This window comes from Chlamydotis macqueenii, chromosome 23 (genome assembly GCF_036417535.1).
Source record: "Chlamydotis macqueenii isolate bChlMac1 chromosome 23, bChlMac1.mat, whole genome shotgun sequence".
Taxonomy (NCBI): Eukaryota; Metazoa; Chordata; class Aves; order Otidiformes; family Otididae; genus Chlamydotis; species Chlamydotis macqueenii.
The window spans coordinates 4,865,138-4,933,168 of record NC_141578.1 but is presented as its reverse complement, the minus strand read 5'-3'; the positions used below and the strand labels follow the sequence as shown (position 1 = coordinate 4,933,168).

The following is a 68,031-nucleotide window of genomic DNA, read 5'->3' as shown; positions in this document are numbered from 1 at the left end:
AGTTGAGGTCATGCATGACGTCTGTTGCAGAGCTGAGGAAAGAGCTCTTTCCTGAGTTCCCAGCACTGTCCCATCTCAGCTGGTGTCACTTTTAAGTGTCCCAGATACTAAGAAGTGGCTGTGCATCCAGGGCTCTGAACTGTTTGCCCCCTGGACTTTTCTGCAGGAAGGTTTTGGGTTCCCAGTCAGCCGCTTTGTGAACACTTCTGTTTGCAGTGGTGTGAACTGTCTGGCTCAGTGATGTGTCCCAAGTAGGCTCTGGCCCTTCACTCCTCTCCTGCCAGCGTGCATCAGCTGATTTCAGGATGGGGTGAGCTGTAGTTGGCACCCAGTGAGGAGGTGACAACCCAGGGCTCAGCGCAAAATGTCCCCGAGTGCAGAGCCTGGGCTGCCTTTGGGCTGCAGCACTCTGCTGAGCCCCAGAGCTTCAACACAACAAAGGCACCACTTGGCCAGATTCCCCCGGTGACTCAGGGTTGCTTTGAATCTCGTGCCAGTTGGGAAAGCCGGGCTGGCTCCTGGAGGCCATCTCACGTGGGCCAGGCTCACTGCAGGCACTCCCCACCTCTAACTGCCTGACCCAACGCACACAAAGCACAGAGTGGTTTTGTTCTCTTGCACAAAAAAATGGGGCCCCCTCTGCTCCACCCTACCAACTCATTCCTCACGTTCCCTGCTTCTTTCCCCTAGGTATTTTTGCATAAATACAAGAGCAAAGAAGAGGAAGATGCAGCTCGATTGGACAAGAAATCAGCCTTCTCTAAAGGCCACCTTTCCAGCCAGAAGCTGCTTTACCAGAATGGACATGCTGGGAGCCTCTTCTCTTCCTCTTCCTCCTCCTCTCCTCCAGGTGCCAGCTCGGCTCTGTGCGTCAGCTCCTCCTGCGACGTTTCACTCATGATGATGGTGGGAGAACCGGACTCAGTGGCTCCTGGCCGAGGGATCTGCCTGGACCTGGCTATTTTGGACAGTGCTTTCCTCCTCTCTCAGGTTGTCCCCTCCCTCTTCATGGGGTCCATCGTCCAGTTTACGCAGTCAGTGACTGCCTACATGGTGTCAGCTGCTGGCTTTGGCCTGGTAGCCATTTACTTTGCAACCAAAGTCGTCTTTGATAAGAGTGACATGGCGAAGTATTCGGTGTGATGGGGAAGGCAGAAGGGCGTGGGTGCCTGCACGTGGCAAAATAAGATGTGTGTGTGTGTTCACACAGCTGCTTGTGGGAAGCCTCGTGGGGCATCTGCTCTCCCCATGCTTTTGCTGTAGCCCTGGGGGTGACTTCTGGGGCTGAGGGCAGGAGAGATGCGGCAGGGCTAATCTCAGGTGTAAATATGAGGCGTTGGGGCATTGTGCTTTGGGCCATCAGTGCTTTCCAAAGGTGCCTTTATGAAAAGAAAGCACTGCACAGCCAGCACCAAAGGGGAGAGAAAGGAAATGGACTTTTCCTTTAGTAACGGGTCACGTTTCTGCATAATTCTACCTAAACTGAGCAGGAAAGGCAGTGGTATGGGGAAAGGAGGGAAGAAATCATTGGCTCTTCTGTTTTCCAGTTATAACTGTATCCTCTTCCCCGGCTTGTTGTAGTTTTACTCAACTTCTTGAGCAATACTTCTGCAAATGGGACACTGGGAGGAGAATTTTTTGGAAAAAAAAGAGATGGGTGGCTAAGGTTTGGCCATGGAACAAAGCGGGTGCCTGTGTGTGCCCACACGCGTCCGTCCTTCACCACCTCTGTTCTGACTGAGAAGCCATTTAGGAGAAAAGTTACTCTGTCTTGTTTTGGAAAAACAGGTAACGCTTCATTAGGACCAGTTCCAAAAGGTGACTTACCTTTTACCTATGTACAAAGTTGCATCAGATGGAAAGGACTTCTTAACTCTTTTTGAATGATTGTTTTTAGCTTTCCTCACACAGTTCTCAGTAACTCTGACCTCTCACTCCTCCGTGCTCAGAACTGCCGCCTGCTCTCTCCTCTAACAAATCTAGACCGTTGTGCCTCTTCCACACCTGGCCCCTAAAACATGCTGCGATATCACAAGGAAAATCTATTCTCAGAGGATTTTCAGTCTTGTGACAGTGAAGCAGAGCAGAGAGAGCTCTCCTGCAAGGCTACTTGAGAACAAGCGTGGCATCCCTGAGGAAGCTGGAGGGATTGCCTGTCCACTGATGGCTAGGTGAACTCAGCAGCAGGCACTGCTGTAGGAGGTACCTGGAGCTGGCTGCTGGCTGGGTCTGTTTTCCCTCGAAGATGTGGCCCCAAAGCAACCTTCTAGACCAGACCCTTCTTTTGAGGCAGAAAGGCTTTAGGCTGTGCTTGCAGGCTGGCAGGAGTGCACCTTGCAGAGCAGGCTGCACCCCAGGTCCCAGTACAGTGGCTGAGTTAACCCGTTTCCAGCATCATAAAGAGGAGGTGGGTAGGGTGAAATGTGCCTGCAGCCAGTCTGGCAGCTGCTTTCAGAGCAGGGCAAGCCTGGTTCTTGGTGTGTTGGACAAAAGAAAGAGCAGGGCAGAAAATCTTGATGCTCTTTGTTCCTGTGGTTTGCTGATCCAGATTCCGTATTTACTATGTTATACTTGTTTGGGATTTTTAAAATTTATTTTATTTCCAGACAGGAGTAAAGATTCTTACTGAGGCACAGCATAAACGAAGTTACCTGGTAAAGGCAAAGTGCCTTGTGGTCCCATAGCACGGGGACCAAATGCTCCTGGGTTACTCAGGTTGTTCAGCTCCCAGGTGTGAGTCGTCTTCCAGGGGCAGAGTGGCTGCAGCTGTGTGTCCTGGGGCCAGTCCCGTTCTCATACGGGTGGACCAGCTGGGATAATTCTGCTGGTGGCACATTTCTACCACTCAAAGACTACCTGTACACCAAGTAGGAGTCAAGCTCCTGGCCTTAGACTTTGGAATGATCCAAACTCTGCCTGCGATGCGTAGAGGAAAGCATGAACCCGTCGTGTGGAGACAAGGCTGTGAGTACACCGAAGTTCAACAGTCCTTAGCTTTGGCTGGTCTAAACAAAGTGTTTGTGACTAATTTTCTGCGGAGGTGTGTGGGCAGTGAGATGCACTGGTGAGGTTCTGCTGAAGGGCAAAATGTTGCTATTTTTGCAAAGTCTTGTCAGACTATTCTTTGGCAGGGAAGCAAGGTTACTCCCCTGCTGTCTGCAGATGGGTCCTCAGAGGGCTTCTCCGACGGTTTTTAAACATTTCTTTCCCGTAAAGGGTGACTGTTTTTTTCTTTTATATCTTCTCAAATTATATGCCTACCAACCTCCCTTTCCACAACAAGGTTTGTGTGCTGAAATGCAGCTGTTTTGGGGATGGATTTGGCAGCTGCTTAACCACCTACGGAAACAGTTTTTTGTCTGTACTTCCTACCCTGGTCTGTCCACTTCGGGCTTCAGGAGGAAGTCTTTGAGGCAAAATGTTATTGCCAAAGGTAGGGTGTTTCTTGAATGAATGCTCCGAGGTGATCAGTAACCTCTGACCCACTATTTTTCAAACAGATTTATACCTGAGGGCTGAAGAATCCTTTATTTTTATTTTTTCTTCCGTAAAATGTGGAGAATCTTCACACATGGAGGCTGCCATGATACTAAGTGCTTTTGATCACTGAGCCATTTGTTTAAGTGCCTAAAGAGTACTTCCACACCAGACTTCAGGGTTTGATGATAAAGGCCTTGAATGCTTCATTAAAGACATCCAAGTGATCCTTGAAAAAGCAGCGGCTGGAGGGGGAGACAGCCTTGTGTTAGAACGTCCTTTGGAACGTGAAACAGCAAGATGCTGCAGTTCTTCATGGATCCGCTGAGGTGGCTTTGGTGCAACTCTAGCCTGGCTGTAGCTGGTGGACATGAATAGGTTTGGGCTCACGGCGCGTGCAGCAGGCTGTGGCTTGGCTGAGTTGGAGAGTTTGGGGTCAGTCAGTGCAGGTCGGGTCTCAGGCCTGCCCTTTGTTGACAGCGTGCCTTCGGCCCCTCTGTTCTCCCATCCCCTTCGTTGCACTGAGTCACAGACTTGGCACACAGATCTCCTGGGCAAGTCTGGTGTCTGCATCCAGAGTGCTGACTCTGATCTCACTGGTCCTAGGAGAGGGCAGGCTGGGTTTGCCCCGTTTTTTCATAATTTGGATATGCTTCTAGGGAGGTGCCTGCACTGCCTTCATTTATATTCAGAAAAGAGACCGCTGAGCAACTGGGCTTGTGACTCGGCAGCCAGCTACCCCCGTCTTTGCTGCTGCATCCCAGACGGGCGCCCATCATCTTGCTTTGGCCTGGCGAGGTTGATAACAGAGCTCATTCTCCCTCCCAGCTGGAGACACACGATCCACTCCGAACCGGGGGCTCCTTATCCACTTGTCCTCTGGCTGTGCTGCTCTTGTTTTAGCCAGTTCAAGTACGAGAAGAGCTACTTGATTATCCACCAAGAGACTCTCTGATTTCTCCATTTGCTCTGTCACCCTTCTTCCCTTTTCTCCATCTGGAGTGAAACCCAGTGAATCCAGTAATTGCTCCTTTTCCTTCTTACCCTCCTTACACCAGGAGAAGGCTGCTGGGCTCTCTGCCAGCTCCTAAGGTAGTGGGCAGATGGGTACAGGAAGGAGTGTTTGCCAAGACCCAGCTCTGTCTTCATCAACCCTGTCCCCCTGGGAGTTCAAGCCCAAACAGATTTGGGCCGTTTGCCCTGAGAGCACGGCTGTTTGCAGAAGGAGGGGAGCGGTGGAGGAGACTGCCATGTGCAGTCACATCCTGGGCGGGTGGCGGGTGGTCAGGGGTTGAGGGGAAATCTGAGGTTTGTAGCAATGTGAGGGACTGGTGTGGGACGCTGGCTGGAACCGGGCTGGCAGTGGATGGGAGTGTGCCCCTCAGTGTGGCCTTGCCCTGTCCGTAATGCACTTCGTAACCCTTCATGCTTGCAACCTCGTGCCAGCGCAATCCCAGCCACATCGCAAGAGCTGGCTGTGAAGTCTGAGCTCAGGTCTTGAGCTGGGACTGTCCTCAGCTGTCTTCCCCAAGCCCATAAGGGATGTTGCATTTGCCGTCGCTGCAGTGGCCCTGTCCGTGTGCTCTGTTACTACCAAAAGCCTTTCTTCCTAGTTCAGGCTGTCGCTGGGGCTGGCAGGAGAGGTATTTTCCAGAGCATCTGTTGAGAAATCCCTTTATTTGTGAGATTGTGCTTTCTGGCTGACCCAGTCTGCTAAAAACAGCTTCTCAGTGCCGGGACCACACCAGCAAGGGACACAGGGGTGTTCTGGTGAAGGTAAGCGCATCCCTTACATGCTGTTAGCGATGTGTGTGTTGACGTAGCCGTCTCTCTGGGAGTGAATCGTGCTGTGCCTCTCCTTTCCTCTTCTGAGCGGGGGGTTTTGAGGGCTGGGGTGGGGAGGAGGCAGGATGTCGTCGTGGTGCGAGGCGGTTGTGAATCTCCGGATCAGGGCTGGATGTATGGATGCCTTTTTTTTTCTTTTGAGATCATATGCTGTCTGCAAGATGTTCGTGTTTTATTTATTCGGTAGAGTAAATATTTTGTATACGACGTAAGAGGAGGGCTGTGATAAATGTTTATGAGAAGGGGGAAATAAAAGGTGTTTGTGAACGGGACAACGCTGCGTGTGGCGAAACGAGCGGCGGGGGTGCGCGGGGCGCCGCTGGGGGGCGCCATAACCGCGGCGGGGCGGGCCCGGGGGCGGGGCCAGGCCGAAGGGGGCGGGGCCGAGGCGGTGGGGTCCGGGTCGCGGGGGCGGCCCCGGTATAACGCTCCCGGGGGGTGCGGGGGAGGCCCCGGCTATAACGCCCCCGCTCGAAGTGCGGAGGAGGCCCCCGGGCGGCCGCTCCCGCACAGCGATCCCGGTGCTGTCACGCGTGACTCGCGTTAACCGTGTCACGGGTGGATTTCTGGCGTGAAAATCCCGCTCGCTCCGCTAGGTGCTGTGCGAAGCCCGGGGAAGAAGGGCTCCCTCCCTCCCTTATCCCCAGTAACGCTGTGGCGGGGTGCGAGCCAAAGCCGTTCCCGCTGGAGCCCTGCGGTACCGCAGCAGGGAGTCCCTGAGGGCTTGGAAAAGCCCAGACTTTCCCAGCCCCTGCGAGGAGTTTAAATATTGTCAGCACTTAACGTTCAAGGCTGCGATGCTGAAACGTGGGGTAAGTGACGCCTAGCAGCGAGTCAGGGGACTAGCTACGGGCTGCCCTTCCCGGTGACCATGCACCTTCATCGCTAAGGGTTGTTTGTTTTTTTTTTCCTGTATTTTCGTTTTTCAAATATGAAGCCTTACTCTGATCTGGGAATTTTTGTTCAGGCTCAAAACCCCACGCTTCTTTCAAAGCAGAGAAACTGCACTCGCTTCCTTGGGTTTATGGGGCTCGCTGTGGTAGGTAAGAAAAGCTCACGGTTCCTATCGGGGCACTGTCTGTCCCAAAATTGTCCTTCTGCTTGGAAATATTTAACCCTAAACTGCTGTCACCATCAAGCCCTGCGAATGGTTCAAGAGCGCTGACGTAAACACGGTTCCTCTGATCGGTGTGTTTGCCCTGTGCGTGGGGCAGCACGCTGTCGTTTCTGTTACTCTCATGCTTTTTTCCGTCACAGGAGTGCGTGGCTCCTGTCACGCTGTAAGGAACACCAGGCATTTTAGGGTGACCCTGCCAGCCTGGGAAGCCGCTGCTGCTGGCGGGGGATTGCTCCCAAGCTGGCCTGTAAGTCTGCTCCTCTGCCCGGTCTGGTGGGGCTCTGCCTGCGCTTTCGGGGGATGCCCAAGGCCATCCTCAGCCCTCGCAAGGATTCCCTCGGGAAGCCACGACTTCTGCGATGGGGACAGAAATTCTCATGCACCTTCCCACCGCAGCAGCAGCACCTGAACGCTATGGCCCTGCCAAAACCATTCCTCCTGCAATGAAAACCTGTATCCAAATGGATGCCAGCACCGACCATCGCTGCTAGGACTCGACTTTTTCACCCCAAAATGTTGGTGAAGTCTGGACGGTGTATGTTATCGGGGAGAGGAGGCAATGGCGAACCGCGGCAGGGTGCAAGGCGTCTCCTCGAGGAGCAGCCCCGCAGCCGGACGAGGCAGCAGAGCCGGGACAGCCCCAACTCACGCGGCCCGTGTGCCCTTCCCGCAGCTTTCGGAGGGGCCGGGCAGGGGCCGGGCCCTCGACGGGGCGGGGCGGGGCGGGAGCCGCCCCCGCGCTGCGGGACCGCGGTGCCGGCATGGACCGGAGCGGGGTAAGGGGGCGCGGGGGGGGGACCTCTCTGCAGCGCTCCTCGGGGCGGGGGGCAAGGTTGGCTTGGGGCTCGGGGCTTTTTTGTTTTCCCGAAGGGAGTCACCGGGCCGGGCTCTGTCTCCTCGGCCCCGGGGGCTTCCAGCCTCCTCCGGGCTCTGTTGCCCGCGGTGGGGTTTTTTGGGGAGGCGGGGGGGCATCGGTCGTGCCAGATTTTGCTCAGGCTGGCTTGTCCTTGGCCATTCCTTTGTCGCCGAGGGGTCTGCTACCCCTGGCACTGGCTGTAAGTGCCTGGCTTGTTTAGCATGTCGTAGTTGTCCCAAGAGGCTTCGTGAGTCCCAGCTTTGCACGGACGCCGAGTGTAATTCACGGCTCTGAAGAGGTTACAGGTGTTTGTTCGTGGTGTTTAGTCACGAGAGGGGAGTCATAACCCTCAGCTGAGTTCCCAGCTCCTGCTTGTTGGCCGACCTTGAGCAAATTGCTTTTTCTCTGTGTGCTCAAACTGCACATCTGCCCATTTCATACAGCAGTCGAGTGCTCTCGGGGATTTGAAAAACCATAGGACTAGAAACACGAAGTGAGGCTTGAAAACTACGTTGACCTCGTATTGCAGAATGCCGTACTGAAGGCCGAAGTCGAATCTCCATTTTCCTGCAGTAGCTTCCCTGGGATGACAGCATTGTTGACGTGCGTTTTGCAGAAATGCCTTGGCTTGACGAGGCACCGACATCTGTGGCAGGGATCCACAAGGTCTGTTAGTAATGGAGCATCCCACCAGGTTACGCATTTCCCCTTAGCACCGCTCTGCAAGGTGGGATGTTGCTATTGTCCCCTCTCAGATGGGAAACCAAGGACCAGAGCACTCCAGCGACTACCTCAAGGTTGCACGAGAAGTCTGCAGCAGAGCAGGAGATCCTGCTCAGGTCTCCCTAGTCCCAAGCCAGCAGCTTAACCACCAGACCTTCCTGCCCTCCGGTTGTGCTTTTCTTCATCTCGTTAGTCCGACAGAACTGCTCTCTCTGAATTTGCAAGATATGTCCTAAATGAGCCTGCTGATCTCAGGAGTTTACAGTTTAATTCAGTTGTCCTAGGGGCACACTGAAGGGATGGAGACTTCCGGAGCTGCTCTGCAAGGAGACCTTGTTGGAAAATCAGGTTTTAAGAGTTTCTGGAAGAAGTATACAGAAGTGTTTGGTAGCCAGAGGGGGGAGGATTTTTTAGCCTCTGAAGCCTGTAGAAAGTGGAGACGAGAGTCAGAGAAGCAGAGATCAGAAAAAGATCATAAAATGGGTGCGGAGGAAGGAGTGGAACTGGGTGATGCCTTTAAGGTGATGGTTCAGAGTACGAATTCGTGTTGTGATGAACACTTGAAGCCTGAAGGTTGAGGTTGGCCCAAACACCTTTCTTACATCACGTGCGAGCAGCGATTGTCTCTGCTCTTCATGACTTGTTGAAGCAGAGCTGTGCTGGAGACAAGACTGTGGGCAGCGCTGCAAATGGCCCCCAGCAACGTGGCATCTTGCTCTTCGCAGATCTTGAGCAAAGTGGGGATTATTTCATCTTAAGGGGAAGAGCGTTTGTATGACATCCAGCCTGCTTCTCAAAAATTCCCTTTCCCAGCTCTCAGGACCCTGAGGAAGCACTGATAACAAGGACTGGCTTGACTAGTTTGCAGCTCTGCGGAAATCTCACGGACTTACTCTGGAAAAGGCTCAAAAGGGACTTCGGCATAGGTTTTCCTTCTCTTGGAAGCTCACTTTCTGCGTTAAGTGTATAAAGATCCTGCCTTCTTGGGTGGTTTAGGTGCTGCAGGAGCAGGATGCAGGGATGACGTGCAGCTGCTCGGGCGCTGTGCTCGCAGCCCTTCCAGCCACAGCAGGGCCTGAGGGGTCTGATGTGTTGAATCGTGGGAGACCAGTCACCTTCTGGAGACCCGCAGGTCTAACATGGAGATGCTGTCATCTTTCTCACTTGTTCCGAAACGTGGCGCGCGTGTCCTCAAGGGCCCCGTGAGCTGACCCCAGACAGTCTGTCTGCGATGCTTTCTGGAGGTGTGACAGAGCTGGAGCAGACCTGCCTGAACTGGCTTTAAACTCACTTCTTCAGGCAGCGACAGCCAGCGTAACCACAGCCGTGTGGTTGCTGGTGAGTGCTCACCAGTTCTGGTGCTCACGCAGAGCCCCAAGCAGTTTGGCAGCAGGCACTCTCACAGCTGTCGCGTTATCTGTTCCCAAAGCTTTAATCCAGCCATGATAGGTCTGCATCAGGTTGTGGCTGTACCAACATTTACCGCGTGGAGAAACCAGCACCCTCTCATGGATCTCAGTTAACTCCTAGCTTTAAGCTGTGAGCCGTCCTCTCTGCCGTCTCGCAGCACGTACCTGCCCTCCGGCGTCGGTGGAAGAGGGATGAAGTGTTTCATTGGGTGTTTTTACCTTAATAAACTCCCCAGAGAAGTTTGCTTCTGGGAGGAATCTAGCTCCTTGCAGCATTTTGGCATCCTGCATAGGAAAATGGTTAGCATGTGTTTTCTGAGCAACAGGCTCTTTAAAAACAAAGGCTGCTGACTAGTTTTGATGTTTTCTTTCTAATGCACAGCCTATTTTATTCAAAGGTTGAGGTTTTCTTGTTTGTTTTTTAACTTGGAAATAACCTTGGTAGTGTTCCCTTGCAGATGAACGAAGACTTCCCCAGCCCCAGGAGCCCCAGCTGAGCTCTCAGAGGCTTCTGGTCCAGCTGAGCCAAGAGCTTTGTGTGGGCAGAGGAAGCGAGGCCACAAATGGTCTCTGTGAGTTGCCAGGAGCCGCTGCCATCCTTGACCAGCTCTTCCCTGCTAGAGAGCTCTGCCAGTGCTCTGCCACGCAGCATGCCGCCATCCCTTCTGCCAGGGCACGGCACCGAGAGGGCGTCCGGCCACCCAGAAGGCTCTGGCCATCTCCTTGCAGACACCACCAGCTGCGTTGAAGGCACCCCGCTCCCCCTGTCCGGTGCAAAGGGGGAAGACACCAAACGCCAAGTCACTCTCTGCGAGGCTCACCTCAGGCTGCCTGACTTCTGCGGCAGCCTCTCCCAGGACTTCATTCCCACTCTGGAGGAGATTGAGGAGTTCCTAAGGGAGAAGGCTGAGTTCCTCAAAGATGAAGCAAGCGAGCTTCGCCCAGCTGAAGGGAAGGTCGAGATCAAACCTGAGATCAGCTTAGGTAGCTCTGGGGGACAGTCTGTCTCCAGTGTGGTTCAAGAAGAAGAAGTCATCTCAAATGCTGCCCAGTCTGGAGGGACAGCTGATGGTAGTGACCAGGCAGTAGTCGCCGGGAGCATTCCCGTTGTCCTCCAGATCCAGCCTCTCCAGATGGACAGTGGCAGCCGACTAGCACAGAGTGCTACAGGTGGTGTCAGGGTGGCCCAGCTGGTTATCAGCTTGCAGGGCCAAAACCTGTCCCTCCTCCCTCAGGTCCAGCCCCCCGTGACTGTCATGGATCAAAAGTATGTCAAAATTGCCCCCCTGCCCGTCGCTGTGAGGCCAGGGGAGCCGGGGGATGTACACGACATGGAAGCAACCTCCAAGTATCAGAAAGTCTCCCCTTCCCTCATCCGCATCCATAAGTGCTCACACCCGGGCTGCGGAAAGATGTACACCAAGAGTTCCCACCTCAAGGCTCACTTTCGTCGGCACACCGGTGAGAAACCCTACACTTGTGCTTGGCCCAACTGTGGCTGGCGGTAAGTAGGAGCCACGGGACTCTGTGCGAGTGGGGGTCTCTGCCGAAGGCCTGCCGTTGCTTGCCAGGATGCAGGAGAGCTCTTGGCTAGTGAAAATCCGGGATAAAATCACAGGTTTTCTTTCCTGAGTGAATTGGAGGTGAGAGCTGGAAGGAGGCCTGGAGGAGTAAAGGTTGAGGAGTGCTTTGAGTAGTTCTCACTCAGTCCAAAAGGACTGATCTCCAGCTGGGGAAGTGTAGCTGACACGCTCCCAAACACCCCAAATCCCCCTTGAACGGATGCCTGAACACCTTCTGGCAATACAGCTTTTCCAGGAGGTGTTGTAATTTTCCAAGCTTTGTCTAGTTTGGGGCAATTCCTGCAGCTGGGCTACAAAAATGGCTTTTCCCATTAATATTTGTCCAGGAAACAGGAGTCCCACTGCTTTCTCGGGAGCCCATGCATAGTTCTGTGTTTGTTAAGCAACCCTTTGCTTTCTCTTGCTGTTTGCCTGCCCCAGCTGCTGGTATCCCTCGAACGCCTGCGGGCCTGTAGCGTATCTCCACGTTGCGTTTACTTTTGTTTGCTCTGCACGTGATGGTGGCTGGCGCTTTCTTTCATCTGTGTTCCTTAAATTAACCCTGCTTTTTCATCTCGCTGCACTTCTCCTGATTGTTTTCCTGCTGTGCTGTTCTCTTCCCGGTACCCCATACGCGTCCCGGGGGCAGGAGGCTCGGTACAGCCCTGTGCCAAGAAGGGCTAGCAAGTCCTCGGGTCTGGCGTAGCGCTTTTCGTCAGCAGATCTCAAAGCATATCACAAAAAAACTGGGGCTGGCAGCGCTGCGCTTTCCTGGTTTCTTGTGCAATGCTTTGGCTTGCGCTGGCTGCCTTGTTTTCCCCGAACGGTGTGTTGCGGCTTCCCTCTCAGGGTGGTGGAGCTCTGGACGGTATCAGACTAGGTCTGAGTTTTGGGACTCCCTCTTGCCAAGCTGCTGGGTTTTTTTGCCATCACCAGTTGTCCCTCACTTCACCTACAATCGCAGTACGTGTTTATAAGCATCGGCTCCTTTTCCACTACCAGCCAGTGCCAAACCCTCCTGCACCTGATGCCCGGAGCCTGGGGATTGAGGAAAGGGACAACAACAACCACACAAGCATCACTTTTCCCCCTAGGAAGGAGGAAAGGGATGGTGCCAGCCTGTACGATAGCATCCTGCGGGCCACCCTGTGCCTGCTTCATTGCTGCCCTGCCCTCCCTCTCCGTGGGAGCAGTTACACCATCGCGTGACGCGCTCAGCTGCAGCTGGGGTTCTCCGGGCCGTGCTCCCTTTTCTAGGTGTGGCCCTAACTGTAAATATATCTGTCATTTCTCCTGGCTCTGCTTTCTGTGAAGAGCCCGAGACCTCAGAGCTTGCTGCTTGCAATAAAGCTGGAAAAGCAGTCAGTGGTTTGTGCGGAAGACCCGAGGATGGCCCTGGGACACGTTTAACTTTCACAGAGCCTTTTGTGAGCTGGCACAGTGTTTACCGTACCAGGTGTGAGCTGGAAATCCTATCGCTGGGAGTCCGGGGTTACATCTGATGCTCTTTGCTTTGTGCTTTTTTTTTTCGCGTGGGCATGTTTCAGCCAGATGGAAAAACCCTTCCATCCTAATACTCCTGCCATCTGTGTTGGCTCCTCAGAGGCAGAACAGGAGTCAATCCCGTCCAGTCCTCCTCTCCAGCACTCCCCTGACACGCGGACATGCAAAGCACGCTGAAGCCACACCAGCTCCCACTTCGCTGCAGGTGCCCCTGGCTCTGGATCTGCGCGTGCCCCGTGGAAGAAGGGGTGCAGGGGAATTAAGTGGGGACATGCATGCGGTTACAGGGACTTTCCAGGCGGTTCAGCTGATCTGCTCCGGGTGTGAGGATCGCACAGACAAGCTGGGTACTCCTGTGGTCCTTCTTACTGCATCCTCAGAATAGCAGTCAGCTTGCTTTGGCGTGGAAACCTCTGCTGCTGCGCTCCAGGCTGGGTGCGTTTGCTTTTCCTCCCTTGTGCTCAGTGTTTAAGCCAGTTCACAGGCTGCTTCTCTTTCCCCAGCTCCCAGTCCAGCCCACGCTGACAATGAAAACTCGCTGCCATTCTGAGAAACAGGGGGATGCTCAGAGTTTGCAAGAAAAACCTACGCTCTCTCAGGAAAGAAACAAGCCTTCTCTCAACAGTGATGCTCCTCTGGGCTGGATGTGGGAAGTGATAGCAAAGCCTTTCCACGCAGGCTTCTGAACAGTGTCCTTTTGTCACTGCCAGCCTGAGCCCGTAGCCCGAAACGCAGTTCCTCTCCTCATCTGGCCTTGGGGCTGTCAGCTCCCAAGACATTTCAGCAAGTCTAAAACAAATGAAGGAAATAGGTGGGCACTGTCCTTTAATACCAGTGGAAAGAAATTAAGATATCAGTAGGTGAATTCTTTTCCTCTTTCCTATCTCTAAATCACCCCCTGGAGGGGTTTATTTCTTTCCATTCCTCCAGCAGAGCCTGGGGTACCTGTGCCTCACTGGTAGGTTGGATGGAGCCGAACAAAGTGACCTGTCCAGGGTCACCCCGAGAGGCTGTGGCAGAGCGAGACCCCAGCCTCCCATGTGCCAGGGTCCTTGTGTTCCCCGTCCTGTCCAGCAGCGAAGGCTGCATCTACCGTGCTTCCCTTCTTCTGCAGGTTTTCCCGCTCGGATGAGCTCTCCCGTCACAAGCGCTCCCACTCCGGTATCAAGCCGTACCAGTGTGCCGCCTGCGAGAAGAAGTTTGCCCGCAGCGACCATTTAGCCAAACATGTGAAGATCCACCGCGGCCAGCCGTACGGCCAGCGGACGCTTCAGGGCGGCAGCAGAAGTTAAGTCTCGCTGCTCGTCCTTTCCAGGAGGCCTGGAAGCCAGGCAAACAGGATGCAAAACCCACTGCGCTGATGAGGAGGGGGAAATGACTCTTTAATAAATTATAGGAAATCGCTGCTACGCCGCTATTCAAGGATGACCCATATTCAGGGCTTGTTTCTGGTACTGCTGTCCCTCTTTAAATACATTTGATGGAAATCTAAGTTAATTCAGGGTGAGCGTGTGTGTAGGGAAGCAGGGCTGGGGTAGAGGACAGCTTTACGGGAGCTTCTGGGTGTCACCCGTCTGCTGCAGCGTGGCAGGCGAGAACTGGCTTACGGCTCTGCGTCCCCACCCTGGGGCATCCCCTGGGCCGCTGCAGCCGCGCGTCGCACCGGCATCCCGAGGCGCTTGGCCAGCAGCGCTTTGGAGGCAGCCAGAGAGGATTTGTTCTGGCTGGATTCGCTCAGAAACCCGAGCGCGTGAGCCCGTCTGGCAGGGGGCACCCAGACAGGCAGAGCCGTGGATGGATGGACGGAGGGGGGTGTTGTGCAGCAGCCGGGGGGGCTGAAGGCAGATATTGGGGATGGCTTTTCCGGTGTGGTTGAGATGGTGGCCGTGTTGTCCCAAACTCTGCTTTTCTGTGTCGGTGGTTTTTCACCTGACTGGCACTGGGCGTGCTGGCGTCCGTGCGAGGGTGACGCTGTGCCTACAGCTCGAGGAGAGGGGGAATGCATTTCTTCAGCTCGCTCAACGGTATGTGTTGAAAGGGGGTCAGGAGAAACGTGAGCAGCACCAGCACAGTCCTTTTTCACCTGCTGGCATGGAGGAACACCGGTACGGAGAGACGCCGATGCGTACGGCCCCACAACAGAGCTGTGCGCTCCGGTCGGGGGGAGCAGCGCGGCGCGCGGGTTGCTGACGTCCTTTTTGTGTTTGACTTCTGGTTAATTAAAGGTCGGCTCCTTGCTCCTCTGCCAACTTCCCCAGCTTTTGCAAACATCTGGGAGGGAATTAGGTGCTTGCACAAACACAGAGTAAGCGTCAGGAGCCTGAGCTGGGCGGCGTGCCCTTCCCGCCTGGCTCTGCCCGCGCGTCTCGAGCTGATATTGGGTGCCCGCAGGCTCCTTGCGACTCGGGTGTGCTCATGCCATTCTGCTGTCACCCCAGTGCTCTTCCAGCGTAGGACTTCAAGCCCTGGTCTACAGCTGCCCTTGAGCTGGCTTTAATGAGGAGCGTGGGGGTGTATCCAAAATAAGGAGAGGGAAATGAGCTAAATTCCTTTCCCTGCCCTGTGGAGGGCACGTTTGTCCAGCAAAGGGCTTGGTCCCTGCAGCCCTTCTAGAGTGATGCCTCTGGGGAAGGAAAAAGCCAGACTGGTGGGGATGGACATGGTGTCCTGCTCTAAGGGTTGGTACGGGCACCTCTGGATGAGACATCAGACTTCTGTGTGAGGAACACGAGCTCGTAAAGCAGTCTGAAAATCCATCCTAGCAACAGCGTCGTGTGGCTGGAGATGTTTGCTGTTGGTGGCTGCTCCTTCCTCCACGCAGTGACCGGAGCTCTTCCAGTGTGACTTCAGGGGAAGAAGGAGCCAGGCAGCTGAAAATCCTGGATTTGTTCCTAGTCTAGCATGTTTGGGGATGCTTGTGCTGCCTCTGAAGGAGACGCTGCTGCTGTGCAGACTGGAGACACATGGGGTGGGGTACTTTCCACCAGGGAGGTTCTCGGTGCACTGAGGGTCCCCATGATGAACTTGTTTCTCCTGCTGTTTGTTGTTGCAGGGCTGTAGGGCCACAGTCCAGCCCAGGACCTGGTGCTGCGGGGGGCTATACAAGCACCAAAGAGCAGGGTCCGCTTCCCCCCGTGCCTTTGGCCTCTCTAACGGCAAAAGCTTATCTGAAGTGGAAACCTCAGCGTGCAGAAACGACGTTTCCGCCGAGGGGAAACGTTACTAAAGCTGACTTGGGGTTTGGATTCTTTATTGTAAAAACAAGCAGGCCGGCAGCCGAAGGAAGGTTGGCTGGCCAGCTTCCAGCCCCGGCGTAGCGGGGAACCGGCTTGCGGCTCACCCAGCTGCGCGGCTGCGGCGCGCGCCACTGCTAATGGATCTGCTGTTGGGTTTCCAACGAGCTGGCGTGCCCGGGTTGCGTGTTTCTCGGAGAACACCTGCGTCGCTGGCTTTTCCAATCCCCAGGCGGGAGAGCGGGGTTTACGGCAGAAATAGCTGGAGCCACGCTGCTTGACTTCAGATCCAAGCTTTCCCCAAAGGTCTGGGAGGGCTGGGTTCTGGATCCCGGCTTAAACTCCTTCGTCGTTAGCTCGTACGCGGGAAGGTGTGGATAGGCTGAGCGGAAAGCGGCTGCCTGCAGCGGGGTTTCTTTCCCACGCGGGCAAGTGGAAGTGGGTAAGCCCTGCAACCCTCATGGTGACTCTCTGCAGAGAGCTCTCCCCTCTGGGGAAGGCAGGCGGCTTTTCAAGGATTAGCCGGAGGTCTGGGCCTGCCGCGGGCAGCGAGGGCTCTCCAAACGCACCCGGAGGGCTCCCGCCTCTGCCCCGGCCTGGCCAAGCCTGACCAGATGCCAGCAAGAAACGCAGCCCGAGCTTGTGTGATGCTGAACCTTTCATGCTGAGCCAGAGGAGAGAGGTACGCCAGAGCTTATTTTGGGTTGCCTCTTGTTTCAGTGGATTTGTGCCTGACTAGGTATTTACTTCATGCCCTCTTTGCTCGAGGGCTCCCTTCGGAGGCCGTACGCCAACGTGACTCATGCCCGTCTCGTGCTTTTATCTGTCCCCCTTTGCTCTTCTCCCTCGCTCCAGACTCTTTCACAGCACTCCCTGTTCGTTTTGGACCTGCCCCGTCCTGCCTCCCTCCGCTCTCAGCCGGAGGCAACGCGGGAGGTTGCACGTTTCCAAACTGTGGAGCAAGAAGAGCTGTGCTCATCGTTAGTGCGAGGCCCTTCTCTCTTCTCCAGCAGCTTATCTGCTGAGCGGCTCCCGCAGAGTCCACGCGGTCCCGGGGTGGATCAGTCACGGGGGACGGGGCTGGGAGCGCTGGCAGCGATGACTTGCCGCTTACCTGGTTTGTTTTGCCATTCCTTTTAAACAAACCGCAAAGGGAGGGGAGAGATTTTTATAAAATAAAATACCCGCGATCCGTATCTCTTGTGCAATGCGTATTACAGTCTCATCTGCTTCCCCGTGGGGCTCGAAAGGTTCACTGAAGGCTCTGTAATTCCCTGTCCTTTGCTCCAGTCAGGATACGCTCCACAGGAGAAACATTCACGGTGGAAGTACGGATGAGATTTGTGGCATGGGGAGGGACCAGGACCCTTCCGTCTTCCCGCAGACACAAATACACCGGAGCTGCCAAGAGGTGACAGAAGCTGCCCTCGCGTCGCCGAGGCTGCGGGGTGGCTGGAACGCTGGCTCCGACTCGGATGGTGCTGTGAAGGGAGCGGGGCCGCGTGCCTGCCACGGCTTCCCTGCTGGAGGAGCGGGAATGGGAGGCACTGGTTGCTAAGCAGTGCTTTTCCAGCAATTAAATGCAAGCAGACAGGAGTTGTAGCAGGGCAGGACGTGGGAGAGCACAGAGAGAAATTCAGGCAGTGTTTCTAAATTTGCGGCGGTGGCTCTGGATATAGCAGCGCGCAGTGCAGAGCCCCCGTCTCCAGCAGCGTAAGTGACAGCGCTGACGTCCCCGAGCCGCAGCCCACGCGGAGCTCGTGCGGGCTGCTCGTCCCTCGGGATGAGGTAAGGGCCAGTGCAAACCCACAGTTTGGTTCAGGGTCCCTTTGGAAACGTCTCTCTGAGATGGATCATAGCATTAGGTTTTTCTTTTTTTGCCCCAGTACACTCAGAACTGGATTTTTATGAACGATTCTCCCTTCCAGAGTCCGGTTTCATTTGGGGCAAATGCAGTTCTTGGCGTAGTTTCTCTTTCTCAGGTGGTTAAGGAGCAGAATCTGGCTTGGGACAGGGAGCAGCCTGGAGCCTTGAGCTTCCTCAGAACAGGAAAGGGCTTTTGTGAGCATGGGACCACGCAGGCTGGAAAACCGGCAAACATTACAAGGGGGTCAGTTGAGTTTGCCTCTCCAGTTGGCCACCAGCTGGGCCAGATCCTGGCCCTGAGTGAGGAAAGGTTGGAGCTGGTAATGGGAAACAGGTGGAGAAGGTTTGCAGCCCCATCAGCAAGGCGTTAACCCTCGGGTGGCTCAGCACCACTTCTTGGTCCTCAAGCTGGAAGCAAAAGGGACAAGAGCCCCTTGTTGGTTTGCTGGTGTCCCGAGATGTGGTTCAAGCTCTTCTGGAGCCGTGGCTGAGCGCAAAACCCAACGTTTTCTTGCAGAGAAGTGGGATACACCAAGGGCTGGTGCCCTCTGGTGCTGCAGAGGATGCGACGGCTCACAGCTGATGCTCTGCTTCCTCTCCCCGCTATCAGCCGGTGAGCAGGCTCCCGGGGAGCTCCTGCCCTGGGAACAGAGGGGTTAAGGGCACCGCAAAGCTTAATGAGAAAATGGCTAAATTAAAACAGCTGGCTCTATTGACTTGGCCTGGCCCCACTGGATGTCTTGCTGCTTCATAGTCAGCTTTCTAAGGAGGCACAAGCCCTCTGGCAGGGTGGCCGGAGCGGGGAAGAACATCTCTGGGTAGGAAAATGGCTACTGGGTGACTGGCTTTAGTTCGTCGCTCAGTGATCCCGGCCTCAGGCTGGGTGCTTGTTTTGAACGCGGATTTCGGACAGGCTGTTTGCAGGGATGCGCCTTTCCCAGGAGCCGCTCTCCGCTGCCTGTGCAGATAAAATGCTTTGTTTTCTGGTGTTGTGTCCTTGCTGGGGGAAGGTTCCCAGCTGACGCGATGAATTCCCTGGCTGCAGCCCTGCGGGAGAGGATGGGGGTGATGGTGTCTGGGCAGTGGTGCCGCCTCTTGTTGTTTGATCCAGGAACTGGGCAGTGGTACCGAAAGGGCTTATCCTTCTCTGCTTCCCCAGAAAATCCACCCAGATAAAGCCTTTTTTGGCTTAGAAAGTACATGGTGGGAGGGGGCGATCAGAGATGCGATTCGATACCCACAGATCTGTGCGTGCTTTTGGAAACGCCGGCTTTTCTCTGTGAATTACACCGATTTCTGCTCAGCTGCAGTTTCACAGCTCCTTGCTAAGAGAGCTGAGCACGCTGCAGTCTGCTTCTCACCTCTTCTCTTCCAGACCTCGGGCTGTTTGCACAACCAGCACGCTCTGAAACCCAATTCTAGGCGTCACTTAAATGGTCGTGGTGGGTCCTGGCTTTGCCCTGTTGTTGCCAGCTGGGATGGTGTTGGTGGGTCAGGCTGGGAGAGGAACCAGGGAGATTTTTTTTAAGAGTTATGATCAGGAACTTTATTCAGGATGTGAGAACTTTGTGAGGGGAATTACATTTTTAGTAGGAGAAGGGCTGTGGAGATAACGCGGTGGAAACGAGTTTGGCAGCGTTGTGTAATAACCGGAGATTCTCTGGTGCACAGCTTCAGGGCTTGACTTTCATAAGCACCTGAAACCACCTCCAAGCCTACCTGAGTCAGTGGAGACTAGCCCTTCTGAGAAAAAAAAAAAAAAAAAAAAATTAAAAAAACCAACCCAAACCCAGCCTTTCTCCTGCTCTATCCAGTTCCTCACTGTGTAGTGAAGCTCTCATGTAACCGGGTAATTCTGCTTTTTTTCCTGAAATGAAATATTGAGTGTACACTTGAACGTTAACAGCTGTTGTACGTGCACGTCCTGCTCAGCAGAGTATTTAACTCCGGAGCCTTTGCTCCACCGTGAACTCCCCTGCGCGGCTGCCTGCTGACAAGCCTTGGCCTTTCCCCAGCCCAATCTCTCCCGAGGGAGCGGAGATGGAGGCTCGTGGACCGGATTAGCCACCCTGCTGCAGGATGTTGAACTTTCTCTCTGCCTCTTATCTGCCCTGAGCGTGAGGATTGCCCGGTCCTCGAGGCAGGGGCGCTTGCGTTGGGAAACTCGGAAATTACGAAGATTTGAAACCAGTGCAGATCTGAGGCTTTTTTGAGAGCACTGCAAGTCCCAAGCAGAGGCAGATCTACTCTCTGCGAAGGAAACGTGAAAAACTGAAAAGCCAGAGTACAAAAAGGCTTTATGGGGTCTGAGAAATACGAGATCATTGGGAGCTTGGGTGTGAAAGGGAACGCGAGGATGAGAACTGAGTTACTTCTCCTTCCTCTTCAAGGTGCTCCCCTTAGCTTCAGCAAAGGCAGCTGGTATTTGTGGATCCCTCTGTGCCCTGAAATACCCCGCAGGCATACTGCAGCATCCTCGGGAGCTCTGTGAAGTGATGAATTCCCACGATGAGCAAGCGCCGCCGCATCCTGGGATGTTGGCGGTGGCATCTCTGCGAGGAGAATGGGGTCGCAAGGCCAGGGCTTCGCTGTGGGTTGCGAGCGGGGTTTGGAGCTCTGAACCCAGTGACAGCAGCTTTCCTGCTCTAAAACTTGTCAGGTTGATGACTAGCACCATCTAGGCCTCGCAGGCAAACTAGCACTCCTGCCCATTTTTTGGTAGAGGGTTCTGTAGGGTGAGGGGGTGGTTGGCAGCCCCAGAGCCGGACCTTCCCACTTGCGCGTCCCTGACTTGGGCTGCTCCGGCTGCTTGTGTCCAGCAACCCGGCTTTGTCACAGGGCGCTGATGAGAGCGAGCGGGGGGCTCGCGTCCCCCGCCCCTCACCTCCAAGGACGTCTTAGGAGCTGTGGTGTAAAGCGCTCGTTTTGGTGACGGAAGCCGTAGCGATCCGAGAAGGCGTTGAATGTTAAGCTGCCTGAGAGCATCTCTCTTGAGAGAGCAATGAGTGGATTTTCGTCGCGAGACTGTAAAAAGCAATGAACAACCCTCCTTTGATCTGAAAGGCTTTTCCCTCGTGAGTGTATCCTCTCACTAATGAGGCACAAACCCTCTCGTAGCTGTTCTGCTTATTTCGTGATTTATAGATCCCCAGCACTCTTGCAGAGCTCAGCCTCAGAGGTGGGAGCTGCGTTCAAACAGCACCTCCGAATTCTGCAGCGAGGCCTCGTTAGGGTCTCATTAGCTGTTGCATAATTTTCTGGCTTTCCCGCTCCCTCCCGTCACTCAAGCCGGCAACCGCGTGATGGTAACGGCAGAACCTTGCAGTATGATTTCTCTTTTTTGATAAGTCAGTGCTTTTAGAAATCTCTGCGCTTCTCTGACAGGGTTGTCCTGCGTTTTCCTAGAACCGGCAGTTACGTGTCGCTTCATGACTTTGTCCTCGCCTAAGAACTTGCAAAATCTATTTCTAGGTGCTGCTGTCTGATTAACCTTCACCAGAAATCCCAACTGAAATGTATCTGACTTCCTCTTTCTCTTTAAAATGCCTTTGCTTGTGAGCTGCTTTTTTAAAAGGTCTTTGGGTACGAGCTTTTCCCAGCCCTGCCTTGTTGCCTGCTCGATTTTACCCCACCCCTTAGTCTGTCCTATGTTTTTTCCCTTGTGATGTTGTCTAAGATAGGAACAAGCCCACGTTGGATTGCAAACCCACGGCAGGGGAAGCAGAACAAAGTGAGAGTTGCATGAAGCAGGGAATTTATTATCCCTCTGAAATCAGAAATGCTTTGATTGTTTGTCAGTGGAGTCACCCAGCTGAGGAAGCTGAAGCCCTTTGGGTCCCTTGGATGCTAGGGCAGAGTGGAGTTGATTTTTTTTAATTTTTATTTATTTATTTTTTTTCTTCTGTGTTCTCCCTCTTCCACGGCAGCCTGCGCTGTCTTTCTGGGTACAGCTCACGCCTGAGTGCTAAGGAACTAAGAAATTCTTGGGTGCGCTGATGGATTTTGTTGACGGCAAGTGGAAACAAAGCCAGGGAAGAATCTGGAGTTGTGGCGGTGTGCTCGGAGACGAAGCTCTGCTGTTTGCCTCCCAAAACATGTTTGGACCCCACTCGAGTCTGGCGCGCGTGCTGGAACACCGGGCTTGCGTGATCGCGTGTCTTGTGAAACGTTCCGTTTCGGAGCTGTATCATGCTCCCACCTCGCAAGTGATGCTCGCTGCCAAATGAGGAAAAGATACTCAAAGAGACGGCACGATGTGCGCCAGTCCCGTAGGTTGGTTGTCACCACGAAGGCTACGGGAGCTCCTGGAGAAACCAGCTGGCTTCAGGAGCGCTCCCTGAGCGAGCTGTGCAAACCCAGGTGCCGGTCCTCTCCCGGAGAAATGGGTTTAGCTCTGTTTGAGGTACGCACACACAGATGTTGGCAAACCTCCCACGTGTGACTCGACAGGAAGAGTCTGAGGGAGCACAGGGCTTTGCTTTGTTTTCCTCTTTGTTGTTCGGTTCAGTGTGGGAGGAGCAGTCCAAGCTCTAAACAGAGCAAGAGGTTAGGATGGAGCACAGCAGAAAACGAGAGGGACGAGCACAGGGAAAGGCTTGAGATGTTAGCAGGTCTGGCTCACTCATGGACCATGGAGTCACCTGCAGCACAGAAGATCAGGTAGAGGTGAGGAGGCTCGGTGCCATGGGAAAGGGCCTCCTGAGCTCCACACCTTTGTTCCTGGGTCAGTGCTTCCTGGCTTGGGCATTCCCGAGGGAAAAGTGGTACCTATAACGTTGAAGTGCTCTGTGGAAATAATGACCAATGCTTTCCATGGGAAAAATGAAAGAAAAACAGCACATGCTTTCATTTCAAAGGGGCTTTACTTATTTTAAAAGCTGAAGAAACTGACTCTGGAATTCTGTGGGGGATTTTCTTGTCCTTCTTCCTTACCTTTTTCTTTTCTTTCCCTCCCTGGCTCGTCTTTGTCACACCTTTTTTTGGGTTTTTTTTTTTGGGGGTTTTTTTTTGGGTTTTTTTTTTTTTTTTTGTCAATTGAAAGTGGAGGTGGGCAAAATGGAAACCATTCTCTTAATTTTATTTTAAAATGCGGGAGTTAACTTCTGTAAATAAATAAATAATGGTCAGCTTGGTTGAAAACTTCCCCTCTCTGTATGAGAGAAAGCACGCTTTGAGGGAAAACCCTGTACTTCTTCCCCGTAGTTAAAAGAAATCTTGATTCCCTGAACTTCCTTACTTGCTCTGCTTTCATCTCCCTTCTGATCCCCTGCGACTGTGCAGTAAGTGCTGACAAAGCGTTATTTTTTAAAGGTGTTGTGAAATACAGCATGGTGTTCCCAAACCGCCTTTCACTTCATTTGGTTCTCGTCTGGCTCCGTGAAATGGGACCAGCTGAAGGAGATGACCTGGTGATGGTATGGAATTTGCCTTCATAGAAATGGCATCGATTGCAGCTGGAGCTGCTCAGGCTTAACTGGGATCTGAGCTACAGCCTGGTGTGTTTGGGGTGATGGTGCTTCCCAAACTAAAATGTGCCCGGCTGCGCGGTGCCTTGGCTCGTATCAAGCAGGACTCAAGTTTGGGAGAAGGCGGTTGGGTGAAACGTGCGCAGAAGACGTTGCGCTAACGCTGCTAACCTTTTACCGGCATGTGTCTAGGAAACGGAGAGCTGCGTGTTTTGGCATGTGCAGTGTTTGACAGTGAAGCGCTGATTATATTTTCTTATTTTTTTTTGTTTTCTCTGCCAATGGGTGGGAATCCGATGGTGAGGCAGAGAGGGCTGTTTGCTCATCGGAGGGAAGTCGGAGCGCTGCCTTCCCCGTGCTTCACCTTCTGCTCCCAACGCCTGATCTGACGGAAAATAACTCTGCTCTCAAACTGGTCTGAAGAGTGCTTTATTTAGTAGATACCTGAGAATCTCAACTGTAAGCCAAGGCAGCGCGCCATAGTGATAAACAACCTGGCCGTGGAAGAGCAGCTTTTTTGGGAACTGAGTGTGGGCATGGGCCGCTTTAATGAGCTTGAGTGTGATTAAGGCTGCTGCTGGGTGTGCAGTCCCCTGCCTGCCCTCCTGCAGCGAGCACGGGATCGCCTCTCCCTTCGGCTCGGGCTGGCAAGCGTGAAGGCATCATGCCTTTTTGTAAGAAATTATTAAATTATAAGAAAGATGAGTGGAAACTTTTTAGCAGGGCCTGTTGTGATAGGACAAGGGGTAATGGCTTTAAAATAGAGGGAGGTAGACTCAGACTGGACGTAAGGAAGAAATTTTTTTTGTGCTGAGGGTGGTGGAGCACTGTCCCAGGTTGCCCAGAGAGGCGGTGGATGCCCCATCCCTGGAAACATTCCAGGCCAGGTTGGCCGGGGCTGTGAGCAACCTGATCTGGTTGGAGATGTCCCTGCTCCTGGCAGGGGGTTGGACTGGGTGGGCTTTGAAGGTCCCTTCCCACCCAAACCATTCCGTGACTCTGTGCCTTTGCCACCACAGAAAAGATCCAGGAGCAGGGAAGCCCCCTGAGCACACCCCGTGGTTTTCCGCGGGGGATACACCCAGGTGGGTTTCTTGGACCGAATGGCCTGGTGTCAGCACGTTCCCCAGAGAACACGGGTGCGTGGCAGCTCCTTTCTCCACGGAACAAATATTTCCATGTGCGGGTGGGAAAGGAGGGAGCTCCGCTTAGGAGCGCAGCCCCGCAGCGAGCGCGTTGGGTCGTCCCCGGCTCCCTCCTCCCACTCCTTCACCTCGCTTTGCCCCTGCTTTTGCTGGATTTATCTTGTTGTTTATTTTTTTTTTAAAAAAAAATATTTTGGGAATTTTTTAACACACTTTTAATGTTCTGCAGCTGCTCCACCCTGAGCCCTTTCCCCTCTCGTGACGTGGCCCGTGCCCCGCTGTGGCTGGGGGCTCCGCCGGCGCGTCCCCCGTGGGCCGCGGCGCGGGGGGGGTTCCGCGTTATCCGTGTTTTCCTCCCCGGGCGCTGCCCACGCCTGGGGCTCCCGGCGGGCCGGGGCCGAGCCGCGGGCACATGGCTGCGACCGGCCCGGGCGGGCGCTAGGCCCCGCGGCCTACACTCCCCAGCCGGCTTTGCGACAGGTGGGCGGGCAGCGCCGTCCTATTGGTCGGCGGCGCCCCCGGTCCGCGCGAGGATTGGTCGCCCCTGCGGGGCCGTGGGCGGAAGTGTGGGGTACGGCGGCCGCGGAGGCTCGGCGGCGGAGGGACTGGCGCTCCGCGTCCCGCCATGTAACGCGCCGCCGCCTCCGCACCGCTGCCCTTCGCTGCTCGCCCGGCTCCTCCCGCCCGGGATGGGGGCCCGGCGCCCGGCCCGCCGGGGCTGCTCCCGGCCATGAAGGGGCGGCGGGGGAGCCGCTCCCAGCACCTGCCCGCCGCGAGGGAACCGCGACGCCCGGGGACCGGCGGGGCTCCTCCTCGGTGAGCGGGGGCGGCCCGGCCGGGTGCAGCGGGGCGGCTTCCGGGCCGGGAGCGAACGGGCTCCGTCGGACGCGGGGGAGGGACCGCAGCGGGGCCCGGAGGGGGGCTGAGGAGGCCGGGGGGTGGGAGAGGACGGGAGCTGGGGGCATCTGCGGGAAAGCCGCCGCCTCGGGCGCTGCTTTTGGCGGAGGGGCCGGGCTGGGCGTGGGGGTCGGGGGATCGCCACCTCCTCGGTGCGTGGGGGTCGGGCTCCGTGCGGGGCTTCGCCTGTCTCAGGAAGCCGGGAAACGAAAGCGGCGGCGGGGGCCCGGCCCGGGACTGGGGTCTGCGGGGCCCCGGGGGCCGCGCCCGCTCCCCGCCGGAGCCGGGTCTGAGGCAGGGCCCGAGGGGGGAGAAGCCTCCCTGCAGCCCCCCGCCGCGGCTGGGGCTCGATTTTGGGGTCTGGCCGGGGGAGCTGTGCTCGGGGGAGCGTCTGGGCGCGGGTCGGGGGGTTTCTGCTGCTGGCAGATCGGAGCGAGAGCCTGGGATCAAGTGCTTGGTTTGGGTTTTTTTTTTCCTCCTGATCCTGCTACTTTTTTTTTTTTTTTTTTTCTTTTTTAGTACTTACGTGCTCATCTCTTTGTGAGATGGGTGGGTGCCTGCCCACATCAATAAGTGAGTGCACGGAGAAAGTATGCAAATACCCGCTCTTACACGTTTATTACTTTGTATGCGTATGTACATATACACACGTGTGTACACGCGTGTGCCTGTGTGTGACTTCCACAATGCTTCCCGTGCTGTCACGGACCGGCTTCTGATAATCCCCGTGTGCTGCTGCCTCGGGGGGAGTCCGGAATTCTGGCTTCGGGGGTGTCGGTTTTAAGTAGCAGCTCCTGGGAGCTACAGAAATCGCTTTGTAGGCGAGCACGCTGCGCAGGGGGTGCAGAACCCAGTCATGAGCATTTTTTTTTTTTTTAATCTTCGTCACGTTGAGAACAAACACGGTCCCCGCACCAGGCACGGCGTGCCTGACAAGGCTGCGTGTTCGTGATTTTTGTCGGCCTGTTTATTTTTAGGGGCTTAGCGCCTGTTTGTAGAGAATAGTTGTTCCATTGTCATAGCAACCAGGCAGAGTGTATTATAAACAGTATTAAAGGAAACCTTTTCCATCTTAAATGAGACTTCCTTTTCATAATAAAGTTAGGATCAACATAAAACATTTAACCTTTTGTTCGGGGTTTGCTCCGCAGCGTGAGGTGGAGGCCTGACCCCTTGCTTTTAAACAAGGATGCTTTTACTTTCGGCAGATGTATTGTGCCTGTTGAAGCCAATTTAATCCGCTGTTGGTAAACATTCCCCTCAGCCCATTGTGGTGGCAGAGAAGGAGGAAGCGAGTGTAACCTCCTTAGAGGAGCTTCCACAGAAATAAATATTTTTAGGGTGTACTCAGAAACAATCACAGCAGTGTCAGAAACCAACCAAGCAACTGATCAAAGGCATTTCATTTTTGAAGCTTACTGTTCTATTTGTCCTAAACCTTCCCGTGTTCTCTTCGATCTCTTCTCCTGCGAAAGGAAGAGAGGGAGACTCTTCATCGAAGTACGGTAAAGCAGGGAAATGAGGTCTGCTGGCCGTAAAACTGGGGTCTCGGCCGGCCTTAGCCAGGGGCGGAGGATCAGGATGGTTGCAGCAGCTGGAGGAACCACGTGCGCTGTGCTTTGAAGTCCCCGTTATTGGCCGTGTTCAAACAGGTTAAAACACTTTTAAATGTTGGGGTGTGCTAGTCGAGAGCATACTAGATAACAGAGCGGGCGCTGTTGTCTCTGTATTAAGACTTAAAAAGCCCAAAAAGCTGTTTGGCTCATTTACTTTCAGCCAACTGGAGTCTTCAGCCATGAGCACGATGGGAGTCCTGATACTGCTGTTCTCTCTCGTGGCTTGTTTTCTACTGCTTCTACGGTTTTCTCCGGCATCTAAAAGGCGGGGGAGACTAGAAAATACTTAGAAAAGCAAATACTTATTTCTCAGGAGTTAAAAAGCTGAAACAAATTGCTCTTGAAACCCCAAATACTCTCTAACACCTCAGTTTGTCATGAAGTAACTTAATTTTTGAGCCAAGTACCCAAAAATCTACTGCAGCGTTTGTTTTTGTTAAATACAACTGTCAAACTTAGAATGGGATTAGGCAATGAAAACTCTGGAGCGGCTCTTATCGTGAGGACATCCTCCAGCATTTCCTTCCAAGGAGCTTCCTGCCTTGATAACCACGGCTTCTCCTTCAGAACAAGCTGGTTTTCCTGGCTGGTTTGGAAACTGAATGCCCGAGCCAAGGGGAAGACAAGAATTTATTGGAGGCTGGGGTGTTGTTTTCTTACTCTTACCTGATTTTCATATTTATTAGAGAAAGTATAATTTGATTCCTACTTGGAAAGCTGCCAGGGCTTGGAATTTCTTAGTGGTGGTGTTGCAGATGTAGAAATCTGCATCTCTGGTTTAATTCCTTGTGAACAGTAACTTTATTTAACACCTATAACAGACTTTTAACTGGTAGTTCACCTGTCTTTGGGAAGTAAGCTAACCAAACAAGTGACAGTGGCAGGAGTTAAGTATTTTTATGATGCTTTGTGTGTTCTGGAAAAGGCTAAATACCCCTGCACGCTTCCCACCACGTCAGAGTTTGTCAATAGCTACCGGCACTCCGAAGAGACCGGTTTTGGGACAGTAGGTTTTACGTGCGCTGGGCAGCAGGCTCTTTCTAAAATGAATCAAAACTGATAAAATCCTGAAAGGACCAGCTCAGGTGAATCGCGGTCCCAGGAGCTTGAAAATATTTGATGAAAGGTTTTTAGGAATGGCCTATTTCAAGTGCTGCGCTGATGAAGTTGTTGCTTGGTTGTATGTTGATAACCGCTTAATTAGAAACTTCCTCAGCAGTGTTACACCTCTTTGGCCCTTTACTAAAATAAAAGGAGTAGGGCGGCCATGTGTTTGTTCACTTAGTTGCCTGGACAAAGACACTGAAAAACGTGATCTGACTTTGGCGTTTAACCCTGTTTTGAACAAGGAGTTGGGCCTGTGACCTCCAAAAATCTCCTTCAACCAAAGTTACGCTGTTGTTTGTTTTCCTGGAACGACTGTTGAGGCTGTGTGTCCGCAGGAATATTGCACAACGTACCAGGAGTTATTGTCTGCAAATTCCTGCTGGTCACACACCGTGGCCATCTTAAACTCTGAAGAAACCATGGGAATGGTTTTGCACAGTGAAGCCTTAACAGTTCAGCAGTGCTGCGCACGCGTGCAGAGCTCCTGGGGTGTTTGGCTTTCCTGGAATTGTGTTCAGGCTTAATTTGCTCGCCTGCTGAATATCTGACTTGCACCATTGAGTGTGAGATCTCCAAACCATCTCTAAGTCAGTGTTGCTGCCTTTTTTGTTTCTTCTTTTTTTTTTTTTTTTTTTTTTGAAGTGATTTCTCTGTCACCCTCTGTGTTTACCTCTGCTCTGTGCTGCTTCCAAACTCATCCTTTGCGATGTTCCCTCTGTGTGAATACCTGGGCAGCTGTAACTGTGCCATTTAAATACGTGGTGGTGGCGACTTTCTCCTCTCTGTGTGACACCCTTTCTTTCCTTCACACCATCCTTTGTTTCTGTGTGGGTTCTGACGAGGCTGTAGACCTGACCGCTCGATTCGGTCCATCTGCAGAAGTCATCAGGCCGCAGATGCTTGTGAGAGGCTGTTGGAACAAACTGAGGTGAAACATTACTTGAGCTGTTCTCGGTGTTGAGTCAAAGCACAGGAAATCTGCCAGAAGACCTTGAAGACGGGGTTTAGGGCAGACCCCCCCACCCCGTCCTGCCTCTGCTGCCTTCTCAGGGCCTCAGGGCAGGGTGAGGTGTCCCTCTCCTTTCTGAGCGCTTGAGTTTGTTTTGCAGTAGTAAGTATAGCTGCTGGCCACGGGAGAGGTTACCGTGTGCCGCTTCCTAAACTCTTCCTCCTGCCTGCTGTGCCACCCAGGGATTGCGCACTCTCCTTCCTCAGAAGACGCAAAGCCTTGAGGCTCTGTAATCAAACAGGTTGCGTGGAGCGCGTTGTGGCACGGATGCTTGAGGAGAAGTCACCGGAAAAGATACCGATCTCGTGTCCTGGCTTTTTTGTCAACTCGAGGCTTTGTAAAGTCAAGGCCTCGAACAAAGCTACAGCAACCTCAAAGGGAGCTGCAGCAGCAGGAGAAAGCTCGAGTTTGCAGCGCTTGTATTTAGAGTACTGCAGCCAAATTCTGTCAGCCGCTCAGTATACTTCAAGGGTCATCCGTAGGCGTCAGAGAAGATCTCAAGACAATAATAGAGCTCTATTTTAGCATACTCATTACAAAGTATAACTGCCCTCTGCCTCTAGCAACTATTTTTTCCTTCTACTCAAACGGTGCAGAAGTGGAAAGGCCTTGTCATGAGCAGCAGTTTTGCCTCTCTGCCTAATTCCCTCATTGTCTTTTCAAATGAGACCTTTCTCTTTCTCTGTGGACTCTCATAAGGAAAATAACCTTCAGCAAAAAGACAGTTTGCAGTGGTGCGCTTGTAATTATTGGTGTATTCATCTTGAAGAAGAAGCAATCAAACTACTAGGCTTTTTATGCTGACGGGGAGCTGTGCTAGGAGATTGATGCCTCCTCATGAAAGGAGATGTAGCTCTGAAAGAAGTTGAAATGCTGTTTACGAACCACGAGAAGTAACATCTCGCCGTTGTTAGTGCAGAGTAGGAGTGGGACAGCGGGTTCCTGTCCTCATCCTGATTTCTTTAGTTTCTCTGACTAATGCACCAGTAACATCTCTAAAGAGAGTGTGTTTTGCTGTATTTCTAAACAAAAAGGACAAGAGGATCTGCTGAATTCCTTCCAGTGCCGATGCGCGAGGGGGACACTTCCGAGTCCACGGCCCTGAAAATGGCTGTGGCACGAACGGGAGCCTCTGTAACCGCTGCTCCCCCCGCGCCAGGGCAGCTGAAGATGTTCTGCAAAATGCAGACAGCGCAAGGAGCTCGAAGCGCTGCTCAGGCCCCGTAGTCGCAAGGTAAAGGCTCGTGAAGGGCATCAGCTGCCTTCTGCCCCAGGTGCTGAGGAAGGAAGAACCTTTTCAACGTGTTACTGGGTTCGTCGTAAAGAGAAGTGCTCGTCTCGCCTGTACTGGTTTTCATTTTGCATCTTGTGTGATGTTTTTTTTTTCCTGAAGAAGCAAATGTTCTTTGATGTATTCTTATGTAGTATCAAAGCAACTTTAATAAAGAAGTTAAATTAGGTGTCTTAATTCATAATAAAGTGTTGTCTTATAAATAAGACTTTATAAAATAAAGTGCTTATTACACTTTCCCAGTTGCAGCTTACTCCTGGGCTCTGAAGGGCTGAGATACACTTGTGATCCCATTGCTTTGACCAGTTTGGAGGCTTGTTTTCTGTCCTTCCCTTTGTCTGCGTATAATCTTCAGAAAAACTGTACTCCCAGTTGCATTCTCTCTGTAGTTTCCCGTAGATGTGCACAATAACTATTTAAGAGACACACATTCTCTCGTAGGCAATATAACCTCTCAATTAACAATTCCAAAGTGCTCTCTGCTCCCATTCTACGACAGCCAAGGAGTGAATAAAAGTTCTCCACCCTGTTGTTAATGGGTCTAACATAAGGCTTTTTGCCGTAGAGGCTGCTGAGGATGTGCAGTGTGTTCCCCAAATGATGGAAGGAGTCATGACAGCCCTAAAGCCTGTAAATGCCAGAAACATCAGTAGTGACTTAGTCAATCTCACACTCCAGTACTGTCTGTAACTCTGCCCCTGGGAGAAGGATCCTTCCAGCTGGAAAGCTGCCCTGTTTGGGATTTAGGCAGCATGAACTCTTTTTTTTTTTTTTTTAATTTTTTTTTTTTTTTTTGTAAATGCTTCTCAGAACAACATAGCTTGTCACTGAGAACGTTGAGTTTTTTTAAAAGAAAATTCTTGTATCTTCCATCATTCGCTCCCTGCGTACTCTGTATTGCTGAACTTTGTGCTGTCAGAGCGCCGATCTGCCAGCACTGAGCGTCTCCAACTCGATTCAAAACCAGCCGTGACCTGGGCAGTAATGTGTGACTGCAGCAGAGCTCGGTGAGCGTTCAGGTAATAACGGCAAGGTACTTCTTGCTGAAGGGAAGCAGCCCAATGAAATAATGGCATTTAAATTCCAGGATGAAATCTGCATGGATTTCTAGGAGGAGGAAAAAAAGCCTTAGCTGCTCTGAAATTCTGCTGCTAATCTAATTTCTCCGTGATTGGCTGCCATTGCATCAGTCAGCGCTATTTGGTGCAGTGCTGCTTATGGCTTTTGAAAGCGCTGTAGATAAATGTAGCGTGGGAATAATCACTCCACTTCGTTTTCCTGCTCTTTCTCCGTTAACACGTACCGCTAGTATTGACAGCTCTGCAGAATGGCAGAATCGAGTCCTTATGTCTGCGCAACGCCCCGTGCATGTGCATCATCCTGACAGGATAACGAGGCTCCGCTCGCGATGCTCCGCAGCCTGCGCGTCCTCTGCCAGGCAGATAGGAAATGTTGCTGGCAAACCTGCGTACAAGTTGGAGGAGAAGTCCTGGAAGAGTTTAAACGCAGTTGCCTGGCCCCGCCATCCCGTACGGTTCGGCTGGCGTGCCACGGCGCGGTGTGGGAAGAGTCTCAAAGCGCAGCGTTCAGCAGCTGATATTTTTCTTAGAGTACCAAGCAATTAATTTGGGCAAGCACGGAGTTGTACGCATACGGTAATTAACAAGGAAAGCACCTTAGGCCAGCATAACAAGGTGGTGTGGGTGTCCTTCATTTTGAGATTGTTCCTTGTAATTGCAGCAATTTAACTGACTTGATCAATGTAACATCCCTGTGTAGTCATGTAAGCGTGCCATTAGGCGGGTATTCTTAAAAATAAGTTCAATGCAGTGGGCTGTGCCCAAAAAGTACCTGCCCGAGGGCACCTGATTTAAATAAGAACGTGTAGTCCTGTGTAAGCTGCCAGTAATCCTTTCACAGGGCTGACTAAATTCTGAAGCTCTGACAAGGAGAAGGTTCTCTTCCTTATATAGGGCTGGATAAGTGCTGGGCAGTAACGAGATTGGAATAAAAGGCTTTGGTAACAAAGATGAACTGGCAGTCCCGACTGAATCTTAAACTTACCCCTGCGTGTGCGTGGACTTCAAACAAGAAGGGCGTGGGCGCTGCTTGCTGAAGTTGGACTTGATGCCTCTGTTTTGGAGCTTCTGCCTGTGAATAGCGTTCGGTCCCTCGGGCTGCAGATTCACCCAGATGGAAACCCCTGTACTCTTTAGGTTTGCCTTTATTGAGGTTTGACGGCGTGGGGGGGGGGAAAAGAAATATAGCAGTTACGCGTATCAAAATGTTTTTGTTGTAATTCGTGACGATGGTTCTTATTCCAGAGTGGCTGGGTTTGTTTTTGTTTCATTGGAGGAAGTTTAAGCTGCGTTAATAGAAGCTGTTCTGTTCTGGAATAAGATAATCCATATGGGATACTGAATTAATAGAATTTTATCAGGTTTCACTCACAGTGTATCTTATACTTCCCTTGTGCAGATGGGATTATTAGTGTTCTGCTTAAAAATATGTGTGGAAATACTATTTCATGTGGTCAGATATGGTCAAGGGAAAATGTCACGTCTACTGCCTTGTCTGTCCTTGATGAATTTGTACATCGACAGCTTCAGTGCAAGAAAACCATGCTGGAAACTCGTGAATCAACTGACAGACACTAGTCCTAGGAAGTCTCAGCCTAAATGACTGATGTAGGTGAGACATGGCAGGCATCAAGAGAAAAGCAAAGGCAGCATTTGAAATAATTTTATTTACTTTCATGTTTAGTCTCGTAGAAAAGACAGGGACGATACCTGGAAAAGAAAGGAAATCTGAAAGTGAGGAGCTTGAGGGTTGATTGAGAGAGCTGCTTACAAAGAGGCAGCAGAAATGTGAGCTGAAGGAAGACTGAGCTGTTCTGCACCTTCCTGAGCTTAAGCAGTTACTTGATCTGCTCTGTGTTCTTAAAGACACCGAGGTGGGTGCAGGTAAGGAAGGGAGGCGGCGAGTGGGAAGTGTGATTTTTACCTGGGTGCACCTGAGCTGTTTCTCATGAAGCAGTACAAGTCAGAGTGGGTGAACATGGAACAACTTAGAAAAATTTTTTTTTGGATAGTGACTCATTGCAACTTACCCAAAGTGACCTGATTTAGTTAAATGAGGCTAAATATAACCCATGTGAAAAGTACTGACATGTGGGAGGAGACGACAGCAGTTGGCTCGCAGCCTCCCTGTTCTGCAGGGAACATCTTTCACGACTGGTGGCTAATAATTTTTACTCTTGCTGGCTTTGGAAGTAACATTTCTGCTCCATTACCCCCTTCTAGGGAGACGAAGAAAATGCGCTGTTCCTAATCCGTTGCCTCTTACCTGCCTTTCTGCATTTCAGCTTACTGCTATGGACAGTGCTATCACCCTGTGGCAGTTCCTCCTCCAGCTCCTCCAAGAGCCTCAGAACAAGAATATCATCTGTTGGACCTCCAACGACGGGGAGTTCAAACTGCTGCAGGCAGAGGAGGTGGCCAGACTCTGGGGAATCCGCAAGAACAAGCCCAGTATGAACTATGATAAACTCAGCCGTGCTCTCAGATACTATTATGTGAAGGTAACAAAGTCCATAAATCCACCTCAAATCCTTATCCATCTTACTAGCTTCTGCCTAATGAGCTTTGTTTCCTTTTTCATTCTCTTCAAGGGGATAGGTGTCACTTCTGTCTCCTGTACTTAAGTAAGGTGTACTAGTTTATGTTCAGAGAGGTTTTTTTTTCTTTCATTTATCATTGTGTTGCATTTGCTCCCTGGTAGTTATTTTATAAGGTTCTAGATAGCTTTGTGCAAAATGTTACCTTCTTTGATTTATGTCTATGCTAATACGACTCTCTCTTTGAATACCAATCCCCTCATCAAAAAATCCGCAACCTTGCACGGGTTAAAATCCTCAACACGCAAGCTTAAGCAACAGAATGATTATGACGATTGAGATGGTGAATATTGCACCACCTTGAGATCTTTTCTGCAGTTGTCTCTGCAAAGGGGCTCTCACAATAAGGATTTTCAGTGAAGCGGCTCAAAGTATTTTTCTTTTTCCCAATTTATTAAGAATTGCACCTCTCGTGTGGTCAGCGAGTTTAGTCCAGCAGAGTAAGGTGCTTCTCTTGTTTAGCCAGTGTCTTCTAGTAACTTGTGAGAGCTTTTCATTAGTGCACAGTAGTGTCAAAAAGCTGAACTGGAACCGCAGCGTGGGAGCCTTACCTTCGTTTCAGTATTTATCCCACAACTCTTATTGTGGGGGTGGAGGAGAGAAAAAATACAACAGAGTCCTGAGGAACCTGTCAGTTTGTAGCAGGTGGTGCGTCGCTTGGAGTTTATTATTGGGTGCCATAATTGGCTTTGTACTGGGAGGTCTCAGTAATAATAATTGTGCAATAAATAAGAATCTTCTGAGGTCCAAATTGTGTGTGGCCTTTCACTTAGGAGTAGAACAAGTTCGACATATGCTGTTTTGTGGTATTGAAATAGCTGATTAGCCTACATTCTGCTGACTGGCTCAGCTACTTCTTTTATTATCGTCTTACTGAGGGTAAGGGTGGTTTGATTTGAAGTATTAGCTCTCAATTCTGCAAACTGTAAGCCTTAATTCTGCGGGTTCTCCTGTTAGGCTACTCTAACTGTACCCAGTTCAATGATGTTTGGTGGGGGTAATGGGTTTTTTTTTGTTTCTCAGCTGACCTTTTGTAATATGTTAAACAGAACTGCTTGGCGGTTTCAAGGCTGCTGTTAGTATATTTAATGTCAGGTTAAGCTCACCTGCTTCAGCGTTCTGTCTGCAGGCTCGGGAAGTGATACTTTGGGAGCATAACTGAATTGCAAGAACGCAGTGTGTTTTTAAGAAAGAAAAAAGAAACAATTTTTTTATGAAAGATTACAGGCTATCTAATTCCTCGGTCTATTTTAGGCATTGTTTGTAGGAAGAAAATTAATCTGAAGAAGGTCTAAATATGTGTATCTTCTTACCCACAGAATATCATTAAAAAAGTGAATGGTAAGAAGTTTGTGTACAAGTTTGTTTCTTATCCGGAGATTTTAAATATGGATCCACTTGTCGTGGGCCGTATAGAAGGAGACCCTGAAATGACTGGTTTTGCAGAAGTTAGCAGTGCTCCAAAGGATGTGGAAAACTGTGGGAAGGAGAAGTCTCAGTCATGTGCTAAATCCTCCAGCCGCAATGACTATATCCACTCAGGCTTGTACTCCTCTTTTACTCTGAACTCCCTGAACTCTTCCAGCGTAAAACTCTTCAGGTCCATCAAGATTGAGAATCCAGCTGAGAAACTGACAGAGAAGAAACCAGCTCAGGATCCAACGCCCTCCGTCATAAAGTTTGTAACCATGCCCTCCAAAAAGCCCTCATCTGTCCCCCTGGTCTCTACCACCTCAGTGGTCTCTGCCACTTCCACTGCTTCTGCCACTTCAACCACATCCTCTCTTCCCATGGCATCGGAAGAAACTCTCCAGACCTTGGAGACGCTTGTTCTACCCAAGTTAACTGTCCCTGAAGTTCCAGCACCTTTGCCAAACTTAAGTACCAGCTTCACCCCAACTCCACCCATATCCTCAGTTTCTCCCACTCTGCAAGTTCCTTCCACACCCCCGTCACCGCCCCTGAGCTCCAATCCTGACCTGGACATTGATACGGACATAGAGTCCGTGACTTCTCAGCAGCTGGAGCAGGCTCAGAGCTTTCAGCATCAATCCCCAGAGCCCAAAGAGCAGGATTCATCTGTGCTGGAGAAGGAGTTTGCCAATCACCTCTCCAGATCTAAAAAACCCAAAGGGCTGGAGTTGGCTCCTACTCTCGTCATTACAGGCAGCGATCCAAGTCCACTGGGGATTCTGAGTCCTTCTCTCCCAACTGCTTCTCTTACTCCAGCACTTTTCTCTCAGGTAACCTAATTCCCTTCCTGTTTTTTTTTCTTTTTTTTTTTTTTTTTTTAAATAACAATAGCGATTATGTTATATCCTAAAACGGTAAGGGAAGGCGAGTGGAAAATGAATAGTCAGTAGATTGTATTTGGAGTTCTGAAACTCAGGATGTCACTCCCATTTTTAACAGAAACTTTATCCATCATCTGCGTGAGCTTCCACCCGATTGTGTGCCCAAGCGGCGTGTCGGCTGTACCCGTCTGTGCAGCGTTAGCGTGTGGAGGCAAAACCCAAACCAGCACCAACAGGATCCTTTGTAAATCTTGCCAGGGTGATACTGGATTACTTAAAAAAACCCTAAACCCTGCCCTTATCCTTCAGGCTGATTCTGAAAATGCTTCAAAAATAGAGAACCACGGCGGGGTCTGTTTAGCAGCTTTGTTGTGCTTGGTTTAGTAGCCGTTTACTTGAGACCAGAGTACTGTGACCTAACAGCAATCAGAACGGCTGCTTAATTTGGTTGTTATCTTTGTGTGGGAGAGCCAAGCTTTTATGCCTCATGGAAAATTTGGAAGAGAACTGAACCCAACTAGGCTGTTAAACTGTTCTGTATATGTTTGATCTTTTTCCTGTAATAAATGGGAATTAGAGTGAAACTGTGGAGAAACTGCTGATTGAAAACTGAAATGGTTGAAGACAGGAAAAAAATCAAGCGCAGTTGCTCTTTTGGCACCCTTGGAAGTGTTTGGCTGGTGAACGTGGGACATCCAGAATATTCGGAAGCTGGATGCAAATGTCTTTTGTTGGGGCTTACATCGTCAGTGTCACCCAGACCATGCGTGTGCCCGCCGTCTGCTCTCTTTAAATTCGCGGACTGAGTTCTCCAAAGTCCCTTGCAGGTGCTGTGAATTGCGGGAGGAGCTGATCTGCTGTAGGTTACAGCAGGATTTGGCAGCCGTTGGGAAAAGAGGGCCAACTGCTCAGCGAGGGGAGGGAGAGCCGGATGGCTGCTGCTGCTTTTTGGCGTTTGAAGGGAAGAGACGGAGGTGGGAGGAGGCGGAAGAAGGGAAAGGGAGTTCCTGAAATTTGGAGCCAGCCCTCTGCAGCTGCAGGAGCTGAGATTGTTGCGGCTGAATTTACATGTGCTACACGTTGTACACAGCGCAGGTTTCGCACAGCTGACTCTCTTCGTGTGTTTGCAGACTCCCATCTTGCTGACCCCGAGTCCCTTGCTGTCCAGTATTCACTTCTGGAGTACGCTCAGCCCGGTTGCTCCTCTCAGTCCTGCAAGGTTGCAAGGTGCTAACACACTCTTTCAGGTAAGTTCCAGCAACTTCAGCCAAGCTCTCTGAGCCGTGCTGTCATACCTTCCTCAGAAGACCTGCGGGGATCAGTTAGCCCAAATGTCTGCTCTAGAAGCAAAATAGTGATCTTTCTGTTTTCTATCCCCTATGTTAGCTTTTGAGAGCATTTAATTTTAAATAAACTGTTTACCCAGTTTTATTTAAGTATATTGTAAATGTTAGTATTTCAGAAATGTTTTAAATTAATAGCAGGCTGTGCTGTAGTTAGATAGTATTTTATTTTAGGTCTGTCCTTCCTGTAAAACTTGCCTTCCTGTAACTTTGCTGGTTAAGATTTTCCTGGAAATTGAATTTTGCTACTCTGTTGGTTGTTTTAATAGTTTAACAGCCTCTTCTGTTGAAAGACAGTAATTAAATCTCACTGCTAGTAAGAAGGAAGATTGTGTGTGTGATCTCTGTGGCAGTATGTAGCACAGTTCTTTATGATCTCTATATTCTGCTGTCTCCTGTTGTTTGGAAATTCTCAGCTTCACTGTTTTTAATAAATCTTTTTGTTTAACTAATATGTAAGAAAAAAAGTCCCCTGTAAAAATATCCTGTAGTTGTAATTGCTCATGCTCTTCCTTCACCTTCCACTTTGGAATTTGGAATAAGCACATCTGTTGCCCGAGTCTGCTTAGGCAAAGGGTAAAATTTAACTGATTGTCTTTTGGGTTTTTATCTGTCATCTCCATGGAGATGAAGGACATAGCTTATATGTTCCGTGAGGATAGGGAATAAACAAGTAGGTCTGAAAATGCACTGGGCATTTTTCTCTATAAATAGCTGATAATTAACTGAGAAACAATTTAGCCCATGGTTTCCCAACAACCTGTGTTAATGTCATTTATTAGTTCCGGACATAGGCGGTGCTCCCTGCAGAGGGTACAGACTGGCTCCTCCTGGTGACACTGGTTATTAAAGCTGTGTTGCTGCAGTAGCATTTAAAAAGTAAATTACATGGGGGAAGCCAAGAAGATTCTGTGGAAGTTCGGGCTTTTTTTTTCTTGCTGTGTTTGGTTGTCTTTTTTTTTTTTTTCTTCCTCCCCTCCCCCCGTGGGAGCTTTTACATGCACAGATAATGAGAGGAACAGTAAATTAAAATGGCATTTTCCTTAATCATTTTTTTGTCTCTTAGTTCCCGTCAGTGCTGAACAGTCACGGCCCATTTACTCTGTCTGGACTGGATGGACCTTCTACCCCTGGCCCATTTTCCCCTGACCTACAGAAGACATAGCACACGGTCTCATGGAAAGGACGTATTGGCAAGCAAGGGAAAGATGTGACGCTTGTATTTAACCATGTTTTTTAAATGAGCAATTTATAATTCCACAGAGATTATCAACAATCATAGTTTTTGCCATTCCCAAATAAAATGCCTTTTTTGCAAAATTCTCTTTTTTGAAGACCCAGGTTGGGAATGTATATGCAAACGCCTTAATAGGAGCTGGAGCTCCAGTCTCTTCTCTTCCTTCCTTGGTTTGGAAGACTTCACTATGGCTAAAGGGAGTTTCAGTTGGTGTTGCAGGAACTGAGTCTGCACTGATTGCCGTGAACCGATTCAGAGAAGTCTTTTTCTCTGTGACTTCTGGAAAAACCCTCTGTTCTTCAGCTTCCTGTGCTTGGCAAGAAGAAATCTAACCGTGATCGAAGCTGACATTCAAGGAAACGCTTGGGAAAGGGGTGCGTGCATCAGCTTTGCCTCGGGGGCCTGGTAACTTCTGCAGCAACGAAACAGCCCGCGTCTTTTCTGCTGTAAAACATCTTGTCTTTTTGCAGGGAGAAATTTTCAAGGAATATTCAATGACTATGTTACTGAGATACGGACAATTTTTGAATGGCATTGTGTACCGACAGCCCGGCCCCTCGGAGGAGTGGTCTGGCTAGCTTCTGGATGCTTCCCTGCCCTCCCTTTGGTGAGGAGGTGAGGTCTGGAGACTCGTGGTGAGACGAGTTCCTTTCACTTCTCAGAAAGTTTCAATGCTGAAGTCCAAACATTTCTTGTGCCGGAGACCTGTTACAAAGCCTGTAATCTCACTGCTGGAAGATTAGCAGGACGGTGGATTTTAGGTGTGGTTTTGAGGGTGTGTCTGCATTTGGTGAGGTTGCTGCCTGATGCTGGAGTTTCAGACCCAAACAGTGGGTGAGAACACTAACATCTGAGCATTAACGTTACTGCTCTTTTCCCACAGTTGAAGTGGAGAAACGTCTCTTCTACCAGCTCTTATCTCGAGTTTTGCGTTAGATCTGTTGTTTTTTTTTATTTGAGGAATCACTTGGACCCAAAATAAGTTAGGCTCAGTGTGAACAGCTAGCTGAGAGGGGCACCACGGCGTATCAACCTTACTGTAAATTTGTGCTTGCGTTGCTTTTCTTGGTGGCCGTGTGTGTGTGGATTAATACAAGATTGGTTTCCAGAGCCATTTGAAACACTGACGAAATGAAATTTGTAGTTAGATTCTGAAACTCGGGAGGCCTTTTAAGAGAGCTGAGGAATGAAAGAAGAGAGACTTTCCTCTCACAGCCCCTCAGAGACTGGCTAGCTTGGTCTGTTGGCACTGGGCGCTCAGCCCTTCCACGTGGGGCATCTGATGTCAGGCAGCAACTTCTGTTTGTTACTGTGTACACTGAGTTGGTGAGGCAAGATAATCTCCATAAAATACCCACTAGGAAACAGCTGGAGACCGTCTCTTTCCTTTGGCGTCCTCACTGGCTGTCTTCACAGTTCTGACGAGCAGGGGAGCATTGTACCTTTACAGCAAGAGGAGCTGACAGCGTACGCCGTACATATTGCACCTGTCTTACGGATAAGTGGTGAACTCGCTTTCCAGAGTTTTCCTTTTGCCACTTTTGCAGACTCTGAATTCACTTTCAAGTGTTTTACAATACCCAAGGCTGAATTTACTGCGGTGACGTTACCTTTCTCTATTCTGGCATTGAAATACCTAACCACTTATGTTCCTGACGTGACACCCTAGGTAGGTGGGTGGAATGGAGTTGCTTTTTGGGCATTGTTCGTCCAGAAAGTCCCCTGCCTGGTGGGAGGTGGGAGAAAAGAATATGCCTTCTTTAGGTGGAGACAGCAGGGAGTGAGCTCAGGCAGTGGGCTGGCTTCCTGTTCAGTGACATCAGAGGCGGAACACTGCTTTGCATCTTAGACATCTGCAAACGCGGGATGAAGTTCCTGTGCCGGCGGCTCTTAAAATGACAATGTGCAATATTGACTTTTTTTTTTTTTAATGCAGAAAGAAAGCTGCAGATCATAATTAAGAGCAGGCACCTGGAATTTTCTGGTTTGCGTGATGGCTTATGAGTCTGATCTAGAGAAAATATATATAGCTATGTATAAATAGCAGCACTTTTAATGGTTGTTTTAGGTTGGCCAATTTTCTGTCCACCAAGTGTGTGGACTTGAGAGCAACATTGCAGACTAGGATTAGAGTTTAATTAATGAGCACTAAAGACTTGCAATTTAATTGCTTCCCTTTCCTTGTCCCCTGTGGAGAAAAGCCAAGTTTATTTGTTTAAAAGTTGTGTATGTGCACACATGCACTTAATTTTTTGTAAACTGTATCACTTTCAGCATAGGGTATGCGAGAGAACCAAATGCTAACGCAGCTCGTCAGTTCTCCTTGGCGTGGTTTCATGCTCTTCTCCCAGCAGCTTCGTTAAGATTGCACTGCCGTAGCTGGTTGATGAGACGGACATTCGCCTTCCAGAATGCTTCCTTCAGAGAAAGTTCGTACGAAAATGCAGCCTGGATGTGTTGGTTTCAGTCTGGTAATATCCAGCTTCCTGACAGCACTGAGAAGATCATTGCTTTTGCTTCTTAAGCACCTGCCTAGGAAAATAAATTCCCAGATAGGATTATCATCTCAGGAGGCAGTCAGGAAAGCGAGTTGAGAGGGGAGGGGAGGTGGGAGAGGAGAGGCTTGCTCTCCTTTCCTCCATCACAGCTTTCAGGTCACTTAAGGTAATATTATCTTGTATATATGCTGCCTCATTAAACACACATTTACTGACAAGTGTGTAACTGCCAGCTTTTTTGGATCACATTCCTGACAGCACAGTGTCGCTGTGACTTCTTGGAGCTTGGTGATGTGAATCGCTGGTACTTTTAGGAGCTCACTTCAGGAGCGGTTGGCAGCTCCTTGTTTTTAATTTAGTGTAGGGACGGTGGGGGTTAATATAGGCTCTCTTTTAATTACCATGTTAGCAGTCTGTCATATGGGTATAGTACCGTGTTGGTTTAAAAAAATAATAGTGCAGCATTACAGAAACATTTTATTCTATTACAGTTCGTGTTGCTGAAGTAGCCACGGTATTGTTGGACGCTTGGTAATATTTGCATCGGTTAATTCAGAGGCGGTGGTAGAATTAGGCTGGATGAGCATGGAAGCTAAACATCTGTCTTGCTTCTGGAAATCTCTTTTACGTGTCACTGCTGTTTTATAATAGTACCGCAGATTTGAAAAGCTTGCACTGCTGTTGCTGTGAGTGCTATGTCTGGCTTTTTTTGAGATCCTGAACTGTCAGCAACACGTGCTGCTAGCAGCAACAACCCATGGAAAGCAGAAGTGTGCTAATGATACCCTGTGGTTACAGAACCACACTTGTTCTGTCTTACCTGTTTTCAGAGAATGTGATCCTAGGAATGAGGGTGATGGAGGAAAGTGTTTCTTTTTTTCCTCAACAGCAGCTTAAGTCTAGATCTTTGTTTCAGAAATCGGTCTGAATGTAATTCCACTGCACTGTCTTTGGCCCATTCGGGTTGCGTGATAAAATCCCTGAATTTGAGAATTCGTTGTTTTCACTTAGAGCATCCTAAGACTTTCAGTATCCATGCAGGCTTTGGTGTAATGGAGTGTGTGTTGGAGTATGAAAGGCTTTGGCTGTTCAGTGGTTTATTTGGGATAATTTCTCTCTGATACATTTTCAAACCTCAGATATCTAGCAAATAGATTCTTCTCGGTTTTTATAGTGTACATTTTAACCACAGTGAAGGCTGCTTATGTGCGTATCTTCCTGTACACGGCTTTTCAGAATGCAGTGAGATGCATTAATGTCAGAGTCCCTCACGAGGTCAGCTTTCCCACAAGAACTTCTGCAGGTTGAGGTGGGATGGAAGAGCTAGCCTGGCGCGTTGATGTGGTTTCTCAGGTGAGCACAGGTGCGGGGTTCTGATCCACTTCTGTAGCATTTTTCTAGTGCTGAGGTCAGGACCTGCAGTTCTGACGGTCTTGGCTACCCGTGGTTTATCCATACATCCTTTAGTTACCTTTTGCATTTTTGTATGTACTCATGTTTTACTATCCAATTTAACCTCTTCCATTTTTTAACCCGTATTTGTTTACAAGACACATCTCAGTGTTGTATCAAGAGGCTATCTTGGTATTGTCAGCTATGAAAATCAACTACATCAGTAGTTAAGGAACATTGTCCAAGTTGACAGGTATTTTAAAACTTGATGTTTGAGTTTTGGGTGTCCATAACAATTTTGTTCTGTTCCGTTCTGTAGCTTTCCCGTGTAAGAAACAAACGTACCTCCTGGCCTCAGGTCGTGGGTATGGAGAGTTTATTTTGTCTTAATGATCACGGAGTGTGGTATTGCAGCCAAAGCCCAAGCCCCACGGGATCTTACCCTCGGCAGATACGTTGGAAATACATTAGAATTGCAATCATGTTGTTTAGAAGCTATTTGGGATGTTTTAATGAGGTATGTCTTGCCAAAACAGCAATTTTTATGGGTTGATTTGAATTTAATTAAACAGTAATTGGCAATGGCTGCTGTTTAGTCTGAACAGTATTAGCAGATCTGCTTAATGTGGAAGCCTTTGGCTACTGCCGTCAAGCTGAGTGGTGGTTAATACGTGACACGCTGAAGTTGACCTGCTGAAATCGGAGGCTGTCGGATGAGGAATAAAAGACACATCGCAGTGACGGTTGTTTCACACAGTTCTTCGGGCGAGTACTGCAGAAGGCTTTGTCTTGGCTTGACATCTGTGGACACGGCGTTCCACTCGGGTTACGTGAGCAGTACTGACTGCGAAGGAGCCCTTCAGAAAAGCTGATTCTAGACAGAGAAGAATTTTTGAAGCTAGAACCAGATCTCTTCTCCATGGCCTGCTTTTGTAAGGGTATAACAGGAGCTACAAAGCTGTGGAAACGGCAGTGCTGCCGTATTTCTGCTGTGTGCATCATCAGCAGACCTCCTGCTGAAATTTCCTGGCTCTCTCGGTGCCATCTAAAGCAGAAAGGTCAAGCTTTGGTTTTGGCTTGTCTAGCGGATCTTGAACTGAGGACTATTACTCTTGCTTTTGTACAAAGAACAAACAAAAAATGAGCGAGAATATGTTCACTGCAGGTCACCGAGTCTTTTTGGAGGATGCAGCTTTGCTGGTCATAACCATGCTTTGCAAAAATAAAAAAAAAGTGATCTGCAAGGTAAGAAAGCTGGGCAGGGCCCGCTGTTTCTTGTGGACTGTGCGTGCTAGTGTAGTTGCCTTTCGGGATAGCAAGGTATCAGCTTTGTATAAATTATTCTACAAAAAAAAGGAAAACTGACTAGAGTTTATTTTTGTTTACCCCCTCCCGAAGAATGTAGTAGAAGACTTCGGCTGTGGAGCTGTTCCAGACATCTGACAGAAAGCATATTTTGAGAGCTAAAACCTCTTAGACACATTGGTTAAGACTGGAATCGCTCTCTCCATGTGAACATACATGTGTGTTCATGTGAACATGTGTGTTCATGTGAACACACGTGCTCGTTACGCAGGCTGCCTTCCCGATCCGTATAGATACCGCTTCCCATCTCCCCTCAAAGCAAATACTGCACTGTGCAGTTGCCACTTTTAAATGTTTTGCACACGCTGGTGAGGTTTTTTTGGGGGGCAGGGGGCTTTATTTTTTTTTTTAGTACTCAAATCAAGTATACGACAGTGTGGACTAATTAGTTGCCAAAGGTTATTTTAAAATGGATCTTGTATGCCACATCTTCGGAAAAAAAGTGTCTTAAATGTGTCTTTGAATAGTTTTTTTTCTTCATGGAACGAAAGTTAGGACTTTTTTTTTTTTTTTTTTAACTTAAAACACTTGCTTCTCTGTTGAGACCGTGCGTTGCAGGCGGCTTTCATCTCACAGTAGGGTTTTTGCGGGGAGGGGGTGTAGCAGGAGAATTAGGAACCTTTGGGAAACAGGGGGCTTTTAACGGCGATGCTGGAGGGCGGTGTGTTCAGAGCCCGTTTCAGTCCTTGCGCAGGACACGCAGCAGTGCTGTACCAATAACTGGAAGCTGTTGTTTGGTGGTGGTGTTGTTTTGGGTTGTTTTGTTTTTAATATTTTTGTTTGGGGTTATTTCTTGTTTTTCATTTTGTTTGTTTGAACACAGGAAGGCTTTGAGGACGGCCTCTGCATGGTTCCTAGTGTGTGCTGTGTGCTGGGGGGGGTGGATTTACAATACCTGGGGTTTGCTCTAGGCTCCTTAAGATGTGTTGTGGGGTTTGGTTTTTTTTTTTTTTTTGGGCTAGCATGTCTTAATCTTCAGGCTTGGAAACTGCTTATAGAATTGTGTTGACTTTTTTTGTTCTGCTGTTGTTCAGTTGCACAGAGTTTTTTATATATGATGTACTAGTTTTAACGTTAATTCTCTGTGAACAGGGTTGAGATGATTATTCATTGTACTTTTGTTTTTTTTTTTAAAAAAAAAAAAGTTGTATTCTAAAATTCCCTTTAAAAATCTTGTTTGTATTCTGTTGCAGTGTTACCAGATGGCCTTATGTACGTCACAGTGTTTTGTGATAAGTACAGTAGCACATTTAATGCTTATCCCCCCCCCCCCCCCTTTTTATAGCTGAGAAGTATATTCTTAATATTAGAGATCAATAAACAGGAAAATTCTAGCAATTCATACGGTAAGGAGGGTGGGTGTCTCCTCTAATGTGTATTAGGACAGCTGGAATGAAGAGGGGACTGAACAGGGATCCATTAACCAGCATGAGACTTCTTTGGCTTGGGAATGCTGAGAGTCTTTGAGCGAGCTGATGGCAACTGTGACGTAAATCAGAACAGATCTGTTGGCTTCGCTGCGACGCGTCTCACTTACTCCGGCTGAGAATCTGGGCTTTGCAACTTTTTGTCTATGGCTCGGATAGAGCTGGGGGGAGGGACGTTTAAGTTTTAAATTTTAGAGAACTTGAGCAACCTCATCAGCTGTGGTAATGTGTGACAGTTGTTCTGTTTATTTTTAAAGTGCACATCTGTTTTGGAAAGTGACTTTCTGCTGCCTGTAGTGTTTATGCCTCAATTGAATTTTTAGGTTAACCTGGGGTCTTTGCAAATTGGCAAGATGATGGCTGCGGTCTTTTTTCTACTACAGCAGGTCTGCCATCTCTGCTTGGGGCAGACTGAGCAGACATTCCTGTCAATTAACTTACTCTTTAACTCTGGAATGAATTGCATTTTACTTTCCTGTAATTTTTAGGAGAACCATCAGTGGTAAAAATGACATTGAAAGCAGCACCAATAACCTTTTCAGTTACTCTTTCCAGAACAGAATTGCATTTAAAATATATTCTTATATAAATATATATATGTATGAACAGCAAGTCAAAAGACAAAGCAAGTTCTGTTGTAGTGAGTGTCTTAACTTCCTACACTGGAGACTTTTTCTAGACACGGTCTTTTAGAGACAGCTGTAATCTCACACCGCTTTGGTGCTCTCGTTACAGTTGGGTAAACTTGCCTGGGAGAGAATAGCTTCTCAGTCTGACTTTTATTTTTTTTTTTAAATAATACCTTACAATAAGAGTATCTTAATGCCATTGTGTTAAAAAAAAATGCTGGTATGTAATGCAAGTACATAAATAGCCAAAGTTTTCAGTAATTGTTCAGTGTTACTAAATTTGCTTTTATTTAACCTTCTAAGGTAACATATTGGGAAGACCTTCAGCGTGTTGATAATCATATTGAAGAGAAGTCTGATCAACTTGATGATAGGAGATATGCAGTTATCTGAACACATTTCAGGTTTGAATACAATTTACAGAGGCAAAGTCCTAAGCTGCAAACCTTACTTTGGGGGAAGCGCACTGTAACGACACTTCGGAGTAACAAACGCTGCGTTTCAGGGTGGCGTGTTGGCAGTTGTTATTCACACATAACGAAGGTCTTTCCTGAGAAATCAGGTGACTTTTCTATTGCTTCAATTTTTGTGCAGAAAAAGAGTTAAAAAAAAAATAAATCAATGTATTGCAATCTTTTTTAAAAATGGGGTGGGAATAGTTAAAGAAAACTATTTTATGTAAGAACTGACAGAGGGATTTGCTTTGTATAATGCAAGCTGGCTTTAAAAAAGCATTGTAGCAAATTATTCAAGTCAATCATATGTTAATAGTTATGTGCAACCAGACATGCAAAACAATTGTATTTTTTTAAATAAATATTTTTAACAAAGTTTCTGATCTTTTGACTGTTTGTAGCAGTAGAGGAAACTGAAAGTTCCAGCTGCAGGGCAGCCTGTGCTGTGATAACACGGGAGGTCACTGGACCCTGAGGTAAGCTGTCTGTCACTGGAGTAGGGTTCTCCTGCCTTGGCTGAACAGAGACAGCGATGGACGTGCTGGTGCTGGCTCTGGTCCTGCACAGTCCTTCTGCCAAATCAGGTACTGTTCTCTTCTGGTGAGCAACGCCTTTGGTGAGCAGCTCCCTGCTAGCTACAGTGCTGACAGCAAGGTGGAGAGCTGAATGGTCAAGCACACCTCTCACAAAAGCACCGATGTTATTCTAGCAACAGCATTTATTACATATTATCAATCAGCAAGGACATAAGGTATTTTTCTTTAATAGCTAGCAGTCCCCGGATTGATAGATATGTAATCTGAGTAGGCTTCTTTCAAAATACTCCCTCATTGTATTGTTTTGTGCTCGTTTCCTCTGTACAGGGATAGAGACGATGCTGGTGTGGTGGGAGGGCTCTATTAACGACAGAGTGGGGTTTTTACTGCAAAAGGGGTTTTGCAGTCCACACTTTCTGAATTCTGGGTATCTCAAGGAGAGGAACAGTGGCATCCGGTGGTGCTAGAGAAGAATTACAGCACATAGTGCACCAGACGTGAGCCAGGAGGGCTCCTGCCATCCGTGGCTGAGTTGAGCCCAGAATCTAACGCTCCTGTAGAGGGTAAGACATACTGAAAAACAGAAATGCTAAAAACACTTTAATTTAAACAGCTGTTAGATTCAATTTAAGTTTGAAAGCTAGAACTGGTGAAGGGAGTAGCTGATAGTCTTGGCTAGAAGCAGCTTCAGTTACCCGAGTCCAGTCGTGGTGAGAATCTAGCAATCAATCACCTTTAATTAAACACTGCTTTATATACACACGTACATATGTACATCCACATACAGCAGTTAAAGCAAAAAGGACATGTCCAATCACTCGCTGAAGAAATAGATGGATGTAGCTTTGCACTCCAAAAAAAAAAAAAGTCAGTCCTTTCTTCAGAGCCTGGAATAGGTCATGCGTGGGCTGTGAGTACCTTACAGAAGGCACCTGTATAGTAAGTATTGCACAGGTTAAGCAGCTGGAGACTGGCTCCCAAATACCTCTCTTTAAGCTTCAACTGGAAGCTAGAAATAAAACCACCCTGAAAAGACACTGCAGCTGTAGCTTAAAGCAAAAACAAACCATTACAACACATTCTTGACTCTATAAAAAAAAAAAAAAAACCCAAAAAAAAGAACCCCCAAAAAACCTAATGATTTTAGTAATCAAGAGGCCCTAGCATGCTGAATAAGACACTGTCTTAGTGAACGTGTCTGATACTGTGTAATGTACAGGAATCAACTGTGCAAACACAGGTCCTGCTACCACTGTGCACTTGGTGGGGTCTACAACTGTGCAGTTTTTCCCCTTTGGAAGTATACACGGAGGTGACACATACTCGGGTCAGTGTTGCACAAAAATTAATTCCATTCCAGCATTGTGCTGCAAATTGTAGGGGCTTCTGTACGTTACAGGCCAAAAGACAAGTCTTAAGTTCAATGACTAAGCCGGGAGATATTCGGTCTTCCACACGGAACAGAGGGAACCTCTTCCTTCCCACCCTCTGTCCTGAAATGCTAAGAAAGTTTGTTTGCAGGAGTAACTGTTCTTCCATCATCCCCACCGTCTACTGCAGCCTTCCAGACACCGGCTCCGTCCGATGCTTACACTCCTCTTTTTGGTACACGTGACACAGGCAGCGCAGTGTTCTAGGATGTTTTCTCGGTTCTGACTTACCCAATCTAGTGTGCTTTTGATTGCAGAGAACTTGCATGATTCAGTCATTAAATGTGAAATCATCCTTAGCAGTAATGCTTAATTGCGTGGTGGTTTATTGCTCGTCTAGGGCTTGGCCGCTTCTTTAGCGCTGGTACTGTCCCGTGTCATCCACTACTGCTGGTTTGTCAGGCGAGGCAGCATCCAGATCTGCAAAGTTGACACGAGACACTTCAGCTGACAGTACCAATCCTATCGCGCTTTAAGGGGATGTGCGTGAGCTCTCCCAAACATGATGTTGCTGTTCTGGCACCCACCACACCACCTTGTTTACTTCGCTGGTCATGAAAGAAAGCCGCCCTTTGCAGTCACTGGGACAAGGCTTTTCCCAGTCACACAGTGCTCCTTTTACAAAAGGTAAAGGCAAACAGCATATGCAGACTGAGGCAACATGTAAATAGAAATCTTTTATCAGTGAGGCTTTTCTCAAGAGCCTGACAGCTGCCTTTGGATGGCAGACCCACTTGTTCCCTGGATTTTAGCCAGGGAAGCGCAGGGAAGCTCGTGCGGTCCGTACTAGGAGGACTTTAGCTCTGCGGTAGCATGGCACTGCTGTCACGCCTAGCATCCTATGTGATCCACAGCCCATTCCTACTTTTCCCCTTGCTTCTCCAACAGAAAAGAAAGCAAACCCTGAGTTGCGCCTGCCAAGGCTTTGTGGGCAAGTCAAAGCAGGAAGAGGGGACAGGAAGCAGTGGTAAAATAAACATTTCCTTGCACTTTGCTGAAGTGCTGAGCCCTGGTTATGTAGTGATGCACAGGCTACTCTTCCTCTCATTACAAAGCAGGGCTGAGCGCTCATGCTTTCTTACCTGATGAGGGCTTGGGGTACATCCTGTGGAAAAACAAGAGGAAAGCGTAGAAGGTAAAGGCCAGGCCTCCAAAGATCATCCCACAGACCAGGAAACTGTAGCTGCCCTGATCATGTATAATCTGAAATTGGAGGGAAAAAAAAAAAAAAACAAAGAAAAAAAAAAAGAGCAGACATGTCATCATAGCACTCAAATACCTCATCAGCATGCAGTAAGAGCTTGACTGTTTGATGGCTCAAGGCTCATGCAGTGCTTTTCCCTGTAGCTGTCCAAAACCAGGACGAAGGTTTACTTAGAAGTTCCAGCCAGGTTTCCGCGTGCCTTGTCTGCACTTACCGAGCCCACCAGCAGCTGCAGTACCATCTCTCCGATTCCAGCTCCGGTCACCAACACGGTTGTGGCACAGCCTGCAAAGAAACGGTGCAAGGGGCGTTGGCAGGGAACAGGTACAGAGCAGCGGGGTCAGCCTGTAGCTGCTTCACGCGGCCCTTCCCGTACGAGATTTACAGCTACTTAATGTATGTCCCCATCTAGCGCTGAGAACGCCTCTTCTAACCTGTGGTAGTGCGGAAAGGTAAAAGTTTAAGCCAAAAAATTTCTCCAAACAGAGAGAACCTCTGAGGCTGAGACCTCCTGTAAGAGCTGGCCAAATGCTAGGAGCTCCAGTTCACTGGTAATCTGGATGATGTTTTCAGAACTAGCGCCCCGTAAGCCTCCAAAGCGGACATTCCTGTCAGTCCCCCAGAGCCCTAAAGCTGCGGGAAACGAAGAACCAGTCTGGATCCTGCCTGTAAAAGTTATCAGCACCACGAAGCCGGGGTTTGTGCAGTCTGGTTTTCCGACTACACGCTTGACCAAACGTTGCATTCAAAAGCAGATCTTTCTCCCAGGTCTCTGAGGCATCCCTGGAGAGGGAAGGAGTTGCTAGGTGGTATCTTGAGCACCCACCTTTCAGTGGGTCTCAGTGTCTGCCAGGCGTCCCCAGGTCCCCGCTCACCTTTGTACTGCAGGATGTCCTCGGTGTAGGCCAGCATGCTGGGGAAGGTGCTGCTGAGAAACAGCCCCAGGGAGGCCGTCCCCACAAACAAGAAGACGACGCTGTAGGAGAAAATCAGGAGCAGGAGGAAGGTCAGCAGGACTCCAACCTGTGAACAGCAAACAGAGGCAGCAGGTAAATGCTGAGATGCAGGAGACTCTAGATTTTAATTTTGTAGAAAATAGCCTGGAAAATAAACTATACTAAAAAAAAAAATAAAAATCACAGTCTGAAAAACTGAACTAGCCAGCCAAATAAAAATCCATCTACCTTCGCCGTAAAGAATTTGGTACTTTTTATAACAACTTGGTACTTAACTCTCAACTTTATTAGGTAGACACTTAAGAGAGTATCTGAAAAAATACTTTGCAGCTTTAAATCCAATAGTACTGCTATTTACATGTCTTAATTGCTAATAAGTCTCATTCAGCACGTTAAATAATTAACTCCCTCTCAGTAACTGCCCAGAAACCAGTGACAGGAGTAAAGCCAAAGAGCCAACCCCATTTGAGCAAGGGTTCTGGCCGCCGGTTTGCTGCGGCGTGCAAGGAACGGCGAAACCGGCCGCGATGCTCCGAGCCAGCCGCGGCACGGAGTCGGCAGAGGGAGCTCTGCAATACCAGCTCCAGTCCATTTTTAATTGCTTAGGCCCTGGTCACGGCTGCGTGCGTGTACGCAAGAGCAGCGTGGATTCTAAAGGAACCGAACTCAAGCTGCGGTTTGCTGTAACGCTGGCACGACTGCCGAGAGCTGGGCTGTCTTACTACGCACAGCAACGAGCCGGCATCGCACAAAGGGTTCAATATCAGTCAAATTAAATTTTGTCCTTGGATGGTAGCACTACCGTTGCCTTTAAGGGGAAGCGAGGCTTCCACTCAAGGCTGGAGGCTACTCCCTCTTCTCTCCAAACATTAGCAGCAGCTAAAGTCGCCCTGGCCCCAGGTTTGTTAGCAGAGCAATCGTGCAGTTCAGACAGGAGATAGAGCCAGTAGCGTGCGTCGGGGAGACGCATGGGAACGGCCACATCATATTTCATCTGACCGTAGCTATTGGTACCCAAGTTCTGTTTTTAAAGTGACCAGCAGCAGAAGACATTGGCCCAAATCTTCAAAACATCCCAGCGCAAACTGTCACTCCTGTTCCCTCACCGTCCCGTTATGTATTCTTGGCCTCGCAATATTAACTGTGAAACTTGCTAACAAAATTACTTCTGGCTTAAATAAATTGTACATTAACTCCCTTCTCACTCATTTCTTTTCTCTTTTTTTTTTTTTGTAAACATGAACATGTTGTCTGCCACATCCTCACATCCATCTTCCTCATATATCCTTAACGGGCTCCTTCCTCTTTCTTCCAGCGGCTGTTTGATTAACGTGAGCCACCTCACAGCACATCGGTTTCTTTGACAGCTGCCACAGCCTAAGCAGAGAACGTACCGAACTCTCTGCCTTCCCTTTCCCAGGGCTAGCACGGGCGTTAAATTCCCTGTAAATGCCAGGGAAGACAGCGTGCCAAGTAAATAAAGTTGGCAGACATTCGCTAGCTGCTTTTCACAAATTTTAACATTAGATTAACTGAGGAGCAAGCTCAGAAAAGCAGCGCAATCAGATTGTAAGTCTCGTGCATTGGAGTCAGCGACAGCGGTGCGGATCTACCAGTTCTGCCCGTCAGAGCCCAAACTGGACAGCACCTGGGAGGCGAGCAGAAGAAAAACACAGCGAAAACAGCCTTACCACATTGATGAAGACCATAGTGGCCGGCTTCACTCGGTAGGACACGGGGATGGAGATGAGCCTGCCCAGCGTGATGAATCCCCAGAAGAGGCTGGGCAGGTAGCCGGCCACTTTGTGGACGACGGAGAGGGGCTCCTCCACCGCGTAGCTGTAAACGAAGCCCGAGTACTCTCCCTGCAGGGAAAGCGAAGGAGCGCGTCACAGTGCTGTCACAACGTACAGGCTTCACAACTTTAACTTCAACCTGCCCCTCAAACATTCACAATATCGTGATAGCGCTGGAGAGCCCACCTATGGCTTTGCTACCAAATCCATGAACCTCATTCCCAAGGGTTTGCAGCTGGAGACAGGCTTCCACCAGAAGGGCTTAAGCTCTCCTAAAAGGGCAAGACTCAACAGCATTGCTAGGTAAAATGCATGCTAGGCTGTTAGTGTAGAGATGCTCTCTTCCCTAGGGACTGTCTTGTCCTTTTGGAATTGCATAGTGATACCACACCACATTAAGAACCCAGAGTTGATCATCCTTGAAGATGGAGGCCCTGGAAAGCTCCTGTACCTGGCAGCTGCTTTGTGTAACCCCCAGGACCCTCTGCAACGCCCTCGTAAGACCCAGCAGTATTTTCCCAGGAGGGGACTGAGACAAAAACCGTTGAAAGAAAAAGACCAGCAGCTTGCCAGCCAAGAGCAAGCCTCCCTCGCCCGGACAGACACACTACACACGGCGAACCCCGTGTGACCGCGCCGGCCAGGGACATGCTGCCAGGCCGCTACAGAGACTGCACCATCCCCGCATGCTCTCGCCTTGGATTTTGTGGGCTCGGGAGACCCGTCAAACACAGAGTCAGCATTTCTTACGGCATAAAACCAAGCTGTTCTTGCCTCTTGGCTGAAGTGAGAAGAGACCTCCACCGCGTACACGTAGACAACGTCACAACTCCAGCTCTAAACTGGCTAGGTTACTAGCAGTAGCAATCTAGCTGCAACACCACAGAGCCGAGGAGAAGCCACAAAACCCTCCCAAGAAGCGGGGCACGTATCAGCCTGACCAGGATTGGCTTTGAACGAGCTACCTTGGGAACCAGACTGTGCCGGCAGACCCTCAGGTCCCGCCTGCCGCAAGCAGAGGACACGTGCTGGGTTTGGGCCGTTACAAGGGATTTGGAAGGAAGAAAGCCGTACAGCTTTGCTCAGACAAGATCCCTCCATCAGCTGAACTCACCACAATCCCATCAGTCATGAAGAGAACAAGAGCCCCAGTGATGTGGACTGCGAAGTAGGTGTAAGAAGCCCCTCTGAAGTTTTTGCTTTGGCAGCAGCTAAATAAGTCATCATGACCTGGTGGAAAACAATGCAAAGCAATCTTAGCTGGAACGTCCCCCTGGGCCTGGGTGGGTGCCAGCCCGCCATGGGGATTTGTTTTGGGCTCAGGCTGCAAGACAGAGAGTCACAGAGGACGGCGGACAACGCGGAGCACGGCTAACCTCTGCTGGCACAACCTCCTCCTGCACCTACCTATAAACCTTCAGAAGGAAGACAAACATGCTCATGGGCTGCTGTCCATGGACTGGGATCCTAGCTCTCTGGGAGAGCTGCTACTGCTCATACTAAAGGTGCTTGTGCTCCTCTTCCCATTTAGGAGCTCCGCATCGCTGGCCCTGCTCTTGTGGTCAATAGGAACAAGCCCATAGCACTCAGAGACCCTCATGGTGCTCAGAGCTCCTCATCCTTGGTCCCACCACACAGGAGAGCCCTGCCCAGGATGGCTCCCATTCCTCAGATCAATGGTATTTAACCAAATGAGCCAACTTTGGGAAAGAGGGCGATAAACACGCAGCAAAGGGCTGGCATTGAGGTAACAGCACCCGGAGCCCCGTGCAGGCGAGACAGCTGCTCCCGCACGGCAAAGATGGGATTCTGACCGCTTCCACGGGGAAGGAGGGATTTTGCCAGCACAGACCTGTCTGTCAAAGATCACAGCAGGCAGCGGACAGTCTTCCTGCTCCTCTAAGGATTAATCCCAACTGCATTTAAGAGGAAGATGGAGATCTGAAGAACCCAAAGCTCCAGTGGGTTGTATGAAAATGGGCAGCTGGGTCAAGGAAAGAAACCACCCGTGTCTCAGCTGAGGGAGACGCTATCAGATGAGCACAGCCTTACCAGACACCAGAGAACCCACTCTGTTAGGGACACCCATGATCCTTCCCTGCAGCACCTCACCACATCTCTAACTGCCTCCGCCTTCAAGTATTCCCTAAAATTTCCTTTTATTGTTCAGGTGAAGCCACCTCTTCTGTAATAACACTGAACGCTTCTCCAATAACCCTCAGACACGGTCACTTCTGAGAGTCACCATTTAGCTGAAGAGCTCACTCTGATAGGTTTCTCTTGGGCAGCAGAGAACAATGTCACTATCGTCCCCAAACCAAGCTGTAGTCACGGGTTCAAGAGCAAACTATTGCTGGAGTTCAACTTCTCCCCTCAAACAAGGGCGCCGTCCTTATTCCCTTCAGATCTGTAAAAACCAGCGTTCTGCAGTGTGATGGCTGCTTTTAAACCGAGCGGTCAGCGAAGCCAGCTCAAAACCTGACTGAAAGCCAGACAGAAACGAAGGGGCACAGCTTTCACGTGTGCTTGAACGACTCGGGAGCCCGGGTTGAGTTTTAGGACAGCTTGGAGCAAAGCAGCCTGGAGCCCCAACGGCGGGATACTGATCGCTGCTCAGGGATAACAGTCCCACCTAATTCCACGGCAACTGGGCACCAGATTGTCCGTTTGGATTGTTTGGGTGCTTCTGGGTCACGGGTACGCTTCGGAAAGTTTCCTCCTTAGACAATAGCGAGGGATTAAACCCAGAGATGCTCAGAAACACGGCTTTTCCTCCCCCTGCTCACCCCCCGCTCCTCCAAACCCATCCGAGAGGTGCCCCCAGCTCACCTCCTGCTGCGTGGGGTCTCCGCACGGCGGCGGAGAGATCGTCCTTCTCCGCGGGCCTCGCCTCCATGGCCAGCTCGTCAGCCGGCAGCAGCGGGTGGCTGCTGCTGTTGAAGCACGGCACCATCCGCTCCTTGTAGAGCAAGAAAAACACCGCGATGGGCACCGGCAGCTGGGGAGGAACAGAGAGGGGCAGGTCAGCACGACGAGCCTCGCACAGAGCACGGCCCAGTTCCCCGGGCGCGGGGGCCTTTTCGGAAGCCGTACGCGGCATCCGTAGTGGATGTGCCCGAATTAAGGATGAGCAACGGGGTAAGGAGCCACGGCAGGAGGGATGGAGGCTTTTTAGGAGAGCTAGCAGGGAATAAAAAAGGCTGAGAGCAAACACTGCCAATCCAGAGCGCGGCTGGGGCATCGCCCGACAGTCCCTGTGGGCTGGGGACCTTTCATTCACCTGGGACGGGGACAGGGGCGCTGGAACAGCAGGCACCTAAATACAAACCTCACGAAGCCCTGTACTGGCCCTTCAAAACCAAAATATTCTGGCTTCCGAGCATTTGGCCACTTCTGCACAAAGAATAATAATTTTTAAAAAGTAGCTTTTCCCTGTGGAGGGCAGAACGGTTTTAACGGGAGCCCTTCTGCGGCTGGAACTCTGTGAGGGAAGAGCGAGCTGCTCTAAAATCCGCATTGCCCCCCTCCAGCCATTAGCAGAGGTTGCTCAGCACCTCAGAAGAGACGAGCTCATGGTTCCCCGGCCAATGGTGCTGGGCGCCTTCAACCAGCCCCGCAGCACGGCCCCTGCTGAGGGATGGAGGGCTGAAGAGCAGCGAGCGTCCAGCCATCGCCTGCCCCGCTGTCTCAGAGACCCCCATCCACCCCGGGATGCTGTCACACAGGCTCCTGGCATGCGACGGTCCCGCCGGCACGGTTCCCCGCGGTCAGGGCTCGCCACCCAGTGCCGACGCAGATGGGGACCAGTGGGCTGGTAGCTGCCCACCGGATCCATCGCGCAGCAGCCGCAGCATCGGCTTCCCCGGCACCGTCCTCCCTCGCTGCCACGCGCCGGGGGACGGGCCCACTCCCCGCGCACACCCACGGCTCGGTGGTGCCTCCAAGCCCAGAGGGACTTGCTTTTTTTTTTTTATTTTGGAGGAAAAAAACCAGAGGGAAGCAAATGAAGCTGGGTCTGCCTCTCGCCAGCCTCCCGTCACAACGGAGTGGTGTTTATTCTGCAACAAACTGGGGGAGAAAGCCAGGAAATCCTAGGTGACAGCTCACCCTCCAGCCACCGAGCGCTTGTTTGCTCCATGTCTGTGAGCAAGTGTGAGCCCTCGCTCCAAATTTCCTGCCTTTTGTTGGCTCGTGGCATGATTTAAATGTATGGAGAATTCCCCCCCCGCCCCGCCTCTCTTGCCTGAATTCGTTTATGAGAACTTCATTGTTCTGGGAACAATGGGAATAGGAACAGTTAGTTCAGTCCCATGGAAGAAAAACGCATTTGCTTGATAGTTCTAATCCTTCCGGAGGTCAGGACTAGATTTTATTCTTCTAAATTGCAGATTTTGCAAAAAAAACCCAAACCAAAACAAAACAAAACCCACGCAGAGCGGCTGGCCGTGCAGATAACGTCTCCGGGCACTTCCAGCCTTAAGGAGTGCTCGGTGCCTACGCAGAAAAGGGCCCCAGCTCCGGACTCCCCTGACTCCCAGTCAAACCATAGCCGCGTCCCTGCTCCTCAGACCCTCATCTCCAAAGCAAGCAGGTCCCTTTTGCTTTATCAGCCATGAGCTGCTCGCCAGCGCTGGCCGTTTCTCATAGGAAATGCCCAAAAACCTTAGGGTCACCCGAAATCAAGCGCAGCCTTCCCCCATGGGTGCCACCGCGCCGAGGCCAGCTCAGGAAAGCAGGGAGAAGCAAAGGATCGGGCTCAAGGGCCCCGTCCTGAGCCAGCCCCGTGTCCTGCACACCAGCTGGCAAATGGCCGTGGGGACAGTCACTCGTGGCCACCCGGCCACAGGGGAGGCCAGCCACAAATCTGGGGTGCGCAGAGGGGACGGGGCATCCACAATCAACACGAGAGCCCAGCCGGGGCACATCACACCACGCCAAGGGACAAATCCGTCCCAGAGGAGCAGCCTGCCCTGAGCACAGGGCAAGGACAGCTCGAGGACTGGCCCTTCTGCTGCCCACATGAGCACGGCCGCTGTCACCGGCGTCCAGGTGGGCGCTGAGCCCCTCTTTCCCCGTCCGCAGCTTCCACACGCCCCAACGGGAGAGGCTGGGTGATGACGACGAGCCTCGCTGGCCCCTGGAGCCAGGGCACGTGCCAGGACTCACAGGGGCACGGCCACCGCGCTTACGACGGGATGGCGCTGCTCTGCCCTACAGCAGCTTCGGCTTTCTTGGGGCTGACACACCCGCTGCCCGGCACAAGGCAAAGAGCCGTCAAAGCCTTCCCACCCCGCGGGGAGCCCAAACGGCGAGAACCAGAGAGGAGCCACGGCTCCTCAAATAAGGACACCGCTCCTCAGAGCATCACCCAGCCCCCATCTCCCCCCAGCCCTCCTGAGCAGGCAGGAATTTTGGTGCCGTAACCAGTTGCTCAGGAGATTCCTTCCCGGGACAACTCCACTTTGCCTTTTCCAGCGGGAGGTTTTTTGTTTTTCTGGGGAGGAGAGGGGCACCCGAGCACCCTGCGGGGAGCCCGCGCGGGCTGAAGGGCAAAGGCAGCCCCGCTGCTCCGGCTCCGGGATGCTCTCCTCCCCACGGCAGCTTTCAACCGCTGTTACAAACCCAACAAGTCCCTGCATCACGCAGTTAAGCGTGGGTATAATCCGGGCTCCTTCCCTCCAGCTTCTATTTCGGTCTCTCCCCGCAGCAGCACGGGATTGTTCCCTCCCATTGTATCCAGGCTACTTTTAAGCAACCTAAGCACAATGGAGCGTCCCGCGCTTCCCCTGGGAAGCCACCTTCCGGACAAACACATCCCTCTCGGAGGAACATTTTCCTCATTTCCAGCCCCTTGGAACGGGCTGGGTGATGACATTTCCGTTCTGTGGGAAACTGAATTTTAAAATATGTTTTTGTTCCAAATCTGGATGAAAAGCCAAAATTTTCTCTTAGAATGAAAAATTTTGGCTGGGAGTCACCCAAGCACTTCATTTTCCTGATGTTGAACCATTTCATTTCACTAAAGCAAAAACATTTTGCTTCAGTAACATCAAAACAACTGTCAGCTTTACACATCGTGTTCGTACCAAAGTCAAATCGAGACATTTCCACTTTAAACAAAGCAAGAAATCAAAATTAATCATTTCAGCTTGTGCCTTGTCAGAATACACACAGCCCTGGGAAAACCGGGATGGAAATGTGTTTTTGACCATTTTATAACGAAGTTGCTGGTCCCAGCTTCCATTTCTGCAGCTTCCTCATTTCATCCACTTCCCTGGGGTCTTAAATACCAATTATCATCATCGTTCTCTGGCGCTGACACCTCAAAGAAGGGTCAGCAGCTTTGGGGCTGAGCTGCTCTCCGTGTCTTCAGCCAGTGTCTGGGTTATTTAGTTTAAACAAGGAACCGAGTCAGCTCCCTCCGCGAGGCTTTGGCAACGGGACACGCTGGAGAGCTGCGGGCACAGAGGGGGTCCCACCCTGGTCCCAAAACGTCCGTGGGATGCTGCTAGGGGGTCCAGCAACCACCCTCCCCTTCGTGCTTCGGATAGCAGACGCACCATTGTATTCAAAGCAGCTGTTAAACACTGCCTTCAAAACTAAATTAGTTTGCTGAGGATTGACTGGCAAAGCAGATAACGCTCTGGTGTAATTAAAAGCACGTTTCCCACGGCGCGCGCAGAGTCAGAGGTAATTAAAGCCGGCTTCTCCTCCTAGGCAGGGCGCATCCTTTCTGCAAAGAAACTCATTACGGCACCTGCCCAGCTGTTTCGCTTGCCTTTTCTTCTCCTCACATCAGCAAAATCACAAGCCTCTGCCTAATGAAAGCCCCTGCACTAGGAGCTATGTTTCAGTTATTCAGCAAATGGCAGACCGAGAGCACAAAGAAACCTGTTCCCCTTGCCCGGCGCAGACGGAGCGGTGGAAGACCAAGGGCTGCTCCTTGGCCTGGGACAGGGAGGAGCATCAGCGCATCCTTAGGCTCTGGCAAGAGGGCAACGGCCAAACCGGCACAGGGGTGGGGCAGCAGGCAGGGAGAGATCCGGGATCACCCTTCGGGTGAGCGGAACACCAGCCGGCAGCCCGTTTATAACGGGTGCTCTTTATGAGCAGGCACCAGACTTATGGCACGAGCCACACGTGCCGGGCTCTGCTCTGCCACAGAGGGGACCCCAGGACCCCTGCCAGCAGGAATTCCCACGCACGAAGCACAAGCGAGCACGCTACAGGTTTTGGGCAGAGCTGCCCTGGGCATCAGTCCCGGCACAAACAGCATCACTCGGCGGGCCGACGCTCGCTGCGACAACGCGCTCTGCTCTTATCGCTCCGGATCGCCACAGACAATTACACGCACGCTCGCAGGGCTCCTGCCGCAGGGAAAGGCCAGCGGCAGCTCAGCGAGCTCAGGACGGGCACAACGACGGCTGCAGCCCAGCAAGGCTGTGCCAGGACCAGCTATATTTAGCCATGCTGGGATTCGGGTATTAACTGGGGGGTGAGGCAAAGACACCCCACAGCCTGCAGGCAAGAGCAGATGCTGGAGATCCGCTTTGGGACTCAGCAGAGAAGGTGGAAGGGCACTAAACCCCTTCTCTCTCACAAAGGAAGGGCCACAGAGCTTTCACATCGGCTGCCAGTCTCCAGGGAAACATAACAAACAGGCAGAGATGCCCCAATCAAGCTTTCAGCACCAGTAACTCGGTTCGTCAGCGGGCACCTCGCCATGAATAAAGATGCTGCGACTCGCCCTCCCGCCAAGCCATGCCCGTGCCACTGAGCTCCACCCCAGAGCGGCCGCACAGGGAGGAAAAACTCACGGCTCTGAGCGTAGTTAGCTGGTATAACTCCTGGAGGTACAACCTGCTTCCAGAGAGACCAGACAATTCCCACAGGACAGTACGCCAGCCTTATTGCATCTGACGGTGCAGCGACCACTGGCTCGGCTTTGCAGAGTCCTGCCCTAAGCATCTGCTCCTGGCTAGGACACTGGACAAAAACCAAGCCTTCGCTGTGCACCAGCACAACCATCCTCACACCTCCTTCCATCGCCAGGACCACCTAACAGGCACCAACACCCCCCAAACACCACAGCCGTCTGCAAAGCCAAGAAGCAGGGATGTCCCCAGGAACAGCCTGGACCGCTCCGGCTGCAGCACTTACGTTGATGAGTGCCATGATCCAGAAGGCGTAGGAGACGCGCGTGACCACCATGCCTTTCATCGGCAGGTCGTAGTGAGACAGGTTGCCTGGATGGTGAGGGACCAGGGACTTGCGGATGTGAGGGAGGTTGCTGGAGGCGTTGGCCGTGGAGTTTGAGAGGATGCAGTTGGTGTCCGAGAGGAAGGGATCAGCTATCAGTGGGCTTAGCAGCGCCCCGAAGCCCACGAAGAAATGGAGGGCCTGCAAAAGGTGAGACACGCAAGTTGAGCAGGGGGGTTTACTGCTTTTGTCTGCACAGAGGCTGGCCAAGCCCCTCACTCCTCTTCCTCAGAGAAGGAAGTATGGCCATAGGGGAGATGTGGGCTCCGTGCTCACCTGCAGGAAGATGGCCGAGTCCTTCTGGTAGATCTTCACCAGCTGCATGTTAGAGATGGTGTCGATGCAACCCATGGCCAGTCCTGCCACAGCCATGACCACTGCCAGGACCACCACATTGTGGCACAGAGGGATGATGGCAAAGACCAAGGAGATGGCCAGCGATGAGGCGAAGAGCGCAAACAAGGACTGAGCCAACCTGAGACAGGGAAAAAGGAAAGACGGGACAGAATTACCACCATGAGAGCAGCATCCACACCACAGCCCTGCCTCCCATTTCCAGCCCCAGCTCAGTCAGTGGCATAGGCATCAGCAGGAGACGCGCCCATGGGTGTAGCTCCAGCACACGCTCTTCTCACAAGGCGAGGGAGATGCTACAGGTGTAAGAGGCTAAACTGCCACAGGGTGAGGTCTCCAAGAGGCAGATCTTCCACCCAGCTTTTGTGGGGAAGAGTAACCATCCCTTCAAATGCATGTTCTGCAAATTTCAAGGCAAAATAAGGCCCAAGAACCTCCCCTTGTCAACTGGGCCAATCTGGGAACGGAGAGGGACACGGGTATGTGCAAGCGAGGCCACATCGTGACTTTTGAGCAGCTCCAGGGCATTTTTCCCACAGGGCTGTATCGCAGGAGCAGGCACGAGAGCTGCTGGGCAACCCCAGTTCTCAGCAGGGAGAAAGCTGCTGGCATCCACATCCCTGTGTCATCCTGGACCTGTCTGCACGTCCTGTCCTCCCTGGAGCACCAGGGAGCCGCTGCTGTTCCCCATCCGTGCCGTCTCTGTGCCTGCAGCATCGTCCCTTTTCCCCAGCACGATGGGGCAGGATGCAGCACCACTTCCATTCCCAGTGCAGGCGGCCACTTTCCGCCGGAGCAGCCCGTGGGATGTGCACGGTAGAGGGTAAAGCCGGCGCGCGACATCCCGAGCCTGGCGGCAGCGCGGGCAGGCTGCTCTCGGTGCGAGCCAAGCTCTCGCTGGAGAACGGCGCCCGGGCTGGCACCGTGCTGCTCCGGAGCTGCCAAGTGGAGAGGCAGGAAGGAAGGAAGGAAACAGGGACCAGACAACGAAGCACTGAAACCAGCAGAAAGATGGGACTCTAAAGCCACAGCAGAGAGCAAGTAGCACAGGGAGGTCCCCCTCCCCGCCCTGGGCTCCCAAACCCTGGCAGGAGCCCCTTCCCAAGGCCAGCAGCTCGCTGCAATGAGATGCAACTGGGGTCTGCTGCTGGGGGATGTGGGGCACAGCTGTCTGACCCCAGCAAGGGACTGGTGGTGCACGGGTGCGTCCCCAGCACAGGCACGTAACCAGCAAGCAAAACACCTTCGTGCTCTGCCCAAGGGGGAGGGGAAGGCTGGGAGGAGGCAGAGGCTGGAGCGTGGCTGCCGGGCACCACGCTGCCAGCCCTCCCGCCCTGCCCGCTCGTCCAGAACAGCCTCGGCCGTGTCACTGCGCTCCTGCGTGGCCCTCATTCATCTGCAAACCCCTCGTGCTTACACTTCAACGGCACCAGGGACAAAAACTGGCCGAGGGCACGTCTCCTTTATCCTCCTGCCTGGTGGCACAGACCCGGCTGGACCAGCTCCTCGGCGTGCTCCCGTCTCCCAGCACGGCCTCGCTCGCCCATCGGCCAGCCCGCGCTGGGGGAGGCGATGTTTTGCAAAGCCGTAACTACCCGTCTTCCTCCGACAGCAAAATGGTGAGCCAGCGTGGGATTTCTGGGGGAGGGAGGCAGCACGGCGAGATGTGCACAGTCATGGCAGGAAAAACAGCCAGCGAGCGAGGAGCTGTTTGGAGCCTGGAGAGACAAGGCAGGACTCTCCAGGGTACGGCGGGAGGGAGAGGCAGAGGCAGCAGCAGCTGGCGAACGCGAGGCCGGGAGCGACGGGGAGACGCGCACCAAGACATCCCAGAAACGCCTCTTCTCCTCCGCAGCCCTGGCAAAACAGCCACGGCGCTGCTCACGCTTGGCTGGGGAGCACGTTCATCACTAGGGTTAAACATTAATTGCAGATGGTGTTATGTCCTTAAAAAGCATCGAAAAGATCGCCTCACTTCTCCCCAGCGAGCAAAAATTCCTGCCTCCAGCCATAAGATGTTCATAACACGATCACACCCCCGCAAACACCAGCACCCACAGCCCTGCCACCCCCTTCCCTGGCTCTGGCCTTAGCGGGGACCAAGAAATCACTGGCTTCCCACGCCAGATCCCCAGGACGGAGTCGAAGGATGCTGCTCAGCACCAAACCACCAGCTGGGGGATTTCTTTAGAAACAACCTTCTCTGAAAGCATCCTTAAACAGGTACCCCACGACTTTCAGAGGGGTCTTGATGATGCGAAACCAATGCACCCCTCCAAAGGGCTTGAAAAGCAACCCTGATGTTATGCCATGGTCCGGTTGCGGACATCACTGCCCTCCCCACCACTAACTGATCCCCATGTCCCGGCTGAGCAGATGCACAGCGGGCTCTGTTTCAGGAGCACCCAGAGCATGTCCTGGCTCCATCATAAGGCCTGCGGGAAGGGCTGCAGCTCCCCCCCGGAAGGTTTAGGTCAGTCTCCTATCACAAATTGGGAGGGTCAGGCAAAGCTTCCCCTCCCCTTCCCACCCAATGCATCCACACCCCCACCTCGGTGTTCCAGCAGTAGCAGGCACTCTTCAAGTATTTTTCCCCACCCCAGGGAGCATTTTCCAAGTCCCTCACATCAAGAAGAAAAATGATAACAAGGCTAATTCAGAGACTTGCGAACCTGATAACTAAAACCCCTGAGGGGACGAGGTGAGGACACGGAGAAAAGAGGAAGCATGGATCATCCCACATCCACTTTCAGGCGCCCTTGTCTCCAGCAGCAAGCAGCAACCAGGCTTGGGGAGCATCACCTCCCCGGAGCAGCTCCTGCTCCAGTCACTGCGCTCTCTGCTCCTTCAGCCACAAAAGGCTTTATTTTAAGTGTCCTGTGTGCACCAGCCACACCACAGAAACCCTCAGAAGACGGGAGTCTGAAGGGCAGGGAGAGAACAGGGTCACCCGCTCTCAGCTGACGTGCTGCGACGTGCACAGGTGCCCGGGGTGAAGATGAAAGAAAGGTAAAAAGGTCCCATCACCAGCACCCCCAGGTCCCGGTGTGGGTCAGCCCTTCGAGCAGAGCCTGCTCAGGGCTCCGGCACAGCCACAGACCCACCAGCCCCCTCCTCTCCCCTGCTAACACCAGTGGGACAGGCTCAGGGCTGACCTGAACGCTGGGAGCAAAAGCAAAAAAACACCGGAAGGCAAACAAAAAAAAACAAAAACAAAAAAAAAACCAGGAGAACACAAAAATGCAGTTTCTGAATTAAAATAAATAAATAAATAAATAAGCTGGGGCATGGGTGCTCAGTTACTCTGGAGCTATTGTCACAAACGCGCGTGGCACAGAGGGAGCGGGACTTTAACTTCACAGTACAAGTTTAAAATCCAACAAAATGCAAAAGGAGAAGGGGAAGGCAAGGGAAGCCGGAGGGAGAGCAGAGGGGATGCAGGAGCACAGAGCTCACGCAGTGCCAGGGGCCGGGGTGGATTTACCGAAGAGCTCGCATCCCGCTTGGGTTTCTGAGCCCAGGCAGGGCTCAAGCCCTCTCGGCACCCCCACCCCAGCACCGCTGGCTGGATTTGCGGTCTCACAACACGTCAGGCACTTCAGAGAACCTAGCCCGGGTAACACCAGGAATCAAGAGCCTTCAGTGTTCTTCACCTGCCTCCTTCCTGAGGGCACCAGCTGCTTCACTCGAGGACCCTCTACCAACACGACAGCAGCACCTGGGCTGAGCCAGGGCATCCACTCCACCCAAACCCCAACCCCACTCCTGCAAATACCCCGAGAAAAGCTGTATTCTGCTGCAGAAGGGCTTGTAATCACAACCCAGCGAACCCCCAGCACCAGTTACCAGAGAGCAGCAGCCCGTCCTGAACCCGAGCGTGAGCCTAAACGCCGTGCCCAGCAGCTACGGGGGAGATGCTCTTCCCACAGCTCCGGCTCCGCACCTCCCTGCAACCCAGGGAAGGGACCGCACGGCAAAGCCGGGTGTCCAGTGCAGAGCACCACGGGCAACAACCGCATTTCCACATCACTCGGGGAAACTCGCAACGGCAAACTTTCCTCTTCCTTGAAATCTTGCACAAGAGGGAATTCTGGAGCTAGTTCTGGCAGTCCAGGCTCGCGCTGTTACAGGAGGGACGGGTGCCACCATTATGCTCTGTCCTCCCAGTGCTCCAGGACTCCAGCGGGGCCAAGGGAGCAGAGACAACAACCCAGCATTCAGCAGCTTCTCCAGTGAGAGGAACCAAGCTGTTATTTAGGTCCCACCATCCCTTTCTACCACAGAATCCAGTAACAACACTGCTTTCCCTCCGCAAGTCCATCACTCAGAGCAGACAGCTCAGACAAATACTTATTTTAATTAAAAGCAAGCAATAAAGACTACGTTCCTCCGGCACTAGAAATTAAACACAGCTCGCAGCCAGACCTTGCCTCAGCTGGCTTCCAGGCAGGCAATGCTTTGGGATCCTCGACCAGCAGCCTTCCACCTCCTAACTGGAAAAGATGACCTGCCCAGTGCTCCTCCCTGCCCAGCACTGGGACCAGCATAATTTCATTTGTAAACCCACAGCATGGCCCAGAGGTAGAAATCCTTAGCAGGACAGCTCGATGAGGGGACGGTACAGGAGCTCGCAGAGCCGGAACAGTTAATATTCTCATCCAAACCCACAGTCTGTACGCGGCACCGCTCCGAGTAACCCCCTACAACGCTCGCGAGCTGGAACTATCCGAAACACGCCCTCCTGCAGCCTCCTCACGGGGCTCACAGACATGTCGCAAAAGCCCATCGCTCCGAGAGGCTGCGATCACAAACACATCCTGCTTCCTACCCACAGCGAGCAGCAAACGCGCTCTTTTCGCCGGCGTGCTGCTGCAGAGTTCCAAGTTTGGGAGTCTCGGAGCGCAAAACCCCAAACGGGTCAGAGTCACCGGCCGGCCGAGGGCAGGAGCTCCGGGTAGGAAGCTGGCAGCAGGAAACAATTCTGCGTTTTCCTCCGCTGCTCTTTCAAACACTTGTGAAGCAGACCGGGGGCTGGCAAAGGCACTGCCCACTGACCCAGCGGTCCGTGAGCCACAGCAGACCCAGGGCAAGGCTCCCACGTGCCACCCCCATTCCCATCCACCTTCCTCGCCCGGCACAGCTGCTCCACAAAGCCTTTGGGCTCCATCCAGGCAGGGGGGCCGGGACAGTTCAACGCACCAGGACCGTAATTTAACAGGTGCCCTAATGCCGCCTTCACTAGCCTACACTCCACTGTTCACGAGACAAGAGTTTAACAAAATATTTAAAAGCCCATTTTAAAGCAGCGAAGGGTTCACGCCAAATTCTCTCAGGCACATGTTAAACACACACATAAATAGATGACGTGTGTGTCAGAGACACACGTTACATCACTGCCCGAAGAATTAGTGACAATGTAAATAATCAGCTGATTCTCAGCAGAGCAGAGCTGTCACCAAGCCTCAGATCAAACGCCTGTGTGGCTCTCCTGCGAGTTGAGCCATCAGGTATTATTTTAAACACACCCTGGACAGACGGCTCAGCGCAAATCCCCGTTTGGTTCCTTGCTGGCACACGAGGGACACAGCCGAGGCACTGCCTCTGCCCTCGTCCCCCGCAGCAGCAGGACCACGAGGACCGCCAGCATCTCGCCTTCGTTTGCCCAGACTCCTGGGGGAGCGCGACAATACTTCAGTTTCTCACACCGAGGTTATTAAAACAGGCTTCCAACAATAGTTTTGCAACCAACAATCAGGTTAAGGCAAACACCCTCCGGGAAGTTCGGGCTGGAACTTCACGCTGAGGCGATCTCTGTCCCGAGCTCCGTGGGTACGGATCTGCGCAGAAGAGGGGAGCAGCCCCACAGGGGCTTCCACCCCACACCTCCCGGGAAGCCCCTGTCCCTCCACACCTCTCCGGCCAGAGGGCTGCAGACCCTCCGGGACACGCACGGAAAGCTCCACTCCAGCAGGCTTTTCCCACGCGGATGGCAGCATCCCAGCTCAGCCATGCAAAACCCACTGGGATAAAAGCAACCCGCTCCCAGCCCGGGAGAAAAAGCTGGGATGGGGGTGGGAGGCTGCGGAGAGAGCCAAGCCCACCCGCGGGAGGTGCGATGAGTTTGCCAGGCGCCTTACGTCCTCTTGAAGACCCCTCCGAGGCAGCTGCCGAGCAGGAGGCAGAACTGCTGGGAGAAGAAGACCCAGGTGATTTGGGAGAGGGAGCTCTGGGTCTGGCAGCGCAGGTCCAGCAGCGTGGGCCCCAGGAAGCCGATGCAGAGGCCGAAGCTGAAGAAGACGCTCCAGTAGGTAAGGGTGGGCTGCAGGTTCCTCCGGAACCGCACCGACACCCGCTCGTCCCACCACATCGTGGGCGGGGGGCGGCCACGGCGATGCGGCTCCCGCGCCGCCCGGCCCCGCTGCCGGTCCTATTCCTGGTCCCGGTCCCGGTCCCCTCCTCCTGTGCAGGATGTGGCTCCGGAGCCCGCGGCACCGCGCCGGGCGCTGGCTCCGCCTCCGGGAGCCGGGAACCGCCGGGGCTGCGCGGGGCGGGGCCCCCTCTCCATCCCCCCAAAAAGCCGCCCCGAGGGATCCCGCTCCAGCGCATCCCGCCCGAAGGAGCCCGAGCCCCCCCGCACCCATCCATCCCCAGCATCCCCGCGGGGTTTGCATCATCTTGCCAAAAGTGGGGCAGCCCCCGGGCGGGACCCCGCTGCGTGGGGGACGAATGGCGCTGAGCCGCGAGCACAGCCAAGCAAGGAAGCCCAGAAATCCGCCCCCCCCCCGTTTTTTTTTTTTTTTTCTTGCTGCTGACCGTCCCTGCCGTCTCCCACACCCGAAAATAGGTGCAACCGTTCCAGACAAATGCAATTAAAGTTGCCCCTTCTCTGGACGAGGAGCACAAGATGGCTGGGGGAGGGGGGTGCGTGTGTTAAAGCCGGAGTGGTGCATGCTTACGCAAAAGGTCTCCTCAGGAGGATGGATTTATAAATATTTCACCTACTTCAGCCAGGAAAGGCTAGCGATTTTTAGAACACGCTTTCCAGGCAAACCAGGGTGG

General features: G+C 51.5%; 4 protein-coding genes across 7 annotated transcripts in view; 3 read left to right on the top strand and 1 right to left on the bottom strand.

Annotated features, from left to right (window-relative positions):
- The window catches only part of SLC45A3 (solute carrier family 45 member 3), an 11,395-nt gene extending 6,087 nt beyond the window's left edge, over positions 1-5,308 (top strand). The window contains exon 4 of the mRNA XM_010115696.2: positions 691-5,308. Within this exon, the coding sequence (XP_010113998.2) occupies positions 691-1,143 (453 nt within the window). The 3' untranslated portion in view covers positions 1,144-5,308. The remainder of the gene's footprint in view (positions 1-690) is intronic.
- A 1,880-nt stretch (positions 5,309-7,188) lies between these two features.
- LOC147598002 (Krueppel-like factor 15) lies at positions 7,189-13,897 on the top strand. Of its 2 annotated transcripts, none has more exons than XM_086765728.1 (3): positions 7,189-7,215; positions 9,886-10,931; positions 13,607-13,897. In XM_086765728.1, the coding sequence occupies exons 2-3, from the start codon at positions 9,991-9,993 to the stop codon at positions 13,782-13,784; spliced, it is 1,119 nt and encodes a 372-aa protein (XP_086621854.1). In that variant the 5' UTR covers positions 7,189-7,215; positions 9,886-9,990; the 3' UTR covers positions 13,785-13,897. The 2 variants fall into 2 exon arrangements, with proteins under 2 accessions (XP_086621854.1, XP_086621855.1); XM_086765729.1 differs by lacking the exon at positions 7,189-7,215 and adding an exon at positions 7,828-7,961.
- A 10,892-nt stretch (positions 13,898-24,789) lies between these two features.
- On the top strand, positions 24,790-38,754 carry ELK4 (ETS transcription factor ELK4). Its single transcript, XM_086765392.1, has 5 exons — positions 24,790-25,017; positions 33,486-33,701; positions 35,117-36,040; positions 37,222-37,338; positions 38,501-38,754. Exons 2-5 carry the CDS (start codon positions 33,495-33,497, stop codon positions 38,597-38,599), a joined length of 1,347 nt encoding a protein of 448 aa, XP_086621518.1. The 5' UTR covers positions 24,790-25,017; positions 33,486-33,494; the 3' UTR covers positions 38,600-38,754.
- A 5,502-nt stretch (positions 38,755-44,256) lies between these two features.
- LOC147598001 (solute carrier family 60 member 1-like) lies at positions 44,257-67,484 on the bottom strand. 3 transcript variants are annotated; one of them, XR_015260963.1, is made up of 11 exons: positions 67,110-67,481; positions 60,895-61,093; positions 60,520-60,759; positions 55,189-55,357; positions 53,474-53,589; positions 52,255-52,428; positions 50,483-50,630; positions 49,822-49,892; positions 49,486-49,606; positions 48,635-48,823; positions 44,257-48,466 (listed from the first exon to the last, which is right to left on the bottom strand). XR_015260963.1 is itself a non-coding variant. In XM_086765391.1 (10 exons), exons 1-10 carry the CDS (start codon positions 67,337-67,339, stop codon positions 48,759-48,761), a joined length of 1,533 nt encoding a protein of 510 aa, XP_086621517.1. In that variant the 5' UTR covers positions 67,340-67,481; the 3' UTR covers positions 48,489-48,758. The 3 variants fall into 3 exon arrangements, 1 of the variants encoding a protein (XP_086621517.1); XM_086765391.1 differs by lacking the exon at positions 44,257-48,466 and having other exon boundaries at positions 48,489-48,823; XR_015260964.1 differs by lacking the exon at positions 44,257-48,466 and having other exon boundaries at positions 48,797-48,823; positions 50,483-50,583; positions 67,110-67,484.
- Positions 67,485-68,031: the final 547 nt, after the last annotated feature.

What these genes read in the sequence shown, in the direction of transcription:
- LOC147598002 (XM_086765728.1), top strand. Translation starts at nt 9,991, where the DNA reads ATGGTCTCTGTGAGTTGCCAGGAGCCGCTGCCATCCTTGACCAGCTCT. An exon ending in TGGCCCAACTGTGGCTGGCG is followed by an intron (nt 10,932 to 13,606) that starts GTAAGTAGGAGC and finishes CTTCTTCTGCAG; the next exon opens with GTTTTCCCGCTCGGATGAGC.
- ELK4 (XM_086765392.1), top strand. Translation starts at nt 33,495, where the DNA reads ATGGACAGTGCTATCACCCTGTGGCAGTTCCTCCTCCAGCTCCTCCAA. An exon ending in TCAGATACTATTATGTGAAG is followed by an intron (nt 33,702 to 35,116) that starts GTAACAAAGTCC and finishes TCTTACCCACAG; the next exon opens with AATATCATTAAAAAAGTGAA. An exon ending in CTCCAGCACTTTTCTCTCAG is followed by an intron (nt 36,041 to 37,221) that starts GTAACCTAATTC and finishes GTGTGTTTGCAG; the next exon opens with ACTCCCATCTTGCTGACCCC.
- LOC147598001 (XM_086765391.1), bottom strand. Translation starts at nt 67,339, where the DNA reads ATGTGGTGGGACGAGCGGGTGTCGGTGCGGTTCCGGAGGAACCTGCAG. An exon ending in GAGACCCCACGCAGCAGGAG is followed by an intron (nt 53,590 to 55,188) that starts GTGAGCTGGGGG and finishes GTTTTCCACCAG; the next exon opens with GTCATGATGACTTATTTAGC. An exon ending in GGACATCCTGCAGTACAAAG is followed by an intron (nt 49,893 to 50,482) that starts GTGAGCGGGGAC and finishes GTTTCTTTGCAG; the next exon opens with GCTGTGCCACAACCGTGTTG.